The sequence below is a fragment of the Puntigrus tetrazona genome, chromosome 18 (assembly GCF_018831695.1).
Source record: "Puntigrus tetrazona isolate hp1 chromosome 18, ASM1883169v1, whole genome shotgun sequence".
In the NCBI taxonomy this organism is placed as follows: Eukaryota; Metazoa; Chordata; class Actinopteri; order Cypriniformes; family Cyprinidae; genus Puntigrus; species Puntigrus tetrazona.
In genome coordinates, this window is record NC_056716.1 from 22,239,162 (window position 1) to 22,311,250 (window position 72,089).

The following is a 72,089-nucleotide window of genomic DNA, read 5'->3' on the forward strand; positions in this document are numbered from 1 at the left end:
GATGTTGGTGTACGAACTGTTGTTTATAAAAAATAATGTTGTTATAAATAAATATATATATTTTTTTTCTTTCCTTAACAACTAATAATATCTAATAATCACCCTTAATAGAATAGAATAGAATAGAATAGAATAGAATTTTATTTATTATTTTTTTTATTGTATAATGAAATAAATCTCAACTTGTCAACTTTTCATCAGTAGCAAATTTTGGTTTGCTCCATACATGCCAATGTAGTTACTAGACACCAGGGGGCGCTAATGAGGAGCGTGAGAGGAACCCCATGAACCAAGATCATGGCTTCATACATGTATTTCCACATCACATCAAACAAATAATTACATTTAAAAAAGCCTTTTGCATTACCGTTAAAACAACATACAGTCTGCCTCTTCGCTAAAACCGACGCAGACCAAGCGGAACGCATCCTGCCTCCTTACACTTACATTCATTCAGTCAACATGGCTGCAGTCAGCTTGATTCATTTTCTGCAAACTCTGAGATATTGCGTAAAAACCTGGCACATCCACGCCTGTCCACCCACTTGGTGCGCAGTTCGGCATAATCTTCCTGAAACACCCACAAGCCCGTGCTCCCGTTCTAGCACCCCGACTCCCACATCCCTCAGAAGAGTGCAGAATATTCCCTCACGCTCGGCTCGGAATTATTGGCTGCCTCAACCCTTATCTTAATACGCAAATAAAAGCAAAGCCAGATTATTTTGAGTGACTTACAATAATAATTCTTCTTTTGAATTTAAAGGCTCGAAACCCCCCCCCCCCACACTTAATTTATATATTTAGCTCTCCTAAATGTTATAAATGCAATTTTAAAATAGCGTGCAACAACATGCTGCATGAAAAAATCGATACAATGACAAAAACGCCATTCTAGATACATATCCATCTACCAGGCCAAACATAAGAGATCTTTTGTTGACACTATACCATTATCGTTTGTCGCTTTTTTCACACCACCTATCCTACTCTAGGAGATGAGAGGGCCGTGTCTTAAATCACTGCACTTTGTAAGATGAGAGCGATCTGATAAGGCCAAGAGAGGTAATTCATAGAACATCACAGCTAACAGCAGCTCTTCAGCACAGTACAAAGAGTGAGCGGATGTTACATCCACCCTGCTGTCATTAGCTCTTTGAACCACAAGCTCCATTAAACATCACGGCAACAAGATTCAAAGAGCAGCCAAGCAGTTTCAGAGGATATATGGCGTTAAAAAGGAATATGGGGGATATAAGGACACTGAGCAAGCATAAAGAGGGATAATAGAGCAAAATTAAAAAGAAGGAAAGAATAAATAAATTATGATGGAAAATAAACGATTATAAAAATGGAAAAATAAAATATGTATGCCAACATGACAGTGCACGTTAAAATATGTTGCATTTTTTTTTTTTTACTTATTTGATTATGAATATTTTTTTAACAATGTCTCTAAAAGTGCTAAGCGCCGCACTATGTTTAAGGATTTAATTAGAAAAAAAACAATGAATAATGATGACAAATTAGCGATTATAAAATACAAAATAAAATACTAATGCCAACATTACAGTGCACAATAAAATATAAACTTTAACACTAAAAAGAGTGACGTGTTTTTTACAGCTAATTTTGTTAGTGTTTCTAAAAGTTGAAATGTTTCCTTCTAATATAAAGAAAGAACGAATTAATTAATTAAATAATTAATTAATAATAGTGACAAAACAATGATTATAAATTTTTTATAAAATGATTATATTATTATAAAATAAAAATAATAAATAACAATTTTAAAAATAATGTGCAATAGTGTGCAATAAAATAAATTACTTTTTCAGCTAATTTATTATAAACATAAAAATGAAAGAAAGGATAAGTACATAAACAAATCTTTATCTAATTAATAATGACAAATTGGTGATCACCAAGAGATTATTATTATTATTATTATTATTATTATTATTATTATTATTATTATTAATAATAATAATAAAAAAAAGTATGCCAAAATGGCTCGACAAAATAAAATAAAAACTATTGAAATGAAAAAGCTGTTTCAGAATACTGACATGTCTGTAGTTTTCATCTTATGTGATTGCAAGGATTTTAACAATGTCTCGAAAGTGCTAGTCCCGACGTTTTAATTCAAATAAAAGCTATAGAACAGAACGCAAACTGATAAACAACTCCTGGTGTGTTTATTTCCCGCTCATCAGGGTAGATTGTTAGTCGTGTACTAATTGAAGTTTACCGTGTGTGTGTGTGTGTGTGTGTGTGTGGGGACCTGGGACCTGCTCAGCTCCTCATCACATTCAGCCGGTCAGAGGATGGAGGCGAGCTGAAAACACGTCTCATTGGCTCCCGCTGCTCCATTTAAAGGAATCCAACTGGTTTGTCCTTTAAGATCGTTCAGCATCTCGTAAGGGCAACTTTAAACGTTCGCTATTATCTGAATGGGAGCGTGCGTTTTGGAAGATCCGATTTTGAGCCACTTTTCTATACAGTCTACGTAAGAGAAGCTCATCGATGATCGACGAACGATTTAAGAGCAGCAAAAAGCAGTGTTTCTTGCCTCGCTGAAGTACCGGGCTGTGATAAAGAGAAAGATTTCCGGGGCGCGCGAAGGATCTTTAAAGCGTTACTTAAAGGGACTTTATTCCAGATCTAAAGGATGGAGATATAAATGATTAACACTTATATCGATCGGCTGATCTAATAGCCTATTACTCGAGTCGTGGAGCGATGGGGCGCTTTTTTATAAGTACATGATATTTTCCCACGATGTGGAGAGTTCGCCATGCGCTCCTTTGGGAACCGCTGCTGTCGGTAACTTTTATACCATGGATGCAGGAGGGCTGTCAACAAGTTTTAGGGCTCGTTTATCTTCTGGAACGTGATTCGAATCGATTCAGCGTTTGTGTGAGGCAATTAGGCGAAGGCTGCGGGATTTCTGAAGACTTTTGAGCAGGTTTTTGGCCATTCATTTATCGCAGGATCCGGAGAAGATATCGTCGGCTCTTATGGGAATTAAACACTCCTCCCGCTGTTTGCTCCTCAGGAGAAAAATGGCGGATGCGGAGAGCACTGAGGTAAGCGACGTGGATTATGTATAACGAGACTTAGATATTTCGTTATAATCGAGTTACGAAGCCTCAAAAGATCACACCTTGCATTTAAAAGCGACTCTGCGTTCGAGGTTTTAAGTTTCGACGTGTTTATAACAGCGCGCGAATAATAAACTAAACTCAGAAGTTGGTCGACGTTTTTTTTTTTTTTTTTTCGAGGCTCGATTTGTTTGAGGTTTCTGCCGCGTAAAGCAAACTGTCTTTTAGAAAATACTTCACATGTCATATATTTAAAATAAATAAATAAATAAATAGCTATAAAATGCTAAATATCGACTCGTACTAAAGGGAAGAGTTCTAGCCGCGTTCTGTTGCTATGGTTACTTTCGCAGGTGCACGCGACTTCCGTTCTTTAGCGTTTACCGTGAAAATAGGTGCGCTTATAAAGTGTACTTTCATGGTTATAGAAATAATATTCGAAATATTTCCATGTACATTATTTTGAACTCACTCGCGTGCAGATATGAATAGAAGCGAGCGCTAAAGTCTTCCTGCAACGGTTGCTCTTGGGATGTTGCCTTGGGGTGGACAAATGGTTAACTTGGGTCGGTAACCAAAAGGTCGTAGGTAACCTTTTATGTAAAGGTTAACGTTAATGCACTGAGAAACGCAAATAACGCTCCAGATGTACTGCTCTTGCATTAAGCGTACGAGACTAATTAGTGATGGATTGGTAATCAGTGTCTTGAGCAAAGCTGTGGTGTTCTGTGATCGTTGGTTTGGGTTTGCGGGGTCTGGTCGCTGTCCTTGGTGCTGCACCTGCGTCAGGGAGAGCAGCTGCTTCAGAAACAACTTATTTAAGATGAAAATCTTATTTTATTGATTTAATTTAAAAAGATAATACAGTTCACATTAAATCTATAGGGAAGAAATATAACATTTATTGCTGACTTAAAAGGTATAGGCTATAAATCATAAAACATAACCTGACCTGACATAATTTTGGGTTAAAAATCATTATATAGCAGAACCTCGGTTGAACATATCCCCGTGTCGAGTACTTATTGATGCACTTCTGCTGCACCTAAGTGCTCCTATCAGTGTAGTTTGAGTGTGAGAGTTTTAGTGGAAGGCAGTGAGAGCGTATACAGCGGGGTATAGCTAAATGTCTGAGTCATCATCATCCACATAGTTGGCTGAAATCTCAGGACTACCAAGGAGTGGAAACAATGCATGGGATGGAAAGGTTACCGAGGTTGCAATTCGGTGCTGCCGCTGAGCTCAAACACTTTGATAAATTCCACTTTCATTAGCGGCCTTGAACTTTATGCGATACTCAATGAGGGATTAGCCGGCTGGAATGCATTGACACAGTCGTGAAAGCGTGAAATCTAATCCATGTTCATTAAAGTATGAAGAAAAGGGCCGTATATAAGTAAGCTTTTGTTATAAGTTCCTCGAAGTTCAGTGCAGCAGTAGGTCAGCGTATAATGTCAAGGGATCTTTAAAACCCCGTGATGGATCCTGCCCGACCTCTGAAACCTCTCCCAAAATAGCAAGTACGCTGAAGACTGCTCTGCACTGAGAGTCTGTCAAACAGGCATCCAGAGAAAGTGGATGGAACTACAATCTTAAAAATAAAGGTTTGAAAAGGGGTTTTCACAGCATTGAGTAATAACATAGAATTAGCACTTTTGGCTCCCCAAAGAACATTTCAGTGAATAAAAGAGCCTTTTTTTTATTTTAGTATGAAGAACATTTTAATAATTTTTCTTCCCCCTCTGTAAAGACTCTTTTGCGCAATGGAAAATGGTTCTTAAAGGGATACTCCACCCCAAAAAGAAAATTTTTTCAATTATTAATTTACCCTCATGTCGTTCCCAACCCGTAAAAGCTTTGTTCATTTTACGAACACAATTTAAGATATTTTAGATGAAAACCAGGAGGTGTGTGACTTTCCTTTGACTGCCAGTAAATAACGCTGTCAAGGTCCAGTGAAGCTGTCAAGCATGAAAAACATCATCAGAACAATCCATCTGCCATCAGTGGTTCAATCTGAATGCTATAAAGTGACAGGAATAATTTTTCACAAAGGAAATTAAAATTATTGACTTATTCAATAATTTTCTCTTCCTATCCCTGTAGTGCCATTTTGGAGAATATTCATTGCGCCACTTACTCAGTTCTGTGTCCGCCGCGCAACAAGGGTGCGCTGTTTTTGCACAAATCAAAGTGTAAATATGCGTCTCCAAAATGGTGCTACGTTGACAAGGAGAGACAGAGGAGACTCATTATTAAAAAAATAAGTCATTAAAAATAAGTAATTAGTTTGATTTTCTTTGTACTTTTTATACTTTTTGTACGCAAAGAAAATAAAAATGATGACACTCAGAGAATTTTCCATCAAAGAAAGAAAATCATACTGATTTGGAATTACACGAGCATGTGTAAACCATGACATAATTTCCATTTTTGGGTTAACTATCTCTTTAACCCCTTTAGTCCCTCCTGAGGCACAAACCCCATTCCAAAAGAGACCGTAGGAATTTAAGCAATTATGTAATTTTGCGTAAAATAAACCATATTTCACAAACTTGCTCTGCTAAAATGTTTGGTATTGCTACTTTATTTCTGAAGAAAGACAAACATAAATAGCGATGAAAGCCAAAAATCAAATGCCACGGATATTTTGGTATGCTGTGGTATAATAGGTCATATAATACAATACAGTACGCATGTCTTTAAAATATATAATGCATAAAATATTTATATATACATGACAAGTTTCTAAACCCACTTACGTGCAAAATTAATAGAAGCGAACAGTCCAGTCCAGCAGCTGATAAGTAATAATCTTCCTGAAACCGTTGCATAGTTAAATGCTGCTTTGGGGTGGACAAATAGTTAAAGATCTTGGCTGGTAACCAAAAAGGTTGTACGTTTAATTTTTGCAAAGGTTAATCCGATAAATAAGACAAACAAACCTCTAGTCTGCCCCAGAAACACTGCTCCTGTAATAAGTGTGCTATCAGACAATTTGCGCAAAGCATAAGGGAAATGACTAATTAGTGATTGATTGGTAATTAGCGTCTTGAGCGAAGCAAAATCAACATTTTTATAGGACCTCTGGTTGAGTTGCCGCTGAATGACCCAGCTGACAGAATAACTGCATCTAAATGTTTCCCAGCGGATATAAACCTAAATGCAATTGTTTGTATTTTTAAAAGTATGAAGTTTACAGTTGTGGTTCTTGCTTGGGAAAACACCACATAGCTCTGAAACGCAGCTTCATTAGACGATGGGCAGCAGAGAGGGCTGCCCATAAATCTGCAAAATTCATAAGAGCTGTTCTGAACACATTAATGATTCAGATATGCAATGCAAAACAACTCTTAAACTCTTAAGTTGTACCCTGTCATAAACCCACACTAGAAAAATAAATAAATAAATAAAAACGCTGGCAGTTCTATTTGTGAAAGGTTCCCAAGAGCTCCTATTTTTCCTCTCACGCACATCAATCCAGTTATGTCATGAAAAAACTATTAGAGTTCTCAAGAGCATGGTTGAAAGGTGGAGTGTTGCCGAAATGTGCCATTTGTTGGGGTTAAAAATAGAATGTGAATGAGATTTTTTAGCTGAATGGAGGGGCAAGGACATGTGTTCCTCCTCCCATCATTCTAATAGATGCAATCCAAACACCTTTATGCCTTTTGATACAGCTGCTCTTCCCCTCTGCTGACACTCATTATTTTAAATCCCTTGAGCCGAGAGGCTACACACACACACACACACACACACACACACACACCCACAGGCAAATATAGGTACACTTATGCAAATACAAATACAGCCACACATATCTTCACTATCACAAAATTGCAAAACAGAAAACGATATATGTAGGATATTAGACCCAAACACAAAGAATATTGTGCTTTTTTGCTTTAATTAAATGTGCTATATATAGGCTTGACACCGAGCGGTTGAACTTGGTATTGCAGTCCAAATTCAAAATATTGGAGACTTTTTTTTCACCCTACCCCTCCTACTCAGACTTGACGCAGGTTGCCAGGTTTTCACTCAGACCCCTTTCGCCTGCCAGCTCCCATGACCGAAATGAAAAATGCTGTGTTTTCCGCCAACTGGCAACGCGGGGTTCCGAAACTCGATTGGGTAAACTAACAGTGGGCGGGTTTCACAAACCAAAAAATAAAGCATTCTGGGCAAGAACGCGCATTTTCAGAGAATAATTGACTGTTGTATTGTTTTTCAGATAAACGAATATGTTAACTTAGCATGTTTCTTAAATATCTGCAAACATATTATGGCATTTTTATGCGTTAGTGGAGTCCTACGCACAGCGCCTATAAATGTTTTTAAACTTTACACAGCCATGGCCTGTTCATTCAGACATTTTAGTGGCTAGAATGGCACTTTTGTACTCATTTGTTGTCTACAGTGTGGAATAATGGTTCATTAGTATTTTCTCTGTGAGATAGAGGAATGGCCAAGCTTCTCTGCAGGATGTAGATGTGCTAATCATAGTCTGAGAGGCTCACCATATGTAATGCTTGTCTTAAGTCATTTGTCAACTGTCTTGTGCTCCCTTTGCTTGTAGGGCAGAAGCTGCCTCTGCCAGGTCCTGGAATTGCAAGACATTCTGGGAAGGCTCTCCTGGCGTGATATAGGGCAGTTTTTTAAACAGCACTGAATATTGTGTCACTGTTAATTTTGCTTTTTGAAGGATCATCTTCTACCACAATAATCTGTCACAGTTTGGGTGACATCATTAACAACAGTCCAGGTCAATAAATAAAAAAATAAAAAAAACAATACTACAAAAATATGTACTGCAATAAATAAATAATCTATACATACCTTACATTTAAATAATGCATTCGCTCTAAAAAAAAAACATTTGGACACTTAAATATCTGAATGTTAGAAACATGTCAAACCAGTTGTGAGAAAAAATGTGAAATTCTCATGACATAAAATAAAAAAAGAGTATATCTTGCAGTTCTGACTTTTTATCACACAATTACCTTTATGCTTTTTATTCCATGGCTTCCATAATAAATATATTTGCATTATTTATGTATTCATGTATTGCATTATAGGTGTCATATTTCTTAGTCGGCTGCTTTGTTAGATATTAAAACATTTTAACGGTTGGTTTAAGCGTTATAATATATATGCTTTTCAAATTAACACACCGAGAATGTTTTAAAAATATATATATTTTGGGGTGAATAAATGAGCCTTTTCCCACTTTTAGCAACAGCCCCTGAGTGCCGCCCCATCCCAGTCGGTCCAGCCATCTCCTCTGCCCAAACCAGTATCATCGGTCCATCATGCCCAGAGGCCTACACACCCGTCCCACGCGCCTCACACCCCTCACTCAGCCAGCTTACCCAGCTGCCCCGGCAGAGGAAAGATGGCCAAGTTCCTCAACCCCGACGAGATGACCTCCAGGGATTACTATTTTGACTCGTACGCCCACTTCGGCATTCATGAGGTATGAGCACATCAGAGCAGCGGATGCTTGCATTTAAAAGACATGCTGAGACGTGTGATGGAGGATATAAGTACTCGTGGTAACCGACATCGCTCATGTTGATTTATGCCGGGAGTTATGTATAATGCAGAGTATGCAGAGAAATGGAGCAGGAGAGAGACGGGTGGGGGTGTCATTGAATTATAGGATGAGAGAGCAGGGAGAACAGGAGGTTCAGGCGAGACCTGCAAGATTAATTTTGTTCAGACTCATTTTTAGTATATAGGTCAGATCTTTTTCCCTTCCCTCATCTCAATGTGACAGAGGCGTACACCCAAAAAGCTGCATAGATCTGAGCAGACACGCTGTAATGGTGACAGCTAGTTTTTTATGTTCTCACAGGTTGTCAGAGATCCATGTGTTAGTCTTATTTTGGTTTTTGTACAGTACTGCTAATAATAATATATAGGCATTGTTGTGAATGATTACCTGATTGATAGTTGTTTTTTATGGTACTGCAAAATGAATAAATATATGTTTTTACGTCAAGGAGTCGTGCCAAAAAGACATTTCCATAATGCTTTTTAGTATAGGTGTTTTGAAACGCACGTATAATGGCCAAAATTTACACCTATATATGAATTTATTTTTATTGATTAGATTTTATAATTACATTGTTATATTAATCCTGTATACATACTAGCAGACTATGCACATAAAATTCATAAATAAGATCATTTGTCACTCTATGGTTTCACATACATGGCTTAGTCTAACCCTGGAAATTTAAGTAATTTTTATTAACATCTGTAACGTCTGTGACACAGGGGGTAAATATCCTAATATGTCTCAATAAGATGATATTTCTGGTAAATGCTAATAATTTAGAGGTCTTAGAAGTGTGTGTATCATATGATACAGAAGGCTTTATATGGTTAAACTGGTTTAAATCTACTGAAAAATTTGTTGGTGTTTTAAAACAGCAAAATATACCAAGATACATTCATTCCCAAAAAACATCACCATGGTCCATTTTTGCTTAAGGGTGAAGACTGAATAATTCATTGGGTGTGTTTCAATACAAAGTAAGATACCTACCCAGACAACATTTTATATGCCCTTTTCAAAAAGAGATAATCCATGGCGCAGTGATGTATCAGTAATGCTATGAAATGTTTATGCATAGGCCATGCTGATGAGTTTTTACAATATTAATACACACTGAAAATAATTAGAGTAGGATTAACTAAACAATATCCACTCAGAAAGCAAATTTTACAAATATTATAAACTAACACTAAGTAGAGCATTGAAGCAGTAAAACTGAAATAGTGTTTTCTCATAAAAGAGTTTAAAAATAAATAAATATATATATATATATATATATATATATATATATATATACACATATATATATATATATATATATATATATATATATATATATATGTGTGCATATATATATATATATATATCACTAACATATTGGCTGTTTATACTCATAAAGTACACATTAAAGCTCTATTTGGCATGGCTGTATTTTATATGCATTAATTCTACCACATACCTAAATTTTAAAGGGACACCCAAAAATAAGAATTATGTCATTATTACATTAATTAAACCTGTAAGACCTTTTTCATCTTTAGAACAAAAATGACAATATTTTTGATTAAATCAAAGAGCTGTTTGATCCTGCATAGACAGCAAAACAACTGATACATTGCATGGCCCAGAAAGATGGTAAGGACATTGTTAAAATAATCCATGTGACATCTCTGGTTCAACCATAATTTTATGAAGCTACAGGAATACGTTTGTGTGCATAGAAAACAAATAGTAACTTTATTTAACTATTTATTTCATCACATGTCCATGTCCGTCTTTGCAGCACGTTCAGGAGAGTAGCACAGTGCGTTTCATTTTTAAGGGAAGTTCACTTTAAAGTGTGACTGTGTGTGTGTGTGTGTGTGTCTGTGCGTGAATGTACAGGAAATGCTAAAGGACGAAGTGAGGACGTTGACATACAGGAACTCCATGTACCATAACAAACACATCTTCAAGGACAAGATCGTGCTGGACGTGGGGAGTGGTACTGGCATCCTCTCCATGTTTGCTGCCAAGGCCGGAGCCAAGCACGTGTACGGGGTAAGAGGGCGGCCCTCCCTATGCCTGAAACCGCATGAGCCTGTAGCTTCCTACCCCGCTGGAACCATTCGCACAGCTCAAAATAGCATCATGTGTGGCGGTCTCACCAAGAGCTTTTGAAGGTGTAAACGAATAATCCTCTTTTGTAGGGAAATATGGTGTCATATTACCACCTACTTATTTCATAATAAGGATCATAAATATAAGTTCAAAGCAGCCATAACAGCATATGATATTCCTGTCTCTTTAGAGTACATGTTTTATATTATGCAACTAGTGTTACAACTCAATAATCATTCAGTGTTCATTATATATCAGCCAATGTTAGATAAATAATAATTTTGTTGTTTTTACATTTATATTACCAACATAGTGTAATGCAATTAAAGCTAATCAAGTCAAGTCAGTCAGTATTATAGATATATATAAATTTTTTATATTATATATATTATTATATTATATATTTACAGTAAATAAGATCAATAGAATAAATGTTTAAAAGCGTACATTTTTACCAATGCTGTGAAACGATTAATCGTGATTAACTGCATCCAAAATAAAAGTTTTTGTTGACTTATATGTGTACTGTACTGTGTATGTACTGTACTGTATGAGGTGTGTATAAATACAAACACATGCTTGTATATATTAAAGAGAAATATGTTGTTTATATATTAAATATATTTAATATAAAATATAAATATGAAAATATAGATACATGTAAATATTCATAAGATATATATTGTATGTGTGTTTATATATATATATATATATATATATATATATATATATATATATATATATATATATAATGTAAAAATACTTTTATTTTGGATGTGATTAATTGTTTGACAGCATTTTTGATATTTGTTTTATTTTTATTTATTCAAACAAAACACTGTATTATCTTAAGACAATACTGTAGTATTTTAAGACAATTTATCTGTTAAACGTTGAATATTGAATATAAAATAATGATGTTGACTATAAAAATAATGATCCTATTATTATCGGCTTTCATACACACACATACACAAGCACAATCAAGACACCACCTGACTCCTATGTTATATCAGCACTATACCAAAATACCACCATGTTTAGTTTTTTTCAGGAGCCCCTTCTGTTTTTCTCTCTTGCAATACCTTCGATTTCATTCGATTTCTCTTTCTTACTTCCTGCCCTGTCCATTCAAAGCACTCCCCCTCAATGCATTCCTCCCCAGTGGATAGTGAAGGTTCTTAGCGGGCAGACTTTATTGGCTGCGCTGATATATCAGGCCCTAACACACTACATTGTGAGGCTGTGGTAATTGGCTCTTTGGATAAATCTGAGAAAGAGACAGTGGAAAAAGCAGTAAAGGTCAGAAAGGCCACATTAACCATGTGGAGCTTGTTTTGCACTTTCGCTTTAAGAACTGAAGCCAAAGCTTGTTAAGTCGAGTCTGAGTATGAGCAGAGAGAGAAACTCTCGATTTTATGTGTCCTGGAAACCTCTTGGGACAGAATGTTCTGAGAGCTTTTCTCGGTTTTCAGAGGAGAGCGAACTACCTCGGAAGGCTGAGCCGCGGTCTCTGCTGTAATTGAGCTGATATGATTTGCACCTCGCTGCTCTTATCCAGTTGCACTGTGATAATGAACACTTCTCTGAATGGCTTCATCATATTAAAATGCCGGAGAGCGCAAACCCTCCTCGGTGTCTGTGTTACAGTGCTCATCACAAACTTAAACATACCACTTGCTCGAAATTGCAATGCAGAATATAAACTAGATTATTACACTTTTTGAGGCAAAATTGAGTGATGCTTGCCAGCTCAAAATGCTCTGCCACAATATTAAGGCCTTTAAATACAGCTTATTTTGAACGCATTTCTTTTACCCACTTTACTGTTTGACAGGCAAAATCTGTATATGTTCATACCTCATAGATTATAAGAACAAAATCTGTAGAAAAACATAAAAATGCTAGTAATTTTATTTCTTTTTACTATACAGACATATTTCCAAATATATATATATATATATATATATATATATATATATATATATATATATATATATATATATATATATATATATATATATATATATATATATATATATATATAAAATACAAACTGGCTGGCAGCTGGTAAATAATTAATAATAAAGTTTGCATAACTTCTGTAAAAATAGAGAATAGTGTAAGCAAAGCCTAAATTACAGTCAGCTCCAGGGAAAACATAAACATATTAAATGTATAGCATAAAATGCAATATAATCTGCTTCATGTAACAGCGTCTGCCAAATTCATAAAAATAAACTGAAAATATTCATGACCTACTATAGCTTAAGACTTTGTGGAATTTTCATGACATTTAAAACTAGATAATTATTTGCTTTAAAATGTAACTTGCACCTATAACGTAGTCAGTTATCATTCATTTTGACTCTTTTCTTAGTTTGAAAAAAGTAAAGTAATGCATTTACACAAGAAGTATATAGGACCTTAATGTTGTAACTGTAAACACTAGTTTAATTTAGCACCACTGTATCAGGCTCTGAACAAAAGTTGCTTAAATAACCTTTTTAGCAGTTGCTTAGTTTTTAATTTCTTCAGTTATGTTCTACGGATACCGTGCAAAACTTTATTTTCCTAAATTTGTCATAATACGTAAATACGGGGGAAATAAGCACAGTAAGCTGACGTTTTGATTGAGCTTGATTGAAACATGCACTTCCTAAAAGAAAACACTGAGTTAAGCCAAGTTTACCATGAAGCATCCTGTTTGTCCCAGAAGCCTGAAACAGTGGTGTTAAATTAAACTAAATCGCTTAAATGAAATGAACACACAAAAATCTATTTGAGTATGTTAACATAATTCTGTAATTTTAAAACAGCATGTTTTAACATCTATACAAAGACATTTAACATTTAGTCATTTAGCAGACACTTTTATTCAAAGCGACTTAGAATGGAAGCAATCAAAATCAACCAAAGTCTCACTTAGCTTAACATAGTAGATGCGGCAAGGTTTTTATTTTTCGATTATATAATAAATAAAAAGAAAACAAATAGAAAAGTATAGCACAAGTTAGTGTTAGAAGAGTCACAGACGGCCAATGAGTGCATTACAGTCAACAGTTTTACAAACTGAATCAAAAGCCAAATTATTTTCTTGTATTCAACTGGTAAAAGTCCTTTAATGCTTAGCAAAATATTTCTGAATGAACAAAGCGCGCTCGTAGCTGTTGAGCCACTAAAATGGACATATCGACCAAACTGTGAATGAAAGAAAGAGATAAAACCATCATGTTTAAAGTTGTCTTGTTTGCAAAAATTTTGCCCTTGATCTCTGTTTACGGCAGCCCAGGCCCAGGCCCTTTCCTCTCGCCTTGATCATGTACATCAAGCACTTTTCTTCTGAGAGTGGAAATGTGCTGACTGCGTTATGGGCTTCTCTGATTACTTTTAAACACAATGCTGACCCACCGCAGTACGTGAAACGTTTCCAGAAACAGGTGGGCCTGCCATGTAAGGTTGTGATTGTTTGTCGGCTGAAGCGATGCTGACTGACTCCGTGTGCTCCGCTGGAGTTTGACGGCGATGTCTATGGACACTAACGACGGCTGAGAAAACACAAGGGACGTCACGAAGGCAGAGTGATCTGTGCTGTCTGGATTCAGCCTCTCGCTAATACCGCTGTCGGCTTCCAGCTTTATCTCTCCTCTTCCCTTTAGCCTCGGGCCACTGACAGCCCCGTTTCTCTGTGTGCTCGTTTACGTATATTTCTGTCAGGCAACGGGACGGGGATCCGGACCGTTTGTGAATTCTAAATAGCGCTCTTTGGGTGGCTGGAGGCTGATCAGAGGAGCATGTCTAATGGGCAGGACTGAAAAGCTCGCAAGAAGCGTAAGCTGTCAATGTTTAGAGACTGCGAGGGGAAGGACAACGTGTGTCTAGATAACACCGGCGTTCAAAGGTTTGGGGTTTTATTTCTGTTCTGTTTTTTTTCCCCTTCCTCAGATCGAATGCTCAAGCATATCAGAATACTCTGAGAAAATCATCAAGGCCAATCACCTGGACAGTGGTGAGCAGATGTGACGTGTGTAGATGTCGTATAAGTGTGTGTCGCTGTGTCGTTAGCGTGCTCTTGTGGGTGTGTGAGAAAAACAGAATGACGAATAGGATGAGACATTGACAGGATAAAGGGCGCTTGTCTAGCGTTCTTCTATTAAGCCTCCTAAATGTACATCATTTAAAACCTCTGCGGTATCTGAATATTAAGATTCTAAAAGAATTTAAATTGTAAATGTTCAGTGTGATTTATAATAAATAGAAATGATAAAATGATTATCAAGGACACTGTCCTACCAAAAAAGACATTAATAGGTGTTCTTGTCTCATTTTCAAAATAAAAATAACACACAAGTTTGGGGTCGTAATGTTTTTGAGTGCCGCTTTAAAATAGCATACACTTATGCTCTGTTAACTTAATTTTTTTTTTTTTACATAAATTCTGAATTTGCTGTTTATTAATAGCTGGTAAGGTAGTTGTTAAGTTTAGGTATTGGATTAGGGATTTAGAATAAAACATTAATATGTGATTAATTACTACTAATAAATTGTTAATATTGTAGTAATATGCATGCTAATAAGCAACCAGACACCCTAAAATAAAATGTTAATGTTTTTGAAAGGCCTTATTCTGATGTTGTTTAAAAGAACAATAAATAAATCAATAAATAAATAAAAAAAACTTAAACTTTCTTAGCTATTGGAATTCTGGTTTGCAGGAAAACAAGACAATCTCTCTCTCTCTCTCTCTCTCTCTCTCTCTCTCTCTCTCTCTCTCTCTCTCTCTCTATATATATATATTTGTGTGTGTGTGTGTGTGTATAATGTAAACATCTTTGTACTCAATTGCTGCACAGTGTGATTATTTGTAGTCATTAAAACGTCAAAATCAAAGGTCAAATTAAACAATTCACTTTCTGTATTTTTTTTAGTTTTCTTGTTAGCTAGAACGAGACATTGCTATGAAGTGATGCTCCATTTTCTAACAGACATTAGACCACTGCGGTATCTTTTTTTGAGAGTTCAACAAAAGCTGATGCTGCAATCTTAGCTGGAGTCTCTCTCACATGGTTTGACCCACATCTTTTAACTGGCCTTAAAAATTCAAAGAGTAGAAAGGATCTGTCAAGTGTCTCAGTGGCCTTATTTGTCTGTGTTCCAGTTATAACCATCTTTAAAGGGAAAGTGGAAGAGACAGAGCTGCCGGTAGATCAGGTGGACATTATCATCTCAGAGTGGATGGGTTATTGCCTTTTTTATGAGTCCATGCTCAACACGGTCATCTACGCCAGAGATAAATGGCTGGTCAGTGTTTATGTGTGTGTGTGTGTGTGTGTAGTATAAAACGTACATGCCAATGTGTGTACTGTATATACAGCCAGAGTCTCTACAGAATGAACACACGCTCTATACTCTTCATCTTTAGAAACCCGGAGGTCTGATGTTCCCAGACAGGGCTGCTCTGTACGTGGTGGCCATTGAAGACAGGCAGTACAAGGACTTCAAGATTCACTGTGAGTCCCAAAAGCACACACACAAACATCTTGAGTTTTATCTAGCCAAATACAAATTGCATACAAGCTGATACAGTAAAAAAAAATGTCTATAATACAGCAAATACATTTAAAAAGTTAAAATGTAAAAGTGCATCCTTCAGTTTAAATGTCAAAACATCCTTTAAACAGCATACATTTTAACTGTTTTGTTTTGTGATGTTTTACTTTTTAAAGCATAAACATGTTTCAAGGCCGTGAGACAAAACATTTTATATTCAAGATAAAGTCTATGAAGTCAAATCTTAAGATCTTATGCTGTTGTGCTTGTCTAGTAAACGCATTTTGTTTTAAATATTTTCATATGAAAAAAACAAACCAAAAACTTAAAACTGAATCTTGTAGAAGTCATTACTCCAGTCTTCAGCGACGTGGTCGTCAAACAATCATTATATGGTTTGCTTTAAGACACATTTCTTATTATTATGCTGAATACAGTTACATTTTTTGAAGATCGCTGTTTTGAAAAACTTTTTTAGAAGTTTAAGGCAACACGATTTTCAAGTTTTCTCAACTTATTTTTGTAGGAGATTTTTTGAGTTTCTGCAGATTATTGTTCTGCTGTTTATCAAAAAGTGATTTTATGTTTGAGCAGGGTGGGAGAACGTTTATGGTTTTGACATGACCTGCATCAGAAACGTAGCTATGAAAGAACCACTGGTGGACATCGTGGACTCAAAGCAAGTGGTATCCAACGCATGCCTGATCAAGGTCAGCCATTAAAACACTTCACAGAAATCATGTACTGTATGTCCGTGTGTGTGCTAGATGAGAAGCTCAAGTGAGATCCGCAGAGAATACGGCAGCATTAGTATGTAACTGATCATTAGCTGTATCACTCAGTGTGACAGTTACATAATGATCCGTTGAAATGCAATTTCATTTCATTATTAACCACTGGAGAAGGTGCTGATGAGATGATTATTGGTTGAATCGGATTCATCAAGCCTGGGAAGTTTACGGCTCCACAGACGGACTGTGAAATGCATCTGCAAACCTCTCATTTAACTGCTGAAAGATAATATGGGAACAAAATATTTGAGACAAAATGCCTTTTCTGCTTCTTACAGACATAAATTTAGCAGCTCTGTCTCAACTAATCCGATTTAAAACTTTGATGTAAACCAGAGAACAATCCTGATATAGAATGTAGATATGTAGAAGTCTAATCAAAGCACATAAAGTGGGCTTTTTTAAGCTGCTTAATACCATACCAAACCATGATCTACAATCAAATAATGATTAATAATTAATAATCTAACTAGCTGGTTTTTTGCCTACCAATGTTTCATTTTGACGCCAACAGAAAACAGCTTGGGACTCATTTAAAAAACGACTCACTGAGTCGATTCTTAATTTTGAGAGACAATAACTTTATACACGGTGCACTTTCAGATGTAAAACTTTGAGGGACGTTTTCATTTACAATTCAATTTTCAAAAATCCGTAATAGGGGCACTTTAAAATAAAAGATATTTTAAATACAATGAAATGGCACACATGCATTTTTAATTTTAAGTGCCATTTAGTTGGCCAAATCCCATTTGGAGCCTTTCTTTTTTTATTGATTGAAGTGTGTCCTGAACTGACCTTAAAGGAAATTAAATCGTGATATTTCAGCCTACTCCGGTCTTTCTTTAAAGTTTTATTTTAAAGATCAGATCTGCCGAATGAAGCGGGGCTGGGACATAATGGATGAAGGTACTTAAATTAAGTGGTGAATGGAAGTGTGACGCACACACTGTTGGTTTGTTTGATAAAGTGATTAATGCTCCATTTCAAACTTTGAGCTTTGCAACTTAATCTAAAGTAGATCGGGCATGTTTACAAATGGGAGACTTGATGTCTAATGGAAAATGTGAGAGGAATCGAAAACCACAGAGAAAGAGAAAAGTTCACACTTAAATAACTGTTTTCTGCTGTTTTTTCGGGTAGATATATCAGTGGGGGAGGCAGGGCTCAGTTCACTAATAGGAAATGATGGAGTCTGTGTGAACGCCCTGATGCAAGAGCAGTAATAACATCCTTATTATTAAAATGCTAGCAGTAGAGTATGACATTTTAGAAGAAGAGATAGATAGAGAACGAAAGAGATCAAGGTTTTTAGTCTCGTCCACAGTAAAGAAGAATTACTAAAAACATCTCTTTGATATATCATGTTTCTTTCTAGACAGCATTGAGAATAAATGGAGACCAAATGATGAAGTCCCTGGCTTCTCTGATTGATCTCAAGGCCCCAATATTTTCCCATACATCTCCTCCTGTGTCACACACTGTGTTCAGAAGACATTACAGTCAGCAATGCAGAGTCAAAGATCTAAAAACTAACTCAAACATTTCTCAATAAATTGCTCCAAACCAAATGATCTTGAATGGAATGCCGAAAAATCAGAGACATTTTTTTTTGTTGGTTAAACCATACCTACCCTCAGGTAATTCAAGATTAGTTAACACGTTTGGAAGAATTTAGCATCACCAATAGATGCTCTGCAGTAAATGGGTGCCGTCAGAATGAGAGTCCAAACAGCTGATAAAAAACAGTAATCTATAATTAATCCACAATTTTTTTGAACTTCAAACAACTGTTTCCAGCTAAAATATGAATTCTCTATTCATGATTTTGCTCTCTCAAGATTAAGCATCTTGCATGAATCGGGAGACAAATATGCACAGATCAAGCACCATAAATGCGAAAACAAAACACAGATATACCAATGGATTTGATGTGAGATTACAATAGTCAACTTTTTTCATATTTTGGCTAAAAAGAATGGTTTAATGTTGTATTAAAAATCAATTATTTTCTTAAAAACAATTTTGGATGACCTGAGGGTGAATACATTTTTAACCATTTTTCATTTTTGCTATATATATAAAAGAAACCCAGCTGAGAATGTCATTAAGCTCCTCAGGCCATGAATCAGCGACTTTGAGCTTTCCTCGTCTTTTTTCAGGAAGTGGACATCTACACGGTGAAGCCAGAGGAGCTGTCCTTCACCTCCTCCTTCTGTCTGCAGGTCCAGAGGAACGATTACGTCCACGCTCTGGTCACCTACTTCAATATTGAATTCACCAAGTGTCATAAAAAGACTGGCTTCTCCACAGGTGTTGTGTTTTAAAACTTCTCTCTGTTCTGCACCTTGGGCCACAGTGGCCTATGTGAATGTTCAGTTTGTGGTCAATGTCTGCCCACTAGTGGCTCAGTTGTGACACAGCATATACACATATATATGTATATATATATATATATATATATATATATATATATATATATATATATATATATATATATATATATATATATATATATAGAGAGAGAGAGAGAGAGAGAGAGAGAGACACAAATAGATGTAGTGTTTTAAGGTGTTTTGTGATTCCCAGACACACTGATCTGAGGGCTCTGTTAACTTCTATTGACCTTTGAGGTTCGGTGTATTGCTCAGTCAGCACAGGCGTTTCCTCATGGGAAACACTAGTGTTTTTTCGCTTGGCAAGAAAACACTCAAGACACAGACGCACAAACACAACATTTGCATCTTATCCGGCAGTGGTTTTAAAAGAAATAGAGGCTTTGACAAAGCTTGAAAATCTGAATCTGTGAAGTTTTCAGCATTATTATACGATTCCCTGCTGTATTTTGTTACGTTGTATAGTTTCATGTCTATTTGACAAAAAAAAAAAAAAAAACAGAACGATCGTGACCCTAGTATCGATCCGCTCACTGTAAGTTTATCCTTCTTACTGGATGGCTGCTTCTGAAATAATTGTATACTTGGGCATGAAATATAGATTTAGATATTGAAGTTTAAATTATATATAGGCCGAGAAGAAAGACAACATGGAGTGGTCAGGAGAGGCCATAATATTCGACCTCAGAATCCTACAACTGATCAATCAGAATCAAGTGTTTCAGAGAGCAGCGTAACAATGCGCTACATATTTATTGTACATATTTTATTTCTGTTTTTCTTACTGTAGCACCAGACGCCCCGTACACACACTGGAAGCAGACAGTGTTTTATCTGGAGGAATATCTGACTGTGAAAAGAGGAGAGGAGATAGTCGGCACCGTCAGCATGAAGCCAAACGAGAAGAACGCAGTAAGAACCCACCTAATTAATAATCAAAAAATATTTAATATCTCATTTTTTTGCTTCGTTTTAAGTGTAGCCAAAATATGCAAAAATGTACACACTGCCATTCAAATGCTTTGGGTGAATAAAATTTTAAACACGTTTTTTATGCAAAGCAAGGCTGAATTTAGTTGTGAAATATTATTACAATTAAAAAATGTGAAAACAGTTTTCTATTTGAATGGCACTGCAACTCTCCTGTTTCTTTTTTCCTTAGAATTAAATCGCGATTTAACATTGTTTTTTTATTCATCCAGCGTGATCTGGATTTTACCTTCGAGCTGGATTTTAAAGGTCAGCTATGCGAGGCCGCTATCGCTCACGACTACAAGATGCGCTAAGTGTCCAGCAGCGGCGAGAGACGGTTCGTGACGGCACTCAGAGAAGCAGAGGCAGGGGCCGCCCCGGATCACGGCTACAGCCCTGCTGCTGGAAAAAGACGGAAACGGAGAGAAAGACCAGCACACAAGTTGTTATCTCTGGGAGTCTTGCCAACGTTTTTGGAGCGGGGTGGCACTTCTAGCAATAGCGGCCTTGCCTTCGCCGACTCTAGCCTGCACTAGTACGCCATCTCTCCGACCCGACTGTTCTGGGGCCAGCTGACTACACCCCGCTGCAAACAAAAGAATGTCATGCTCTTATGAATGTTAAGTGTTAGTGTACGGTTACTTTGCTTTTGCATTAGGAGCGTGGGATGAGATAATTACTATTGAAGGTTGTGCTTCCACGTCCCAGGCATTAAAATATCTCAGTTTAATATTAGATTGTGATAATTCATTTGCTGGACTTTTCAAACTATTTCTCAATGCAGTAAAGTAAGAGATATCATAGATTTAAATCAGGTTTTAACGAAACCCAGGTCATTTTCAGAAAATAGTACTTTTTATTTTGCGCTAAAAATAATTCACTGCTTACTTAAATATCATCGGCCAACGCTAAGAACAATAGGTTATTTTTTCTGTAAAGCATTAATAATGTTTTTTTGTGTGTGGTTTTTTTGTTGGCAAATACAACTGATGCTTTAAGAAACTAATATAAATAAATACATAAATATTGAGTCTATTAAAATAATAAGTCTATTAAAAAAAAATGTGATTGTGATTTTTAATGGCCAAAAAATTTGATTTTTAATCACCAAAATATTTTACCAAAAAGATCAATTATGTTTAATTGCCATGGAATCATTTCTTTTTATTTATTTTTTTAACTGATCAATTATATATAGACCACAGAAGTATATTTGAATTTCGATTAAAGCTACATTTTATATATTGATATGAATGGGGGGCATCCGAATTGGAATCAAATTGCATGACAGTTTCATACTGCTATAAAAAAAAAAAAACTTATATAAAATATCATTTATGTTTTATTTTAAAAGGTACGTGAATTACACACCAAATGCAATCAAATCATTAGGTTCTGCATCCTATTAACTATATATAATACATAGAGAAAAGTCCACCAATTATAAAATGTAAGATCTGGGGCATCGCTAACGGTTCTAAACCAATAAATAAATAAATAATCGATATTAAAAAAGACAAAAGAGTGACTGCAATACAGCGACGTGATAAAAAAAAATGTTTTCTAGTAACTTTATGAGACTGCAATATTTAGTGTTAGTATTACGTATGATTCTATGCGTGTGAAATTACATTTCCACTTACATGATAGAAAGATGGAAGAAAAGATGAAAACAGAAAAAGAGAAACAACACATGATACATATCAAAATATAGACGGCGTGTAGGTTCAGTCTGCGGTGAGATCTTGATAAGCCGGACTCAGATGGCACCTGCTGCTCTTCACCTGTGCTCTTATTCGAGTCTTTGCCAAGGCCATGACTGGGACCGTCCCAGTCCATCTGTGACCCCCAAGTCACAGCTGACTGTACTGTTCAAGTCCTCACCAAAGACATTCGGTTCACATGCAAAGCACATTGTTCGTTATGCGATATATTAATTGTCCATAGTTTGTTTTTACTATAGGTATTTATCTGATTCCTCTGTGAAATATTGTGCAATATTGGGAAGTGTGAATAACTACAGTATGTTCTCTGTGCAAGGAATGTTTTCCTCATCCATTATGGTATTTTATGGGTGTTTGGTATTGGAATTTGTTTAAAAACTTGATTATTCTGCCATGATTTGAGCATCTGTCAACATAACGGTAAATAAAATAGTAATTAAAACTAGGTAAAATGTTTATAGGTGTACAATAGCATGCCTTTGAAAGCGTTTGTGGCTGTTAAAGAAATAAAGACATGTTGCTGTTGTGATAAAAACATGAAAGTGAAACAAAAAAGACTTGTTGGTGATGTAAGCTGGTAAAGCAAATAAAAGTCATTTGTTCGTCAATGTGAGGTGTAACGCCTGATTGTGCTTTGGTTCAAATGTAGTACCGTTTGTAATCCACAAGGAGGCCTGACAGGATTACAGGTTTAAAAAATGACACTGACGTACTTACGGTGAACGTGATCCTTTTTATGCTGGGTGAGATTTCCACATTGCCTAAAATGTCCGGGTTTTGGTTTGCACTCCTTGTACAAATAGCGCACGTGTATTTTGCGTCGCTTGGAAGTTCCGTAGATCCCGCCTTCTCGTACGCCGCGATTGGCCGGTTCTGTACAAAGCCTGCACGCTATTGGTCAAATTGCTTTTCGGTCATTACTTCAGCAAGCGCGCAAATAACAGGAAAACAAAGGCGGCGCTGGACTTTTAGGCAATTTTTGAAATATTATTTTATTTGTTTCTTTAAATCTTTCCACGGTGTGATTTAAAACATTTAAAGATAACATTCAAACTAGTTAAACCTCTCGGAACGTTCAGCTTTCAGAAAAAAAGCCTTACAAAAATCTAAAGTTGTTGTTCTGTTAAATTAAAGTGATGTCCCAGCAAGCACAAACTGGAATTAATGCAAACCGTGTATTCTTTATTTTAACATTTCACTGAAAATACATTTCTATTAAGTATTTACACATTGCACATGTACATAATAAAGCACGAACATTTATAAGACCAAACAGCCTAAGTGAAAAACGACTTAAAACATCCACATTGTGCTTAAATCTAGTGTCATTCTTCCCAGTAGTTACTTGCCATAACTTGTGTGAATCAATACGAAAACTCAAGTTACAGATCAAGAATCGTATTACCGAAACACTTAAGAAAACACAGCATCTCAGTTATGCATAAATGCACTGTCTGGTGGACAATTAATGCATCTTTAGTTATTTACAGTAAATGTGATCATCAACGACTTGCGAGACATTTTACACCGATTTAGCACTGACTGCATTAAATAGCAAATGCAGATATACACAGTACGGTTGGCACATACATAAAATACAAATCAAAAAGCGATCTGAAATCAATATTGGACTAAATCCATTTAATTAAATCAATAATTTATTTTGTACTGTAAGGCGAACAACACTGACACCTGTTAAAACCGAATTCTTATGCAAACCTTATGTTCGCTTCATGGCAGTGTATTAAAAATATTTATGCTTGCGACAGCAAATAGAGCATTTTTCAAAGCTATAGGAATAATAAGGAATAATTCAAGATCTTCAATTCATCATAATAATACATTTGTGCAAACGACTGTGCAAACTAGTGTGTAGAAGCTTATTTTTTCCTCATTTAAATATCTTTCCAAGACCTTCATATTAAAAAGATAAATTACGACATCTGTCAATACAAAAATACAGTTTTGTTTACTTCAATAGTGTGACAGGAGACTTTAAGAGGGACTCGCTTTAACTGTACAAAACTATAGTGCTCTACTTCAATCCCTACATCTATTATGATAAAACTCATCCGTTTCACACAGCAATGAGGTGGTGGTATATAAAAACACCAAACATTTTTAACTCCACAGTGGTCATATAAAAAGAGAAAACAGGAACTTAAGAGGAAGAAAAACAGATTAACACCAAGCCAAGGTATGAAAGATCTGCAGGTTTCTCTTGAGTGTTTATGGGTGACTTTCCACTAGCAGCAGGACTTCTTCTTAGCGTGGTTGTCTACTAGTGATACGGTTTTCTCTTTTTCTCTGTCCTCTTGGTCTTTCAGTACTCTGACAAAGAGGTAAAAAAAGTAAAACATCTTCTAAGGTGCAGTATAAGAAAAACCTGGCTGTTTATGCAGCTGCATACGCAATTAACAGATATTAAGAATATATTTTTGAAAGTCTGTTCACATATAAAGTTACTATAAAATATGAGAAGTTACTACAAAGCAAATTAACAATTTTAACATCACTGTATTGCAATCACTCTTTTGTCTTGTAATTTCCAGTACTAGCTTCTGAATCGTTTATACACTTGATATCAATTTATTTATATAATTTATTATGTTCGCATTTTTTCCATGTTGTTTTTAAGTTTTACAATTTTTTTTTCATTTTCATTATTATTTCTTTTAAATAAGTAACAAAGCCTAACAAAGGCAAAAATCTGTCTGAAATGTGTCCAAAAGCACTCCTCTGTATACTCAAAAATAAATAAATAAATACATAAATAAACCAATGAATTAATAACCTCATACCTTGCCATGTGAATCATGGACTCTGTCACATTGTGGCTTGAAAAAGCACTGCACTCATAGAAAATCAACTGAAAGTCCTGAAAGAGTGAAAAGGAAACGGCCAAAAAAAACATCCTTTTAGCATACTTTATGCTATTCAGCGTGGCTATTCTGTTGAGTTTATGCAACAGTAACTGACAGGAAGCCACTTTATGCATCTTCATTGAGACAAGAGAAAGGGCTTCCCCACATCTAGCTAACGGCTAAATACTCATTCAGCTCTGACAGAGTTCTTTAACTTATTTTTTTTACGATCATCATACTTAAAATGCTTGATGGTGATCAATTTGTGCTACTCCATGGCCCACATTCACTGACCTTGGCTAATTTCTCTGCCACTCCCAGTGGAACCTCTCTCTGACCATCTAGATCCGTCTTGTTCCCCAGGAGCATGATGGGAATGTCCTCACCTGCTCCTTCCTGTAAAACAAAAGAGAGATAATCAATTTCCAATAAAACTATTCAAAACTGCCTTACCGTATTGATGACAGTTGACTTGCTGGAAATAAGCATTTCATTCATTTTTATTGTCCATTATATACACTACCATTCAAAAAGTTTGGTTAATATGAATTTGTTATTTATTTACATATATTTATTTAAAAAAATATATAGTAAAAACCCTACTTGGAAAAAAAAAGTATATATATATATATATATATATATATATATATATATATATATATATATATATATATATATATATATATATATATATATATTTATTTATTTATTTATATATTTTTTTTTATTTATTTATTTTCCAGGATCACTTGATGAATATAAATTGTGGTTTCTTTTGTGTAACTTTTGATCTATGCAAAATGTCTTTGCTTAATAAAATGCCATACTTTTCACTGATCAAAAGTGGCAACTAATAAATGTATATATAAAAAAACAGCTATTAGCTGGAAGTAGGTAGTATTTCTAACTCATAATTTATAATTCAAGTGGAAGAGCTGTGTTTAAATCTAAAGCACATCTGACTCTTTAGTTCTTTATATTTCTATACATTTTGCATTAACATTTCAATCAATTCCCAAAAGGTGTATGCGTACATGAAGTAGAAATATAATGTTTTACCCAAAAGAAAATGGAAATGAATCCCTCACCTGCACGCTGGCCAGCCAATGCCTCACTGCTGTGAAAGTCTGCTCATTAGTGATGTCGTACACTACAACTACACCATCGGCCTTGCGAAAAAACTGCTTGGTGATGCTGCGATACCTGTTGGCGAATCCCCACAATATAGACGTCATTAGCATTCACTTATTTTGCAATTAAAGGATGCAATGGAGCAATTAGGTGTCTGATAACATACGGATCATAATTAAAACTGATTATAATTAATAGAAATATAAATCTAATAAAAAAATCACTTGCCTCTCCTGTCCTGCTGTGTCCCACATTTGCAAGGCTACCTGGCTGTTGTCTACTGTAAGAGTCTTCACACTGTAGTCAATACCTGCACACGTCAAAAAAGGACAAAAAGGACAAAAAGTAAAGGAGTCAAGCCATGTCATGTTTTCATGCTTTGGTTTCCATTCTAGAAACAGCTCCTAACACACACACACATACAAAAGGCTTGACTAAACTCCAAACGGAATCGATTTGTGGTTTGTCACTTTATTTTTACTTGTTAAATTATTAGCACAGATACTTTGCTAATAAAATGAACCAAGAAGTGACCATGGTATTACAGGTTTTTTTTGTACCATGCCATACTTTAGTATAGAAACAGTCTTGACTTCTTTAACGTTTAAAATCTGAAGTCAGCAAAACTGTTGTGTGAGACCAATTATGGTTTAACAGCGTTACTGTCATCAGCATTTGGAAAATTTTCAGAGCCAACAACACAAACTGTGAAACAAGCCAAAAACATGGCTTTGGAGCAGCATGATGGTAAGCCACTGATGACTGAATATTCATTTTGGATAACAAGCACCTTAAAATAGAAAAACATAATAATTTTGAAAATCCAATGTTTAGTTCATCGTCACAGTTGTAAACAAGATGGCTTTCTTCAGCATCTTTGTTTCCAGACAGAACTCCCGGAAATCCTGTAAAATTCAACCAATCCGACGACGCCTTCAAAACCCCTGAGTGTTTTTACTTTTGTGTGCCATATGCATCAGATGTTTAGCTGAGGCTGAGACTAGAAAGAAGGCCACTTACCAACAGTAGCACATGTACCACAGTGAAAAGAGTTGTCACAGAAGCGACGCAGAAGAGACGTTTTTCCCACACTAGAATTCCCCACCAGAACAATCTTAAACAGACGATCTGGACCTGAACTGGCCCCTTCCTCCTGGAAAAAAACACAATTAATAAAAAGGGGAAGAAAGTCAGGTCTATGTGACCCAAACACCAGTTCGCATTTTGATCTTAGAGAAAAGAACACTTTATACTCTATAAAGAACTTTTTGTGCAATTGAAAAGGTCAAAGGTTCCTCATCGATGCCAATAAAAAACCTTTATTTTGAATAGTGTGCTCATTTTGAAAACTCAACGAAAACCTTGAGGTCTGTTTTCTCACCGACTGGACTGTCTCCTTGCCCACAGGCTGTCCTCTGGGTGAGGTGGGAGTGGGTGTGACTCCTGGAGGGGGAGCAACAGAGGTCGGTGTGCTGGTTGTGGGGTAAATATTGCTCATCTGGAGGTCAATGCCCTCCTCCAACTCCTCATCTTCACTCCATTCTCTGAGCTGGGCTTGATAGCCCTGTTGAAGGAGCTGAGGGAGATGGTCCTCCTCGATGGAGATGATCCTCTGAAGCTGATGTTTTGAAGGAGGCCGTCCATCTACTATGTCCTCCAGGTCCATACTGTGTCCATTCACGCCAATCATGCTTTTCCTTTTAGATTGTGGAAGAACCTCTTCATCCTCATCGCTGTAAAACACAACATCCACGTGTATCCTTTTTTTGTTTTTACCAAAATGACATAAGCAAGATGATGTAGGATTTTTTTTGTTTACTCAAACTAGAAATATCAAGAAAACAATCTTCACAATAAGCTTTGATTAAACTCGAGTCTAAAATGACCAGCTCTTTCATCTCAGGGGAGTCAGATACTTTTTTTTGATTATGCAGAACCATTAAATCTTTTCATCTTGAGCACCGTTGAGTGTACAGATGGCATTTGCAGTACCTCTTAAATGACTGCCTCCGCTCCGAGTGCTTCATAGTAATGGATGCAGATCTCTGTTTCCATGAGAGTTTTACAGAAGAAGCATTTGGTTTCTGAAGGACAGCAAACAATGATTTGAAACTGTCAAAATGCAAGATCAGTACAATGTCTTATATAACATCTAGAAGAACCTACTTGATAGCACATGTCTCTTTCATCTCTTAAGTGTTTGTTCATTTCCCTAGGAAGAATGAAACAGAACACATGAAATCCGGACTAACATAAAGACCTGCCTCTTCATTAGTAGTTATTTCTTACCTTAGCAAGTCAAGTTGCTTGAGAAGACTTGCCCTCTCTCTTTGCAAGCTTTCTGTAACCTTATAAACTTCCCTGAAGAAAAAAAAACTCTTAATGAAAAGATTTTTGGCTGTAGCACTGATAGCAAATCAAACAAGGGACAAAATCTACAAACTAAATTGCCATTAGATAAGATTTGCTGTATAAAAAAAGAAATACACTAAATACGTAAGTTTTAAAACTGAATGAATTTTAAATGTATAATAAACTGTGATATATTTCTTTAATTATAAATAAATATCTCACTGATTAAGGTTTGTTAACATTAGTTAATGCACTGAGAGCTAAAATGAACTAACAAAGAGTTATTGTATTTTATGAACTAACTAACAAAGATGAATAAAGATTGTAATAAATATATTGTTCATGTTAATTAATAGTTAATACATTAAATGTTAACAAATGACACCTTCCTGTAAAGTGTTACGAAAATAATGACATTTGGAAAAATAACAAATATTAAATACTTAAGCTATATATACATTTTTCTTAAAACATTATTTTTTATACTATGTTCAAAGTGAATCAGGGGCAAATTCAACAACAATAGAAAAAAAAAAGATTTTAATAATATAATTCTGTTAATAATAGTATAAAAATAAAATCTTCACAAAAATATGATTAAATGTATACTAGATTATTTTTTTATATTATATTTATATTACATTTTTGCAATTAATGCATTTAGTATACTTTATATCTAATCCACATATATAATAAATATATACTGTATAGTACATATTGGATATAGGTGGAATATAAATATAGCATATTAGATTTAATTTCTAAATGTCATCCTCACATCTCTTGCTCTTGACTTGATTGTCTTTATACAAAATATAATTGCACATTTTTTTCTTTTCAAATGTGACTGATATGCTTTGAACGTAGTGTAAATCTTTCCATTATATTAAACTGAAATTGATACAAATATTTTCCTCTATTGTATATAAAGCACATGTCGGCACGGCATCCTCACATCTCTCTCTCCTCGTGCAGACGAGAGGACTGTTCCTGCAGCAGCACGAGTTGTTCCTGGGCCAGACTGAGCTCCTGCGTGGTGTTCTCCAGCTCACGGCTCAAGTCCTCATTACACTGCTTCAGTTTGACGTTCTCCACGGCAGTCTCCCGCTGCTCGCTGTGCAGCTCTCGACACTGGTGCTCCAGCTGACCCACGTCGAACAAACACGCATGCATAAACGAAACAATCAACACATGAGCGAACTTGAACATAACTAAAGAACAAAAAGCTCTTCGAAACTAATTGTGCTGGAAAACAAGACATACCAGCCACGTCTATTTACACCACTATCGAGAACTCGGAAGGATAACCTTGGAAGTGTTAATGTGAATGTTTGGATGGGACGTAGTGGGAGGAATGGAATGATAAGAAAGCTATGCTGCTAAATATAGACACAAAATTGGACACAATAACACATCCATAACCGAACATACAGTGCTTTACTTCAGCTCCTGACAGCAGAAAAGCTGTTTCGCTCACATTCGCACAAAGTTGCGTTGCGGCAAAGAGAACAATAAAGAAACTAATTTGATTTAGCTGTTTGCCAGTGGGAAGAGAAGAAAATGAAGCTTGTAATGATGGAGGCAAAAGAAGCTTTCTGTTCGTTCATTAGCACTGAAAGGCTTTGCTGGTCTTTGTCTATTGCGTGTACAGATCAGCGTCTATTTTTGTGTGCGTCAGCACTGTCAGATGTGGTTTTCTGAAAGTTGAACGCAAATTTCCAGCAAATGATCTGCAACACCTGATACTTGTGTTAAGGAATCTGAGAGTAATACATCTGAGCATTAAGACGCATGCAGTATTGAGTCAAAGCCCTTCAAACGTAGACGTTAGTTTGTTCTTGAGTTCAAGTTACAACCTTTCCTTGAACTTTGATTAGGATTACAGGAAATTATATCACACTTTGTAAAATTCTTTAAATACTAAAAATAACAATTAAAAACATTTACAGCAGTTGGTTGTTTCCTATTATATAAAATGAATTATTCAAATAGTGATTAGATGTGCAATGTCTTTATAAATATTACTAGTTAAACTGGTTTAGTGACAAGCAAAGGAGTTAGTTGTCGTGACCCACCCGTTTCTGTTTGTTAGAAAGGATTTCCAGCTCTTTTTCTTTAGCGGAAAGCTGATGCTCCATGTCCTGACTGCGAGACAAGAACCGCTCAGAATCCTAGAGAACATACAGATCACATGACCCATATAATTCATACCCATATGGTACATAGTAACAGTTTTTACTGTAATCATAAATTCTGAGATTACTAGTCTTCAAGAATCTTGTTTTTTTTCTATTTGAACTTTATTAATAGTCCTTCATTACATTTCTTTGAGGTCCACGGTAACCATTTAATACTCAAGGTTTTTTTAAATGACCAATTTGAGCAACAAGTAATAATCGTTTCACCTCTAAGAGTATCCTGTCTTTTTCATTCTTGATCTGTTGCTCCATTTCTTCATACAGCCTCTGGATTTCATCATCATGTGTCGCCGCTTTCCTATGAATGACATCAGGTTCACTCAAAAAGCTTTTAAATCACTTAGTCATATGAAAGAATAAAACACTATTCACTGGGTACATGGAACAGACGTCATTCAAAATGCATTTATTCTCTTTCATTTATTTCAGAAGCAATTTATCTTTTGTAGATTCATTCCCATGGCTCTTCTGGTTTGCTAAGAGACAATACTAAAGTTAGATACAATTTAGGTGACAAAAGGCAGCCAACAAAATCTTCTGGGAAGAAAAGCCGTGATGGTACCTTTCATGTCACATTCATGTGATCACTGGCAGGTCAGACTGAGATATTTCAAAGATAGAGCTTTAAATGTCACAATAGACATGACTATCAAGTCTCGGTACAGGTTCTCCATTGTGATAAAAAGATAACAAATGTGGTTTAAATTAAAGGGATCAATACATTTGAAAATTAAAGTGATGTTCATAATAATGTGAGCATGCATTACACTATTTCTTTTTCATTAGCTTGCTTGTAATATACTTTTTGTGAATTTTTGACAATTACCTTTTTTTTTTTGTTTTGTGTGTTTTTTGACCTTGCATACACGTCAACCTGTTATTAGGGGACTCCCAAAAACACTGAACCTAAAAAATATGAACCTTTCACAACCCATAATACGGGAACTTTTAACAGAATAATGTAAACTCACCTCTCAACACCAATATCTTATTCTTTGCTTATGCTAAAAAAAACTTTTGGAGCATAGAAAAAGCCAACTCTGTTACCAGTCAAGCTTAACTGTGAAAATCTCCAGCAAACTTAGCCAGCTTTCCTAGTCCTTGCATCATATCTGTCCCTTGACTCTTATTAGTCACAATACAATACTATGTGACTGTCAAGTCAACCAACATGGGATTCATATAGTGGGCTGACTCTCAAAATGTATGAATGTCACTGAATATATAACAAACACTAGAGCTAGATAGGTAACACTGAGTAGATAACAAAACTGAAAAAAACAAGTATTTATTTTTAGATAGAACAAATATTTTCAAGCCGAAAAAAACCTAAACAGACAAAAATTATATTATATTTTTTATTTTAATGTTTTTTTATGTGCACTACCATAACTTTTGGTCATTTATTAATGCATCCTTGCTAAATTAAAATATTTTACCGACCTTGGACGTTTAAACAGTAGTCTAAGCATCTAAACACTGTATAAATTTTTTTTTTCCCAGTACAATTGTCTACAAAAGTAACATCCCTTCAAAACGCATGTTCAAATTCTGAAAGGAACAAAGTTGCTTAATGGACATCTGACCTTTTGAGGGCTGTCTCCATCTCTTTCTTCTCCTGGTTGGCCTCTTTGATCTGATAAGTGACCCTGGCAAGGAACTCCTCAAAATTGGACAGAAGATGAGGTTCGTCTCTTCTAAGCTGCACCCAAAGACTCCGCACCTCTCCTGGCCTGAGATATCACAACACCCTTACTGCATCATTTATCTCAGCACATTCTTTAAAAAATGACAAAAATTGAGTTTGTGGTACATTTTACCTACCTTTATATAACCAACCTTTATCTATTATATTATCTTATATCACACTACACAAAAAATGTACTCCATTGTTAAAAAATAATTCTAAATGTACAAAGGACACAGTCGGATAAATTCTACAAAAACGCTTTCAGTACAGTAACCTTGGTCTTGGAAACTGCATAAATTTTGAATAATAAAGGCTCTTAGTAAAAACATTCACAGTCTTTTCTGCTGCAGAAAAAAGCTCATTCTAGCAATAGGTCTCCTATAAGAATATCAAAATTACATCATGGTTTTGTGGAACTACAGTGGAAAAAATGCTCCTTTTATCGAACAGCAAGATGAAGCTGACTATATATAAGATGCAATCAGAATCTAATCCAAACTGTCAGCTCCCCTTTGAAAAAGCAATAACCGTACACAAGGTTTACAGTCGGTCAGAAGGATGAACTTTTATAATTGATGTCTTCCACCAGCACCGTTTGCCTTTTAGGAGTGGCGGTAGTTTGCTGAAAGTGCATCCGGTCATGTGTTACAAAAATGGGCTCAATGCACCATATGGTCAATAAGAAGACATTTATTTACATCGCATGTTCTTATCAAACGTGTTGTGTCTTTCTTTGGGAATGTGCTATCTAAATGGTAATATAATAAGTACAATAACAATAATACTCCCATAATATATGACATTTGATAGAATTTTTTTTTTTTCTGATGAGAAGAAAAAATGTTTGCTGTCTCCTACCAACTGGTTCGATCAAATGGTTTTGTAATGATTTGTGTTGTATATAGTGTGCATAGTATATAATGGGAATTTTCTTGCATGGAAGTCCACTAGGAACTACACTTCAAGCATAAATATTAATTTTAGCATCCATTTCAAAAAGCGTGGTTGACTGAAATGACTCTCACTCTTCAAAGATGTTGCTTGCCCCCAAGTTCTCCATTAGCATGCAGAAGTGTTGCTCCTCGTCATCCTCTCCAGAGCTGCTTTTCTCCTCCCATTGGCTCTCGTAGAGCACTTCCGGAGTCTTTGATGAAACTGGCCCCTCTCCTCTATGTGGATCCACTAAAACCACATCTGGACCAAACATAAATTCACCTGAATGGGAGACATAAATACTTTAGCAAACTTTTAAAGGATACAGAAAACCCAAAATACAACATATATTATCAATCAGATGTTCCAGTAACACACACACAAACGCAGACAATATTTGAATTGGGTCAAAAAAGTTAATCAAATATGTTTTAACACAATTTTGATGAAAGGTCTGATCCACTCCAAATAGTGATATTATTATGTTATACACACACACACATATATATGTTGTATAGATTCAAATGCAAACACACTAAACCCAGAGGAGAACTCTTCAAATGTCAGATATCCATTGCCATCTGCGTCCAGAGTGTCAAAGACGTTCTCAAGTTCCTCAGCACTTAGCGGAAGTTCTCCATTTAATCTCTATAACACATGACAAATGATAAAGACATGTTATGAAAAGCATCACCTGAAAATAAGCAAATTAAGAGTATACTGTATAAAAACATAACGCGTTTATTTACAGTACACACACACGCATGCGTTAAATTATTTTTATAGTTAGTAAAAAAAAAAAAAATAAAACTTGTTCACAAAGTAAATCGTAAACATTTTATGAGGCAACTGAAAATTCACACAAAATCAAATTCTCCACATTTTTACCAGGTTTTTTGTATGTCATGAGTAAAGCCTCAAACTAGGTTGACATTTGACACCTTTAAAAATCAGTCAGGCTGTTGAATTCAGTGATCAACCCAGTTAACACACACTAAGAGCACTACTATTCTTAGAGAGCAAACACACCCAGTGTGAGAACCTGACACATGTTTGCTCAGATATGCTCTGGGATCAGATGTCCCATAAAAATTCTCTGTGACTTTAGCGAGGCTTTTGGCTTTTTCTGTACTTGTAAAAGTCAGTTGTAAACACTGATGGATGTGTGAAAACAGTTGCGTAAAAATAAGAAGAAACTGTAAGCCATCACCCAGTTCCTCCGGTACAAAAAAAAAGCGACAGCTTCTAAAAACAGCAATAAAACTCCTCCTGTGGCTTTTTGACAGTCTGAAGGTTTAGAAAACGCTGCTCTTTAAAACCCCAATAGTGTTGTCAGCGTTTTCTGCGAGACCGACGTGCGGTGGACCAATGATGCAAGTTACTTTGCCAAGCACGTAAATGATCGTCACAGTCTTCACAATAGCATATACACAATCAATTAACAGAAAGATTTAAATACGTATAGATTTGTGGGATCCATTTAATCCAAATGGGTTGAAATAACAAAAGGCATCATTTAAATAAAGATGAGAAACCAATGTTTATTAATGCTTTTTCCATAGACACTGGATCAAAGGTGTGATGCTTTTGAAAAAGGCTCTTCAGAGCAAGGCCCGAGAGCCAGACTTCAAAGGAAACATATGCAATGAATGGAAAATCTAAGAGGTGATCGAATCTGCACAATAATACAACTGAAGGGGTGGTTTCAAAATGCACACCGCAATTTTAGGATGGTCTCCAAAGCTCTGACAAGCTGCAAAGAGCTGTACTTAAACTTCATTATTCATATAAATCAACCACACTGACGAGAGGTTAATAGATCGCATACACTATGACCAATTGGTGGAAAAGGAAATATAGGAAATAATAAAATAATAAAAATTTGTTGGTGGTTCAATGATCTATGTCATTGTTTTTGATATAAAGCACTTGAGAGGTACTCAGTGATTACTGTAGTTATTTACTGTGGTATTTATAGGAGTACTTTAGTATTCCAAAAAAGAAAAACAAACAAGCTAAAAAACACATAGCATTACCGTAGTAAAAGGTAAACAAAAACAGGATTACTATGCCCATGTCATTTGTGATTCCTGGATAGGTCATTAAAATAAAATACAGCAATATATGCACATAGATTTTGTTTTTGTTTTGGTTTTTTTCATAGAAAGACAAAATATAAATCTTTACCAAAATAAGAGGAATTTGATATTGTATTATAAAATTCACTCCCAAAGAGCAACTTTTATTCGGTCAAATATATTAGAACTAAAAAATAATAATAATAATAATAATAATTATAATTATTATTATTATTATTATTATTATTATTATTATTATTATTATTATTTATTCACTGTAGTAATTTCCATAACAAATGATTAATTTACATTATTTTTTTACTGGAAATTACAATTTCTTTATTCCTGATAGAAAAGAAAAGGGAATAAAGAAAAGAAAAGAAAAGAAAAGAGAAAAGCTTCAGTTCAGAAGCATGTTGTAATAACATTGCTTTTCACAGCAAATTGCCAATTAGATTTTTAACAAACTATGCCTTCACTTTGAGTTTCTTTGTAAGTTAATTACTTTATTCAGATTACTGCTTGTCCTCTGTTGTAAGTAAACAATTTATAAGGGTGAGCAAACACAAATTAGCTCAATTAGCTCATGGTTCCCAGCTGAAACAATGCCAGGAAAAAACAGATGGGATTTCCGTTCTTTTTCTACTAATAAAACATCAGGCCTAATCACAAATCACATGGACAGCCTTCCTAACATCCTTACCTGCATGTCCCGTCGTGTAATGAAGCCTTTTCCCTCAATATCACAAATCTGGAAGAACTCTCTGGTCTTTTCAAGCACAGCACTGCAGTCGCTGTCACTGGGCGTCCCCTGCCTGTCTTCTCCTCTACGATGGGGCGTCCGGTCCACCTTGGAGCCACAGGTGCTGGAGAAAGATGCCATGCCGTTCATGTGTGTGTGTGTGTGTGTGTGTGTGTGTGTGTGTTTGTGTGTGAGAACTCCACTCTCCTCACATGGGTCAGCCCTTGACAGAAGAGAAGAGAGAACAAAGCTTTTGAGTTACACCACATCACATCCTCTTAAGAGTGCCGCCGAGCGCAATCTCTTAGCAACCACCTTTTTAATTAGACAATAAGAGCACTGAGATTGGTGCAGGAAAAGAAATAGTGTAAAAAAAGGCAGGAAGATCTGGAAGAGAAAGCGTCAAGGTGAATATTCAGAAAGGTTATTCAAGTACAGATGGTCATAAACTGTCCATGTTCTGAATTCAGAGAAAGCATCATCCAAGCTCATTATGTGTGTCACGTCTGAATAGACTTAAATTGCTTCATTGACAGTTAAAGTTATAAAAGAAGGAAAACCACAGAGGGACCTGCTTTCAATTGCCAGAGTGCTGTGGCAAAGGAGACCCCGAATAGAATTTGTTTTTATAATGTAGAAAAAAAACACAGGATATATACATACGACCAAAAATTTGGGGTCATTATTATTTTTTTTTTCTTTTGATGAAAACAATTGAATAAAGCCGATTGGTTTAGAGATTTGCTTTCTTGCATCTATGAATCTTCGCAGCTGTAGTGTGTTCTTAGTCTAAGAAGAATGGCGTTTTGAGGCAAAATGAACAAGGCAGATAAAGCAAATAAAAAAAACAAATAAACATATTATGATTATACCTCTGGGTTTTTTGGCAAACGTGTAGATTAAAAATCTTGGTTTGTCTGTCATAACAGCCTGAAAATGAGCATTATTGACTTCTGTCTAACAAGAAAAAAAAAAAAAAAAAAAAAAAAAAATCTAACTAACTTTGCATTTCTGCTGAACAAAAAGTAATTACAGCATCACATCTTTTCCGTGACAGCTTCTTGATTGCCTACATATTGAGTTACTGTATTTGGATGTAATATATCAGGTAAGCTATGGGAAGGCACTCCTGCACATCCTACAATTAGGTTTGTGTGTAAAAATGCACTTACCAAATGTTTTTATTCTTATCACATTTTAAAGGTGGCCGAATGCTTGTGATCGAGTTATCTAGGTTTCGTTTTGACTATTTGTTTTTCCTATAAACCGTCACACAAGCAGTGAAACTGTCCTTTATTTTGAAAAGCATTTTTTTTTTATTAGATATAAGTAAAGCTGCTATATTAAACTTAGAAATATCTGCAGTAGGCCTAATTGTCTATTACTTAATTTTAGTCAATTAACACTATGAAGTGAATCAATTAAAACACTATGGATACAGTATATTATATAAGACTTCTGTGGGACATTGTACTTGTAATATTGTAAAATTTCTTTAGCACTACATACATTCACTTAAAAAGACGTCACGATGGGTTCCAAGTAAAAACTGATGTCATGCCATGCCTCTCCCAAACTTTTCAAAAGAACCTTTATGGCCAGCCACTACAAACTAGTTGTGGCACTTACTTACATCTGAATTTCATCAGGGTCTTGTTGGGGGAAAAAACACATCTGGACAGGCAAAAAAGCAATAGGTCCTCGCTTTTGAGAACAGCAGAAACTGGTGGACTGGAACACTGAAACGCATGTCTCTCTTATTTAGCAGAATACAGACGTTATTTGTGCAGTGACCACAAGATAAAAGTTGATGGGATTGATGGGAGCCGACAAGCCATGCCACAGATACGAGTGTGGTGATGCGCATTTCCTCTGGGTATTGACCGGGAAAGCCTCAAAGTTTCTGAGTGCAGCGGCACAGAGTGACGCTTTCAATAGCCTTAGTAAACCCAACCATCAATCACAAGCTCCATATTAACCCACTAAAGAGAGAGCAAGACCACGTCACATACCTCTACAAGCGGGGGTCTTTGCTACTTCACCTAATTAAAAAAAAAAAAAAAGGTTAAAAAAAACACAAGTTGCTAGGAAGCAATGTTTAGATAAATTCAATGTTGAAAAGCCCTTTTGCATTATTAGTAACTTCTACACTACATTTAAAGAAAATGCTAAAAGTAACCTGATCTTAGCCTACCTAAGCCTCCCTCTGTCTTCGGATGGAATATCACTACCGCTTTGCATGAAAGCGTTATCAGTGCTGCAATGTCAATACAGAGAACAACGTAGTGTGCCAAAACATTTAGGTGCACGGACAGACTTGAACATCTAAACTGAATTGGAAATACGTTTTTACAAAATGATGCCATTTGCACTTTCAAAGCAGCCTACACTTTTCTTCTAGAGACTTCATAATGCATTTGATCTGACAAAGTTTCTCTTTGGCTGACAAGATGTCTTGTGGTGCATTCGGCAGATGTTTTATGCAAAGCAACACGCAGTACATCAGAGACATGCATTTAACTGCAAAGGCTCCATCATTGTAAAGTTTAGCACAAACCATCCACGTAAAGTAGTTTATGCGTCAGCGTAGATTCAACAAACTTCCTACACTATACAAACATTACGTTGTATCAAAACTCAAATGGAAAGCATTTCTTGTCAGTCCAGTTAGACTACACCAACAATAGCTGAAGACAATGCTGCTTTACTTGCAACTCCAGCTCCTACATTTAAAAGAGAACAAATCAATTGTCACGTTACTAAATATAATGCTTACCTAAAAGGAAATCTATTGTCAGGGACAAAGACAAGGCAATGCGCTTTCAAAGATGGACCATGGCAGGAAGAAAAGTCATGTAGTACATAAAAACAATATGCAATTCTACAAGCAGCTGATGAAAACAGGAACACTTGTTTCCTCCTTTCAGTAGGAGATTCCTTCTCACACTTTCTTTCACACTTCCTGTTCTGAGTTGCCAAAGCACGAAACAGAAATGGTCAAGTTAAACAGACAGAGCAAGGTGAAAATTTTTATTATATCAACCTTACTGTACCTTTAAACAGGCAGCCGCTGGCGTTGCTTCATAAATTCCATCCATGAAGCGAAAAGTGCTGTTAAAGATTTGAACTTTCCACAATTTGACACTGAGCGCAGACGATTTCGGCAAGCAATAAGTGAAACCGAAGTTTAACTGAACGTCCAGAAGTTTGCGAAACTGAAGCGGAACGCTGTACGGATTCGTGACTACAGAAAGCTGCCGACAACTTTGAGCAAACACTCACTTCTGCGCGTTCACGGGGAGGGATTTGAGTACACGTGGACCTGCATCCGTCTGTTTCTATAGCAACAGAAGAACGCACGCGGAAGTTCTGCCGCTTATCTGAAACCGTTGCGTTGCTTAATATTTCTTTTAAGAACTTGTGATGCATTTTTCTTTGATTCTTTGATTAACAAAAGAACAGCATTTATTCAAAACAGAAATCTCTAACAACATGCCTTTACTACCACTTTTTTTATTAGTATTCATTTAATAAAAGTAATTTATAGTAAAATAAATAAATAAATAAATCAGCAATAGATATTTAAGATATTTACAGAGATATTTAAAAATATATATATAAAGCAGCACAACTCTTTCCAACGCTGATTATAAATCAGCATTTGACTTTCAGGATCACGTGACACTGAAGAGTTGAGTAACGATGCTAACAGCTGTGCTTCACGAAAATAAATATATTTTAAAGTGTGTTATTTTAAATTGCAATAATATTTCACAAAATTACAGTTTTTCTGCTACACATACAGCTTTGTTGAACATAAGAATAATCTTTTATAAAACAAACTTTTTTTCTACATAATAGACCATTTTGAAGTAAGAACATACGTATTAGCAGTGCCACCTAGTGTTTTTATTTTATTTTATTTATTTTTTAAGCGTATTCTCAAGGCAATCATTGGACACGAATATTTTACACATAACTAAGGTAACGAATACTAACACTCTTGTCCTGAGGTAATGTTTTTAATATTGTATTGATAAATTAACCTATGCAATTGTTTACGGGTTACAGATGTTGTGTTGCTAGCAGGCCCTAGCCGTTTGGACTCCTCAGTCATGTTTAGTTCATTTTAGTAGTTGATTTTAAGTAGATCTGTGAATCATTGCCACCAGTGGTCTGTACGATCTGCTTAGCTCATGATGCTTTTGAGAAACTCAGCCCATGATGGGTTTCCTGTCTGTGACCACCCGAGACCCTTCTTTTCTTGCGTACGAGTACTGCTTACATGCACTGCATGTTTCAGTATAAATGTGAAGTCAGCATTTTGTGTTTGCGTGCTTTCTCTGAATTACTTTCTTGACAATAGCAATTGCACAGTTGCACATGCACATGCACATGTGGTCATGTATGCTCAATAGACATAGCGAACACTGGCTAGTGGGGTTTGTGGTTGTGCAAAGGAAAAAAAAAATTACCAGGAAGTGGTGGTTAACTAAGCTGCACAAATAAAGAGATCCCCTACTGAAGCTGTGCCCATCATTGAAGTACTAAATGTGGGACTTTAAATGTGTATTGTATCTGCGTTTTGTTATATATTTACATGTTTTTGCACTCAGTTGACTTGCCATAATTATTGCCAGTAATTATTTTTTACTTTGTTTTAGAAGTTAAAGTTAGATTTTTTTTTTTATTGTTTAGTTTTTAATGTAATCACAAGTAGTTGGGATAATTGAAGTGATCAGAATCAGGATAAATTGCATAAATTGCTGTTCGTTGATCGCTTTTTAATTATTTATTGATTGTTCAGACGTCTGGTTGTGGCTCTTTATATTTTAATTTATATAAATTCAAATTATTTACATTTAAATTTAATCACTAATAATTAATAATTCGATTTTTTTTTTTCAGAATTGATTGCAAATTTAGTATTTTACTTTTGAATATTTTTCCGTAACATTGTTTAGGCTGATTATTTATTTTATTTGCATAATATTTTAGCATCGTTTAGGTACTGTTATTTTGATTATACTATTTATTATTTATTTTATTATTTTAACTGTATGCAAAGTTTTATTTCAGGTTTAGCTAGTACTGCACATCAGTTGACGAGAGATAAAATAACTTTCATTTTTTTATATAATTTTTTTTTATACATTTTTTATTTAATTTTAAGTAACATGTGTTAAGTAACACTGCCTTTCACGTTTCACAAAAAAACGTTCTTCTTGGAAAAAAAAGCAGCTCATGAGTTGAGCCATCTCTTTAAGAATTGCACCCGAGCTTACATTAACCCTCCACTAGGTGGCGCCAAATGATCAGATCATTTAAATGCGCATTCGCAAGAAAACGCTTGCAGATGTTTCCTGACAAGCCGCTCAGAGGCTAAGGCAGACATTTCAGCTCCTCTGGTTTTATTGGTAACAATAAGATGAAACCCGCTGATTTTGTTTGACAAGGAGAAAATGTTTACCGTACATCAAAAAGACGCAGTGTGTGAGGCAGTCGATTCAGTGTAAACACACTTTAGCAGTCACTTCACGTAAAAAAAAAGCATTCGTGTACTTTTATGATTCACGTGTTGCTTTCCGAAATATACAAATGCGAAGTAAAGCTTCGTTCTGTGCTTTTAAACAAGCTCGGTTACCGCCTCTGTTCCCGGCACTAACACCTAACGGTGGAAGAGTGAAACGGTACCCACAGGAGCAATTTCCACAAGCCTCTCAGTTCTGAAAGAGCATGGAAACAGTGAGAAGAAGAGAAGAGAGCGAGAGCAATCACAGGCCAGACTGCATGGGAACAAAGGAGTCGTCTGTAACAAGCCTTTAATCTGTCCTTCTCGCAAAATAGATGGCTTTCTTTGCCTTTGTTCAGACGGGCTGCCTTGTTTATTCAGCTAAAGTCTGTTTAGCTGTTTGTTGTCGGGTTCTGCAAAAACTGCATAAAAGCATAAATGGTTTGACATCCAGATTGAAAAACGCTTTTCCGATTGAATGACTCCCGAAGTCGGATTTCTAGTGGCTTGTTACATCTACATCTGCCTTAGAAATGCTTCACGTGAGGACTTCATGTGTATTGAAAGGCGAACGGGTGCTTCATTTTTGTCTAATACGAGAGCTCGAAATTCAGAAATGTCCTGATCAGCTTTCACGGAAGCAGATTTCCAGTTTTCTGTACTGCATATCCATCTTTAGACACATTTTAAAATCCTTGAATTTTCGTAGCAACAAACAGACAGCACTTTTAACAGGCAAAAATGACCCCTCTGTCTGTCTTTTAAAGCCACCGGTTTTGTTGAACCGTTATCGATGTTGAAGACGTCCATCACATTAAACGAATGTGCGTCGTGCATTTATAAAATCTATTTATATTCTAATCATATTTTTGGCGTTTGATAGATTCTAAGGCTATAAGCTAGACCTCTGCAGTGTTTTAGCTTACAGGATACCAAGTCTTATGCCAAGCCGTGTGTGTCCCGAGTCTGCTCTGATTTCATGTCTGCAAAAGATGTTGAAATATGTTCCATGAATGCAAATGATATCGAAGAAAAAAGGAGCCCGGCTTGAGTCGGTGCGTATGAAGTGTTACGCTGTAAAGTGAGAGAAGTGTCAACGTAAGAATTACCTGTAAATAGCCTGTAAGTGGAAAATGTGGGCAAGACCACATGAGTCGATGCTTACGCGTTTGCCTGCAGTTGTAGACATGGGTGCTTTTATGGAGCAGAATGCCATCAAATTATGAGAGAAAAAAAAATATCTTGAAGGGGTTGTTTTTCTCTCTCTCTCTCTCTCTCTCTCTCTCTCTCTCTCTCTCTCTCTCTCTCTCTCTCTGGGTGACGCTGTCACTTACTATCCGAGCATGTCCTGCCTCACTGCGCCGGACAAGGTAATTATACGCCCCATTTTCAAGCAAGCCGGAGCTGGGGCGGGTTGCCAGATCCTTCTATGATAAGAAGTCTCGGTTGCCCCAACCAGCTGTCAGAGGTCCAAACCTCGCCTGCTTCCAATTGAGATTAGCACAAGCTTTTTTACTAGTAATTAATTAGCCTGCCTGTGAAAGCACCACTGATTGAAAAGCACTTGTTATTCTAAACAGCAAGATAGCATGTTTTTTTGAGCTTCTTGCAAACAAAAAAAGAGTTTGTAACATAAAAAACACGTGGTTTCTATTGAGTCCTTGACAGTTCGAACATTGCATAAACCCCAATAATCGCTAGCTAATGAAAGCACATATTATTTTCAGTTTTAGTCCGCGCACCACACGCCTTATACTGCAAATCTGCAATTTTACAGACAATAACATTCATTTTAAGGCCTTTTTAGTGTCTGATGTAGTATGTAGAGGATTACATTTGTTTAAAAAAAACATGTAAGTGACATTTCTAGATGATGTAAATGCTAAACGTAGGTATAATTATAAAGGCCCTAAAAGAGGGTTTTCATAGTGTTGCCGTAGAGGAAACATTTTGGTTACCCAAAAAAATAATTTTTCATATGTGAAGAATATTTTAATAAGCCGATGAACCTTTTTCCACTATAAAGAACCTTGTGGAATGGAAAAAACATCTATGGATGTTAATGGTACTTATTTGTAACCTTATTTGGAACAGCATTTGGAAAGACTTCAATTAGTGTCCTTTTTTGCACAATAAGAACTGTTAGATTGCAAGTCACTATTTCTTTTATTTTGCTTATTTTTTTATTGTCTCCACAAGAAGAAATTTGTCTTGAGCAATCAAGAGAGCAGATAAAATAAACATATAAAACACAATTTAATATTCCAATTTCACAATCCCCACGTTTCCCACAAACCCTATTTCCTATCAATTTTCAACTACTGCTGAAGTTTGGATTTGATTTAATTTTGTTCCATGGCTTCAACGGGCTTCCTTAAAGTTCTTCTAAATTGTCAAACCTCGCGTTATTTGAAGACAAACAGTAGTTATGTGGTTGTAGAACTTCTCTCCTGTGTGGTGTTTTCACTTAATGTCGAAGGTGCTTTAAAACCAACGACTGTTTTGTTCGTCCAATCACCTAGAGTGTAGTTTTAAAACACCTGCCTTTTAATTTCAGGCCCAGTTCTTACCACGGCGAATGAAAACATTATCTTTATACCGTTTATTTGGCTTGCTTCCTCAAAACTCACCTTTTTTACGGTCCTCTGGAGCCTGAACCCGAGCACCACGGAGGAAAGAGACCGAGCGGTTTAACCTGCGATACATAAATATAAATGTTGCAAATAGAAATTAATAGCAGGTGTTATTTCAACAAATCCACGGTCTGTATTTCAAGCTTTCGCTGGAGCGTTCAGTGTTTTGGCTTTCTAAATAAAGCGAATGACATCAGGTTGAAAGCCCAGATTTGACTTTTACTTGTCTTCATATCGGTTTCTTTCTTTTTTTTTTAGTTCACCGCCACCAGGTCTGTGTATGGCTTGCTTTTATTTTGCGCGTGTTCTACATTTCTCTTCCAACGCTTCCAAACTGCTTGTGAGTCACTGTCGTCCCAAGACCACAAACATCTGAGGCCGAAACCGCAAAACAGCTAAAGGAAATACTTATACTGCTGCTTTTGGTGCTGTTCTACTAAATTACAAATCTATAAATATTACAGGCTTTGTAAATGTAGATGGTGAGTCACTCAGAAATGTCAACGTTCCCTTCTCGGAAAATACATTTCAAAATTATTTGCAAGTAAAATAGTAGTTTATCGAAACCGTTAATACTATATAAGTTTTATTTTAGGTAAAAATAGGTGCCGTTTAACCTATACTGACTGACCAGGACGGTTAAAAATATTTAGTTAATCCGTCCCATAATTCTTCGAATCCCTCAGGACAGGTGCGCTGCCTTTGATTTTCACAAGCTGTTCCAACATGGAAATTAAATTCCAGGCATAATATATGCCTTACAGACACTGCAATAAATAATAGATTGATTCATCAACCTGTTTTAGTCAGCTTGGCCTTTAAATGTCATTTTAATTATATTTTTCTTCAGTTCATTACTTGGTCTGAGAGACAATATTTAACTTGGAAGAAATCACAGAATGAATTTAATAATCGATCTCAGCATTTTCTCTTTGAGTCATTTATAACTCTGTTATTAGTAAAAGAATATCTGTGTCCGCAGAATGTATATTTGAAATTGAATAGTTTTTTTTTTTTTTTTTGATGATTCATGAACATTTTTTACTTTTTTTACTGTAATTTTTTAGTTTCACTAAAAACAAAATGCTTGAAAACCATTGATTTCACATAATAACTGGTATGTTTACTAAAATACAATTTTCATGTTTTATGCTAGTGCTGTCAAATGATGAATTAATGAATGAATCACTTCCAAAATAATAGTTTTTGTTATATTTCTTACATAATAAATGTGTGTGTTCTGTGTATATAAACACACGCATGTATTCTGAAAATGTTTACATATAGTTACATATCTATATTTATGTTCATATCATTTATACAATAAATAAATACATTTAATATATTAAAAATAAAATTTCTCTGAAATATGCACAAAAAAACCTTTTATTTTGGATGTGATTAATTGCGATTAATTGTTTGACAGCACTACTAGACAAAATGCTGTTTGATAGCATTTTCAAAAAAATAATAAAAATAAATGATGAAGACACATTAAAAATTGTCCAAGACAGTTTTATGCAATCTTCATATAACCAAGAGAAAAGTTTCCTTTTCTTAGTTTGAATGAGCTGGCCTCATAAAAGAGGACATAAAAGTGCCCTTAGCTGAAGAAACACCCGACCACAAATTTTTGAGGCAATGCAAGAAAAAGCCTAAAAGAAGCATTAAAACATCTAGAATGAATAAGAATGTAACAAAATTTTTTTAACACTTTAAAAACACATCCTCAGCAAATTGGCATGATGATTTTTAAACCTATTGTTATTGTAAATCATTCTGAATTCAAATGTGTCAGACACTTCAGTCTTCCTTCATTTTGCGAAGGCATTCACCCATGGCAGTGCCATAATAGTGGGAGTGACTGTGCAAATTCAGCAGAAGTGAGAATCAGTGCCATTATTACTTACCACAGAGAGTCGGATGACATTGGAAGAGCAGCTAAAAGCAGTCACAGTGTGTCGTCTATCCGTCAAGCTGTGCTGCCGATCTTCAAAGTGTGAAAGCCATATTGCCAATTCTTTCCAAATGACACTATTTTTACGCAAAATTACGCACTTTCTTTCAAAATCCGTCTTCAATAGCACCGACGACAAAAGGCCGTTGCAGATTTGTATTTGCTGCGTGTTACTTTTGATCCAGCATTATCTATTTCGCAAAAAACTGAGACAAATTCATTGAGGAATTATATTAAACGCCGCATAAAGGGACGTACGACAATAGAAAGAAATCTGCAATTGTATGATTTATTAAAATGACAAACTAGTTTTTTTAGTTTACAGCAATACAACAGTTTATCATATTTTTTTATGCCTGTGGAGACTTACAAAAGCCTCTTTGTGTGTCTAAATAAGCCCGGCATTTTTTTTTCTTCTGATATTTGTTTGCGAATGCTGCAGGTCAGATGCGAGGGCAGTTTGTTTTCCAGCGGATTTGGTTCAACAATGCAAAAGTAATCACTACCTTGCGTGTGTGCTTGTTACCGCCAATGTTAGGCATCCAGTTTTAGAACTCACTTCTCAGCAGAACCCAGGCCAATTAAAAGCATAAGTCCCTCGTGCCACTGCTGAGTCTGGTTTTATGACCGAAAATCTGCATTGAACTGTGTGCTGATGCATTAATGTTGTTTTTTTTAATGGTAGCCGAGTCACCAAATGACATACACTTGCCATGGTGGGATCAAAGATTGCGTAGTTGTTTGTGGAAAAATACCAGAAGGAGGGCGCTTTTAATATAAAGAGGTTCTTGACATGATAGTTTGCTTCTTTAAATGAATCGTAATCACAGAGGCGTATTTGAAACGCACTTAACTGTGCGATATCAAGCCGACTCTATAATTCGTTTTTAAATTAGTTCAAATCTTGGCTATAAAAATAACTGAATCCTCTAAATATAGTTCAAAGTTCAACCAATGTAACCTAGCAACTATAAGTGCTCGAACAACTGCATGTTGGTTTCATTTGAGGTGTTAAGACCAGACGTGAAACAGCGGGCACCAAACATTGGTTGTCATGTGAAAGAGTACTCAAACATTCAGTCATAATTCAGCAAAGCCCAGTGTTCTCATTAAGCCTCGTTCGCCATTCATTTTATACAAATTGTTTCTTTATATGCAAAGAAAATGCACAACAGGTGTGCATGAACAGAATGTCATTTGCATATATCTTTGCTAAAGCAAAGTGTGTTATTCTCAAAATCAGTGAAAACTAAAAAAAAAGTTTTAGTTTAGCCTAGACTATAAGTGATTATGTTTCTTACCTCTCGCTGCCATGCGTTTTTATTTCGTTTAACGTTACTCAGCCATAACAAGTCCATCATTATGTTTACCATCAAACCATTGCTTCTGGTTAAAATACAAGTCATCTATTCGCAATAATGGCTTTTTCTAGTGAAAATGTCATCTCGACTGAATCAGGTGTGAAATCTGTTCAGCCAAAACAACTGAAGAAATATGCTGCTGTTATTTTTGAGATAATAGCAGAGGAAGCATTATTACGGATCGCTATTTCGGCCATAAGTGACATATTAAAGGAGACGTATTAATTTTTAAGCTTTAATATTAATCGTTTTAAGCTTTCACGTGTCCTTGGTTGGTTGAAATCTTAAATCTTGAAAAAGTTGGATTTTCGTGAAATGTTACCTTTTAAAGAAAAGAAAGCATACAAAACAAGCTGGGTTTTTTTATTTCACAAGACATTATGTGATGGTCTGGAGTCATGTGGATGGCTTGGGGAGTTTTTTATCTTTTTCAGCTGTTTCTCATTCTGACGGCACCCATTCACTGCAAAGGATTCATTGGCGAGCAACTGATTTAACGCTACATTTCTCCAAATTAGTTTTAAAGAAAAAACCCATCTACATCTGTGAAGATCTACGTTTTTGTTTTTTTGGACAATTTTTTTCCTTGTTGTTGTTGTTGTTGTTAAATAATACGTATCTGGATTAATTTCGTTGGACAAAAGTTCCATGACAATAAACAAACTGAATCTCATTCTTAGTAACTGGATATATGTGCGTAAGTAAAGTGATAAGGGTCACACACACACACACACACACACACACACACACACACACACACACACACACACTGTACACCTGACATCTGTAAAACAAAACTTAGAGACTGTTCTCTCAGCTGGAGAACCTAAAAACGAGTCTCTCTCACTGTTCATTACTGTAAAACCGAGCTCTGGCTTGCATTGTTTTTTTCATACTGTACACCATCTTGGAAATCACTTTTCTTTTGCTTTGAATGAGCATAACTGAGCTCACTTTTCCTCAGGAATGCACTTCTAACAGTTGAGTGCTGGATAATAAACGGGCTCATATATCCGTATTCACCCATCAGGTGGTCATCATGAGGATTCTTTTGGAGCAGAGCAGCGTGACTGATCTAGTGTGCAGACATCATCAGGTAATTCTGCAATCGCCAAGCTAAATATAAACTATTTTAGTGTTCCGTAGAAGAAAGAAAGCCTGCTTTGGAACAACATGGGGCTGAGTGTATGATGACAGACTTTTCATTTTAGGTCAACTATTGCTTTAACACCAAATGTTACACGCTTCGACTTTTAAAGCAAAAATATTAAATTGTATTGGAACATTTTGTCTGTAGTGCGCAGACGCGGTGATTGACAGCTTTGGTGCTAGGGGAACTTTTTTTTTTCTCTTTCTTTTCTTCAGAAGCACAAAACATATTTTGGATTCTTGGTTGCTGCTGGAATGCGAGCCACTGTTTTGTTCCTCGGTCTCTCCGTCTCCCCTCGAGCCTTAATCTTCGCAATGTTTTTATTTTCATTTGTCTTTTTCTCCTCTTGCTCTCTGAGGGCAATACCTGTTGGCCGGCATTTATGCTGTGGTTTATCTGTACCCCTGCGCCTTCTATTTTCCTTGCCAGAAGTGGTAAATCGTGCTTTCGTTCACCTCCTGGAGGTATTAAATTCGGTCGGATTCCTCCGTGTCACAAAAGCTTTTGTGTCTTGCTGAAACTTAACAAAGTGCAAGTGTGTTGAGAAGCGTATCTCCCCAGAACCGTTTCTGGGTGGGTGATGGTTGCTTAAAGTCTAGAACTTTTTTTTTCTTCTTCTCAGCTTGAAACAATTCTTTCCATTTCAGACTTTTTATTAGTTCCCGGGCCAAAAAAACATGTTGCCATTTCACGTAATCCAGGGAGAGTTCAGACCTTTAAGCCTAGACCAAAATGCTCAGGTTGTCTCATTATACCATGCATTTCCACCAAATGTGGTGCTTGCTCCGAGGCATCTTGGCTGAAATTTGTGATTCAAGCCTGTTCAGATGATGGTGGACCACCCAGGGCTGTGCTGAGTGGACACTGCTGGTAGCATGGGTGGCTTTTTGGGTAAATTCCCTGCTTTTGCCGACATATACCATTGAAATACATGTTTTGGTTCGAGGTTGGTGAACACCAGGCTGTCACTCAGACTGAAGTGGAAATACCCCTTGTAATTTAGAGGCCAGCAGACGTGAAGGAGAGACCTCGTTCAAGGTTGGGAGGATTATCACTGAGATATATGGGTGTTAGCACAGACTTTATATATATATATATATATATATATATATATATATATATATATATATATATATATATATATATATATACACACACCCAATCCCATAGATGTGCGTGTTATATACACAACAAAATCAATACCACAAGTTTTCGTTTCTATTTGGGCTATACACATTTATATTTATATTTATGCGCATTTTCATAAGACATGGCTGTATATAGGCTATAACTGGAAACAGGAACAGAAAAGAACCAAAACAAAACCCAAAACAGAACACACAGCAAAGTGACATATGACACATATTTTTTAAATAAATGACACGCTTAAAGTTCCTGAAGTATGAAAAACTATTAAGCAGCTGTTTCGACAATAATAATAGGAAATATTTATTGTACGGCAAATCAGCATATTAGAATGATCTCTGAAGAATCATGTAACACAGAAGATTTGAGTTATGGCTGCTGACAATTCAGCTTTGCGGCTTTAGAGAAATAAATATATTTTGAAATATAATGAAATAGAAAAGGTTATTTTAAAGTGTAAGATCAGAAAAAAAAAACATATGGCCGTATGATATTATTTGCTTTGTCACATGTTAAACATTGCAGGAATAATAATAAAAAAAAGAAGTGGTATAGCAGTCAAAGTTCGGCACAATGAACACATCTCACAAACATTTTTTTCCCTTCTTTCTATCTTTTTCTTTCTCTGACTCCGTTCTTTTTCTTGCTTTTATGCCAGTCTTGATTTAGATTACTGGCCTTTTGTCTCAGGGCAAACTTTAAAGATAATTTAAAACAATTGGACCTAGTAAATTTTGGCTTCAGGGGATGACTCTGTAAATGTCAAGGCATGGGCTGTAACTCACACAGATTTCTGGAGAGAGTTTGATGGAGAATATGACGCTTAGAATTGAGGTGTTTTTTCACAGTTTCTGTCCACATTACTAATGGTGTCTTGGAAATGCTTTTGTAGTCTATAAATGACAAGAAGATATATTTAGGGGGTGAATGAAACGGGGTTCATTAAAATGCATCATTTTACTATTATTTCATTTGAAGATATTATTACATATATTTAATTATACATTTTTTGACCGTTCAAGCATTAAAATCTGCCTTTAAAAACATTTTGAAATGACGTGTTTAGTGTGAAATCTTAAAAATACACATTTCAACCTGTTAAAAGCACAGGTTACTACACGGCAAAAGGTCTTTTCATCCTCTTAGAAACCAGAAATAGCCTCTTTTTCCGCCTGTTTTGATTTATTTCATTTGCTTTGTATATTGATTTATGCTTCCGCCGATAGTCAGGGCTGCGGAAAAAATTATCTAACTTATCTAAATTATCTCATTGGTATTTAAATGCATCCAAGTTTAAAATACCAGCTATTTGTGTTTTTAGATTTTAGTGCATCTGGCCTTGAACTTCTCTATTTTTTTTCTTCATCAGCCAAAGTCAAAAGCATCTGAATGGTTATAAAGTGAGAAACAATCCTGAAACGGTATTTGCAACCCATTTTTACTCCACACTTTGGAATTAAATGGACGAAATTGCTGAAAATAACGCCTGCCAGCCTTCCATTGGTCAGACAAACACATAGTTCCGCCCACAAAACTTTTCAGGAAATCAACCTGCAAATGCTTTATAATTGACTCTGCTTATGAAACTAGGGCAGAAAGTATTTTAACGCTGAAAAAACTAGACTCGAAGGCTAAAGTGAAAACAAATGTTTGGCTGAGAACCGTTTGCTTCCCACGCTTCAATTGACGTTTGTACTCAAGTTGAGCCGGGGACTCTGAGGAGCTTAGCATAGGATTCTCTCTCATTTACTGTAAAAAAAAAACCCACCACAATGATTCCACGAGTAAGTTTAATGTTAAATTACAGAAAATTGAGCAAAAAGTCCATGTATTCGAATATCCAAACTCAAAGACATTTTAAAATTAAATTAATATTGTTATCCCCTATAATTCTTTATAGGAGCCAGTGAGATACTTGTAAGAATTAGATGGAACTCAATGTGGTAGAAGTGGTTTGTGGGTTGGAGGTAAATGTCTATTCAAGCAGAATTCGCTTTGGGAAATTGACACTCCGTATTCGCTATACTAAATTAGCCGTGAGCTGAATATTATGACATTTGCTGGGAAAGACAAAGTAGTATGTCACAGACAGACCCTCAAACCGGAGTCTCCACACATATTATTGAATTTTAGTTGTTATGGATTGCGGCTTTCGAGCCGCAGCTCTTTCAAAAGCCATGTTGAAGGTGAACATAGTAATTCTGCCTGTGCGTTCATCAAAGGTGTTGTGAGGTCAAGAACAACATGAATGTGCTTTAGATCCCGACAGCTGCTGAGAGCGGCCAAAAAACGATGGAAAAAACAATATTTTGGAAACATAAACTCTGGCAGATTATGCATAAACTCTGAGGAAATAAATCTCTGACTGAAGATTCTTTATAGGTGTTGGTGGGGGATGTGTCTCGGACTGTTGCAGCATAAATTAATTGTTTATAACTTTCTTACGCAAGGCCAAAACTAAAATGAACTGCCAATCTGTTCACATGATACACCCTGCTGTTGCTGTTACTCTGGATGGCTTATTGGAGTTGTCAGTGTGCAAGAGGTTCCTAATTTTATACTTCTTGGATGCCATAGCTCTCTCTCTCTCTCTCTATGTATGTATATATCTAAATCAGATACTGCCTGATTAGCTAGAGACTCTTTAATTCAGCTCACTGAGTTGATGATTTCCGTGTGTTAAACTTCTTGGTATGATCAGAACAAGCAAAGCTTCGTAAGTTTGTAACTTTGAAATCGATGCTCACCAAGAATGAATGCACTTGCGAATATTTGTCGCAGGGTTAAAATAGTTAACTAAAAGTAAAACTGAAAGTAAAACTAAACTCCGAAAGAACACTACTCGAAGTAGATATTAACTGAAGTAAAATAAAACATAAAACACAAACTTTCAAATTAAGGTAACATTTCTATCCATGAATTATTTGTTTTTAATTCTTTTAATTATTAAAAAAAAAAAACCTCTAGATTTAATTTAAAAATATTCAAACTTAAACAAAAATAATAATATTAAAATAATATTAGTTTGAACAATATTTTGTTTAACAACAGTGTATTTACAGTTACATTTTCTTTTTCTAATTATTATTTCTTTTCTCTTTTTTTTCCTTATTTGAATGTGTGTACAACACAGACATGAACTCAGTTTCTTTTTAAAGTCTGGTAATTAAATTTAATGTGTTTTGCATTTTTGTTTCACATTTGGTGTGAATAGGCCTTTGGTTGCGGTACAAGTCTTAGTTCCCTTTAGTGTGTTGCGGCTCCCACCACTTTCTTGCAGGAAACATTATGAAGTTCAGCCAGTTCCTTCTAAGTGTTTTCAATATGTTCTACTTTTCTGCTGGCTATTTGTATGGATGATGTCACTCCACCTGTAATGTCCTGCGGGAGTCTGTGGTCATTGCACCATGCTGAAATACAGTCCAATTTCCTGCCTCATCAGTGCTGTGATGGCTCAGCCCTGGAAATAATCCACACTGAAATGTGTTGGCACTGAAATTCAGCACTAAACAGAGTTCCTCTGGCAGTTACCAGTAAGATGCATGTATTGTAGATGTTGCATGTTCTCATCCGTCTTTCATGTTCTGTTTTTTCCTGGCGCACTGATAGTTGCTGAATTGATTAATGAGTAGTTAATCAGCTCTGAAAGCTGCTTCTAAAGACACTGTGTAATATATTATCCATCTGTACAGTGTATTATTTATTTATTATTCATCCATCCATCCATCTGTTAATCTTGTCCATGCATGCATCTTTCCATTTATCAGTCTGCCCGTCAGTTCCTCCATCCCCTGATCCAGCCCTCCGACCATCCACCTTTCCGTCTGTCTATCCATTTTAAAGAGCATCTATTCATCTGTCCATCCATCCATCCGTCTGTCTACCCATTATAAAGAGCATCTATTCATCTGTCCATCCATCCATCCGTCCATCCATCCATCCATCCTTGCATCCATCCATACATCCATCAGTTATTCTATCCATGCATGTGTCCATCTGTCTATCTATCCGTCCATCCATTAATCTGTTAATCAACATGCATACATCTATCCTTCCATCCATAATTTTATCCATCCATCTATCTGTTAACCTATCCATGCATTCATCCAACCATCTATCCTTGCATCCCTCCATCAGTTAATCTATCCATGCATGTATCCATCCGTCCGTCCATCTGTCTATCTATCCATCCATCCATCCATCATCTATATGTCAATCTGTTAACCTATCTATGCATGCAACCATCTGTCTGTCCATCTGTCCATCCATCCATCCATCCATCCATCTATCCATACATACATACATCAGTCCATCCATCTGTCCATACATCTGTTAACCTATCCATGCATGCATGCATCCATCCATCCAACCATCCATCCTTGCATCCATTCATACATACATCTACATACATCTACCCATGCATCCATCCATCCATCCATCCATCCATCCATGAGTTCATCTCATTATAATGTATTGGATTTACCTTAATAGTTTTGGCCTATTATTAGCACATAGTCATGCATTAATTTGATGTGTTGTGATTAATGGCAATTCATTTGATTAATCAATCTGTGCATTGATTAATCTCTTCTCCCTCTTTTTTTTTAAATGGATTGACAGCAGTACTAATAAATAATGGAACTCAACCCTCAAACAGTCACACCAGGTTATCTTGAGTATATTCCAGTTCACCCATGTGTTTTCAGGTCATTTTTTCACCTATTTTATGAAATGAAGAATGCTTCAGAAGCAGATAAAGCCCATCAGACTGAGTGAACAAGCATGAATCAAGTGTCCTCCTCTGAAAGGTAGACATGTGGTCACCACATGGGTGATAAATCCTGTAATACCTGGCTCGAATGACACAATACTGCACTCTTACACATCTCTCTCTCTATCACACTGCTTTCCTCTGTTTTAGAGCCAAGGAATGTGGGAGGGAAGATCTCTTAAGCTAAAATATGCAATTGTACAGAGAATAAAACATATCTTTTCTGTGGCTACATTGACAAAGCATCAGATAGGACAGCGTAATAATCTATCTTATAATGGCTAGTGTGAATTTTAAAGTTGCGCAACGGTTCTAAATTAAAAGAGCAAAAGGTTTGGGGTGGATAACAAGTTTCTATGCTTGTTTCAAGTGGTGACAACATTATGACAAGTGCACATCTGGTTTTGCACAATTCACTGGTGTTGCTTGCTTTTAATCATGCTGTTGTGAAGGAAGCCAGCTTCATGGACAATATAGATAAGTGTTTCCAATCCTCTGTGGTTTCAACGGAAAACAAAAACTTTACTGTGTGATGAGAAAATATGCTTTTCACAAACAAATAAAGAGTCAGCAACTTCGGTTTGCCACCATATTTTAGGAGCATATGCTCCCACAGAGGTGGTTGGATTTCTAGTTCCGCTTCTTCAACATTAAGAGGGCATGGAGTCCAGCTGATAATGAACTGCTAAACAAACTCTTTTTTTAATGAAATGCACACCAGGAAGAACAGCAGGTATTGTCCGACTTACTTGGATGGTAGCAGCAGTTTTAGGCCTATCAGCTGTCATTACAATAGTTTTTATGCTCACCTTTTTCATCCTCTAGTGTGGATTTCTCTTTACATTTTGAGTCCAAGAAGAGACTGCATATTCATATTAAGGCAATAAGGTAAATATATAAACTGCAGCAGCAAGTGGAGAACATAGGTACCCATGCAGAATGCATTGACTTTCAGAAGTTTGAGATCGGTAAGATTTTTTGTGAACATCAAGGCTCCATATATTTGATCAGAAATACATTAAACAAATACATTAAAACAGTAAAATTGTGAAATATTCTTATAACTTAAAATGGCAGTTTCTATTTTAACATACTTTAAAATATTATTTATTTCTGTGATGCAAAGCTGAATTTCAGCAAAATCAACAATAGTATTCAAAACATGTTTTTTTACTTCAATGTTTTAGCTGCTTAATATTATATTATTTATTCAAATGTATATTTTTTGTCAATATAAACTACTGTTTAAAGGTTTGGGGTCAGTAGTTTCTTTTATTACTTTTATTCAGCAAGGATGTGTTCAATTGAATAAATGTCACTTAAAATGTAAGAAAATAATTCTTTTTATGAATAAATGCTTTTATTTTTAACTTCAGAATCCATCACAAAGATGTTTCACCACATCTTCGCCACAAAACTAAACTGTCTGTTATGTACGCTCATTACGTAAAAATATAAATAGTCCAGTGTACCCACAAACATGTGTGCCCTTAAAGATGCAGCATTACTGATACTTTTGGGTTTTGACAACCGAGCAATTTAATGTGAACCAGACCCAAGGTACTTTAAACTTGTCAAGAGAATTCTTTAATCACAAACCCTTAGCACTACTCAAGACATAATCACAATGCTAAATATTCTCTAAACAGACCGCATTATGCCTTTATTATACCATTAGATAAACCACAGATGTGGGTGGCATGTATTCCATGTACTACGTATAGAACTATGCATTAATGTGAAAAAATGCCAGATTGTACACATCCATCAACAGTTATATTACAACCGAGGGGATGGAATGTTTTTGTCCGCCTTGTTGTGACCTATGGAAAGCCCTGACCCGTTTTTACTGGATGCTGGGCCGTATAGCATTGGCCATCCGAGAGCAAGTAAAGTTGAGTTTGAATCGCTTCCAGAGAGAACATATGATAAATGAGTGCTGAAAACATCAGCTCTAGCGCCCCTGACAGCACAGGTTCAGCTCACAAAGTCAAAGATGGTGTTTGCTTTTCCAAATGTCTTTTAAGATGTTATTAATGAACCAAATGTTACACCGAAAAGGTAAACAGGAAATCTCGCTTTTTTTCTTTCTGAAAAACATCCTTCAGTTTGAGATACAACTTTGCAGCGCTTGCTGAACAATGCAGTTGGTTCATTTTTAACATATCTATATTCAGGTTTTAGCAGAAACAGTGTGGATTAAGTTGCACGCCAAACTTTAATACTAATAATTAGGGAGCTGTATTGTGAAATATTGCACAAGTTGCCACTGGATGTGCAAAAATCCCCAAAAGCCTAAAGTGTTGGAACACATCTATGCATGTTATCGAATTACATATACAATAAAATATGTGGCACTGAAAAGGATATGCAATATAAAACCACACCACACCATAACAGCATCAAATGCTTTAAATCTGAAGGGTTTTTAAATAGACATTTCATAAAATATGTTTTTAAATGCGGCTTAATATTTCAAATACTTTTTGGGTTCACAGTGTTACAATGTATTCAGTTGGCCCTATAAGAAAATATTCGGCATAAATAGCATTGATTTTCAGCTTTTTAGACTTTGCATAAATGCCCTAAAATGCTTAAAATGCAATTATGGATTTGATTTCTAGGCAAATATTTCATTATCTGTCAGCGTTTAATGCCTGCTTAAAATCTCATTGACATTCTGTTTTGAAGGTTAAAGGTGGCCACAGTTTTTTTCTTTTCAAGTTGTGCCCGTGGACATTTATTTTAGTCCTGTACATGATGGATTAAAGATCATTTTTTGGCAATAAATTTTCTCTGTTGTCATTTTGATAGGACCAGAGGGCATATGCATTACACATCTTTTTCTGTTCTTTGACAGCTCTGTTCAAACACAGGCGCAGGAGAAGATGAAAGACCCTGGCAAGGTGGGCTTTCTTTGCCCTCTCTGATTTCCCCACATGAAATCATCTCCCTGGGGAGATCCTTGTGGCGCTGTGGTTAAGTGAACAGCTCTTTGGTGAGTGGATCCGTTCAGAATGAGAAAATAGAAATAAACATGTGTGTTAGTACTTGATATATAGCGTCCTTTAACAGCAACAAAAAAAAAAAGAATCACAAATAAGTTCAATATCTTTTTGTATAAAAAAAGTATTTGTCTTCTTGCATAATGTGTCTCAGATTTTTCATTCCGTGAGCTTCCCAGGCTTGCATGTCTCCTCAGGAGTTTCACAAGAGATGTCAGACATTGATGTCGTAATATGAGCTCAAATGCTCAAACTCTTTTAAAATAAAAGTATCAATGCTGTGTTGTTAACATTGCTATATACTATATCTATATTTTTTTTATTATTTGTCAACAATATTGTTTTTTTTCCCCTTTTTAGGAGTAGTACACTGCCTTTCAAAGATTTGTGGATCAAAGATCAGTAATATTTCATTTGTTTATTTTTAAGTAGTTAATATGAAGATAATAAATGAGGATGCATGCATTTCATTGATCAGAAATGACAGTAAAGATATTTATAATGTTTCTAAATATTTCTATTTTAAATGGTCGCTTAAACTCTTTATTCTATAAATTACTATTTCACGGTATTTCGATCAAATAAATGCATCAGATGCATGAGATAAAAACAAATTAAAACACACTTTGAGGCGTTTGTGTACGGGCCCAAAAATTTTATCTTTAATTTAATATAAAAAAAGTCTAATAATCTCATAACTTTTTTCCGACTGCAACTGAGTTTGTGCTTTAAAACTACTAAAAATAAAAATACATATAAATTGTTTTAAAAAATATATAAAAATAAAATAAAAATTCACAACCTGAGTAGTTAATTTTTCCTTTGGTTCGATAGAATACTTCATTGTACAAACCTTGATTTATTAAATAAACATGGATTTATTTCTCCTTGCAAGATATATTCCTACATTAAATTCTGTAATGCAAATCTGTCAGGCATTACCAAGAAACCATCACAGCGTTTAAGAACGAGATGGATCGGGTGATAATACTGAATTGGCACGAAATATTGCCTCATTCAAGTCCTCTACCATATGAAGCTCTATAGAACCAGAGTTCTTCACTGTACCTATCAACAAACCTGTTTTTTTCCCCACGGTTGTTCCCTGATTGATCACGCATATCCGTTTCGCTGTGTGTGCCGGCCAGTGTTTATAGTTACTGGAGTGTGTTGGGTAAATACTGGGATTAACATGAAGGATCGATCCATTTTACATCAGCACGGAACTTTTGGAAACCCACCGTGTTTCCTTCACGTGCTCTAATCCTGCGGCGGAGATTTCTCAGCTGCTCCTTCCACTTGTAGGAATACATTCCCAGGCTTCTTTGCTTCTTGAAGATGGGCAGGCGATGTCAGAGCGGACGCACGCGTAGAAACGGACACCGAGTCACATAAACACTCATACACAGACCCAGATCGGTCAACATCAAGCCGTGTCAGTTTGACACACACAGCTCGGGGCTCGATGTAAATACGCTATGATCTGTCCTCTGATTTATTTACTATTTGACATGCTTTTCCACGCACTCATTTACAGACTGTCAAGTGTGCACGCTGGGAAGTGGTGTAACTGTGGAAAAAGAGACAAATCTATGCATTTGTATCGGATGATTTAGGAAACAGTTTGCCGTATCCTTTTAGATTGAGGGAAAAAAAAAGAAAACTCTGTCAGCATTTCCTCACTTTCATGTCGTTCCAAACCTGTATGACTTTCTTTCTTCTTCATGCTGAACATGTTTTGTCATATAAGAAAATCCTATAGCGACTTTTGTGTTTTATTGGAGACTTATTTGAGGTAAATAATGGCACGAGTTGAACTGTTTTTTTAATGACATGTTTAAATTTTGACTCTCGCATTTTCATCACCCATATTATTTTTGTGCTACCCTAGCTTTAGCCGATTTCATGCACGACTTCGGCGCGCTTCTAATTTTACAGCCCCGAGGTTCCAGCGATACTTGAGCTGCTTTTTTTATTGTTTTTATCTAGACCACAATCTTAGCCATTTTTAAAGTGTTTTATATTTTCATCTTTGAGCAATTTATAAAACCGTACAGTGAACCCAAAAAGTATTTGGATATTTGGGACACGCTTTAAAAATGTATAAATGTCGTTCCACACTGGAGAAACGAAATGGAAACAATAATAAAAAAAAAACAAATGGCATAGAGATGTTTTTAAGTTAAAAATGATATATACTGTATACAGTGCCTTTGAAAAGTTTGTGGTCAGTAAGATTGTTTAATTTTCCATTGTTTGAAAAAAAAAGTCTCTTATGCTCACCAAGGCATCTGTGCATTCAAAAATACAGTAAATTGTTGATACTGTGAAATATTTAAAATAATAATGTTTCTATATTAATGCTTTTTGAATTGAGGTTTATTTCTGTGATTGAAGTTTTGGATTTCCAGCCATAATCACCCCAGTCTTGACCATCACGGGATCCTTCAGAAATCATTATAATATGCTGGATTAATCTTTTCTGAGATTTTCTGCCTACTTCTCGGATTCCTTACTGATTACAAATGGTATTTATTTTAAAACAGGAATCTTTTGTAACATTATAAATGACTTTTGATAAAATGTGTCCTTGCTGAATGAAATTATTAACTTCTTTCAGATGCTAGTTGGTTCAATGTGAGTTCAGTACGATAATATTCTAATGCAATGCCGTTCATAAAATCAACATGTCCAAATGTGTTTCACTGTTATCATACACAACCATTCAATCACTATAAGGCGTTTCTATATGTGCAGAGCATCCGCCGTGTCCTATGTGACAGACGATGCCCCTTCTAAACATATGCAGCACAGATGTGTGGTTTCACATGTTTAAGCCACAGACGCACAACCTGATGTGTCTTTAATTTCTCCTATAATTACAAGTGTCTGCCCTTCGCCCGAGAACCCCAGAATGAATAAAGTATTCACATGTGAACACCCAATACATGTGGTATGCCAGTCAGTTTATTTCAGCGATGCTGGTTGGAACTCTAAAGCTTCACACATCCCTCCAACCTGACATCTAACAGAGAGCTCACCCTGAAGCTGTTTTCAATGGATCAAATTGATACATTGTGTATTGGTTGCCGTTTGTTGGGTTTCCATGTAATGTCCGTCTGACAAAGAAGATAAAGCATGTTTGGGTAATTTTCTCCTCACTGGTCTCTTATCTCGGTCTCATTCATTAAAGTGGAAATCATGATGGATTCAGTTTAGTCTGAGAAGGCTCAATGACCAAGCAAACCGCAGTTGCACTGTGATTTATTTTTTGTGAACGCGAGAGGCATGAAGGCAACAAAGGCAAAGCGCAACGCATATGTTTATACGCAGTATATATCTTAGTATAGAAAAAAAACAACAACGAGATTTTTCAGCAGCATTGGTCTGCAAATGTTCCTATGCTCATATGGCCCTCTAAAATGTGAAATTATGTTACGTATCGTAACAAATGTGAAAAAGTGCCAGTTTTTCCATATTTTACCCCTCTAGTCAACACAGCTTTCATACTAGTCAGATTGTCCTGATGACAGACACGCAAGCAAGCTCCAACGAGGGAAATTTGAGCAGACATCATGGAAGTTCATAATTTGCCATCTGCACTGTAAGGCTTTTGTGTTCATTTGCATATTTTGACATGGTGAAAGACGAGCCAATGAAGCTTTGGGTTGCAAATTTGGTGAGGTTTTAGAGAAGACAGACTGCATTGTTTGTGGTTTAAGTGGAGTTAAGTTAGCTTTAGCTGATTATGGCAGGGACGCCATGCCACTTATTTGAAGTCATGTAATGTTATCCTTATGGAGCCTTTCATGATTGAAAATGCAGTCTGAGTCTTTTGACAGATCCTGCAGTACTTCGTGCAGTGACCCCCAAAAGCTGAACAAAATTGACATATCAGTGTTTGTGCGTTAAAGTTAAAAACTTATCAAGTGTCATTTAGTTTTTACAGAAGTAAACCATACGAAATATAAATATTGCTAATCATATTGTCTACATATGCTTAGAAATAGTTCCAATATCCACAGCAGAAATCTCAGTGTGTCGCTGTACAAAAATGAATCAAATTTTGAACAAAACGTTTGAGTTAATGATTCAGTAAGTTGCAAATCAATCGCTTTTTCCCGAATGAATCTTTAATCTTTTGAGTGAATCTTTAATTAACTCACTTCTAAAATATTACTTGTCTCATTCTGAAATTCAGTGTTAGTCAAAGTTAAAAACTCATCATGTGGCATTTAGTTTTTCCAGAAGCAAACCATGTTACTTCGGTCCATTAGTTAGCATCTTGTGAAGTGATATTATTGATAGTGGAATCATATTTTAGCTAGAAACACTGAGTTGGAGTCATGCGGATTACTTATGGATTACCATATCTTTATCTGCTGTTTGAACTCCCATTCTGATGGCACCCATTCACTGAAGAGAATTCATTAATGAGCAAAGGACAAATCGCTAAATTTCTCCAAATCTGTTCAAAACAAATTTATCTATATTTTAGATGACTTGAGGGTGAACACGTTTGCAGCATTTTTTCAAATTTCTATAAGATTGTTTTGATAAATATACATTTTATTCACAATATTGCAATTTATATAGTCTAAATATGGTTATATACAGTTCCAAAAGCCACAGAAGATATCATAGTGTGTCACAGAACAAGAATGAACTCAATTTTAAGCAAATCACTTGAGTGAATGATTCAGTAAGGTGTGAATTAATCACTTTTTCCTGAATAAATGATTTATTGACTCTCTCGCTCATAAAAGCAGTCACTTGTCGTGTAACAATATAAACTGCAGAAAGTCATGGAAAAAAACCTCAGCTGTTGTACAAAGCAAATCCATAAGTCAGTGAATTAAAGAATTGTTGACCTGGAAATATGAAAGTACTAAAGAATTTCTCCACTTTTACCACAACAGGACTTGTTGTCACCCTAGAGGTACGGTATGAGAAATTTAACACTAACTACCTATTGATGTAACAAGAGTCTTGCGTTGTTTTTTATTACGGCGATACAAGAAGGTTGTCATAGTGTTAAAATGATATGACCACAGAGTTACTCAAAACATATGGCAGGGAAACCAGAGTGTTACAGTAGAGGTTAGACATGGCCATGACAGAGCTGAAATGAATGAAACAGATATGCGCTTCAGTGTTACATCTGATTTTCTGCAGATGTGCAATACATCACTGCCAGAGATGACACATTTTACTTTTGTAATCGGTTACTATTACAGTAATGCACAGTAAGTTAGCGATGAACAGAAAAACAGTCACTTAGACATTTTTAAAAATGCATTTCAGATATGCATCACCTAAAAGAATCTAAAATTCTGACACATAAAGTGTTTAAATTTAGGGCTTCTAACTAAGAAAGCTTTGAAATTCTCCTCACGAGGGATGATTTATCATTTGTAGTGATGCATGGAGCTCTATGGTTGTATTTAAGAGCTGAGCTCATCTAACCAGACCCTCTGGCCCTTAGTAAATTATGAAAAAGTGGTGACGATAATTCACAGGGTTTCACTTAAAGATTATTCTTCTTGAATTGTACTTTTCCTTTGGCCTTTTAAAACACTTTGGGTGAAAAATAGGATAGTTCTGGATATCCGTTCGCCATGAATTATAAATCGGGACACCTTTATTATTAAAGTAAAAATGAAAAGGGATGTGCAAAAACTTGTTTACATCTTTACCTCGAGGTCATTTATGATTCACACTAGAAAGGTATTCTTAGCGCTGCTGACGCAGTCTAGCAAAATTGCCTGTTTTACTTTTTAGAGCTGCATTTCACTACAATAACCATAGCAAGATTACAGACTATGTGAAAGCCACATAATGCCTGTTATTTCATTCTTTAATGGTCGAGGATCTCTGTTCTGTCTGAATGGAGTCTGTAAACGCCAAGACAAAAATCAGTGACATGAAAGAAGAGATTAACACAGATGTGCTCTTCTGAGCTGCGTACGTAGACAGCATCTCGGCACAGATTAAATAAACCAAATTCTGACGCCATCCATTAAATGAAGAGAGAGAGAAGAGAGAGAGAGAGAGCAAATCCATCAACTGTAGATTTGATAAAGTTTCTCCAAGTTTTGAAATGGTTATTGCAATCTTTAAAACAGCTGAAAAAAGGCTTGTCAAAATTACTTGCAATATTTACTTAATAATTAGCTTTTATCTGCATTTTTCTATCAGTTATTTGTAAGCAATTATTTTTATTTATATAATGTTTACTTCCAAACATTACATCACCACAGGATACAATTCATAAATAAATGCATAAATAAAAAAGTAATTGTGACTTTTAATATCACAATTCAAATTTTTGCTTGCAATTCTGAGAGGAAAAGTAAGGATAAAAGTTATGTTCTGATTTATGTCCTACATTTATGTATTTATTTTTGTAGTTTACATCTTGCAATACTTTAAAAGTGGCACTTAAAATTTCACAATTAGAACTTTTGAATTTAAAAATCTTTTTTCCCCTCTCACAATTGAGATTTTAACAAATTTGTGAGAAAGATATATATATATATATATATATATATATATATATATATATATATATATATATATATATATATATATATATATATATATATATATATATATATATCCTATAGCAGAAACATGTTTTCCTAAGTTAAATCAACGCTGCTTGTATTCATTGCATTTGTGTTTAACTGTGATAAGATCTCTTATACAAGATTTAGTAAAGGTTAAGAAAAACCAAAAGTCAGAAGGTGGAACAGAACTGTACGCTTCCAGCCAAATCTTGCAATGTTTTTCTTGAGCGAGGACGGAAAAAAATGCATTTTATTAATTAAACATTCTAATGACTTTATGCATTGCTTAATTTATTTACGTCCTTAACTTGTCGTACAGTTCAAAAAGACTGTTGCGCAAAAGAGTTTTCTGAGTATGTTTTTGGCACCGCTGCCGATCTAATTTTGCACGTTCCTTTAGAAAAAGCTCAGATGTATTGATTGGTGATGGCAGTGGGCTGGAGTTAATTATATGTAATGTCCCCTGACGGTTCTCTGGGCTAGAGTGCAGAGCCTGCTCTGTATCTACAGTCTCCCAAACGTGCCGTGATTTAGCAGCTTTTTCTGCTCTTTTTAATCCCTTCTGCCAAAGTTTAGACCTCTGAGAAATTCTATTTTATGAAGAAAGGAGGGTTTTCCGTGTCTCTGTACATGCTTCATAAACACTTACTACCTGAGCTTTGGGTTTGCTCAGTCCTGCTGGGAGAAAATCATGACTCCCTTGGCTTATTAATGATGATCGTATATTCTCAATTCACCCTGTGAGAGGACAGGTGCTCGGCTGAAATGGAGTGAAAGGAACATTTTGGCAACGTAATGGTGAACTGCTCTGAATCAGAAAACAGCCTCATATCTCTCGGGCTTTATTTTTTAAGAGCTCTTATCAGCTGTGGAGCGCATGTTTTGAAATCATATGACTGTGTGCAGGGTGTGTGGCTTTTCCTGTTTTCGTGAAACGTACTTGTTTTTTAAGAAAGCAGCGCTTTGTATTGTTTTTATCATGTATTTTCCGCTTGATTCAACTAGATTTTTTTCTCTTATCTTTAACAAGGCTGCATTTATTTGATAAAAAAATAAGTAGAAATTGTAATATTGTGAAATAATTATTTTATTTATTTTATTTCTTCATGGTAGAAATAGGCTTCTATGTATGTGTATTTTTTTAATCTCATAGTTTTGATTTAGTATTCCATAATTTGACTTTTTGCCTCATATTTTTGACTTCATAGGTCATTATTTCGACTTTGTTAGTCAAAATTTAGACTTTTTACTCTTATAATATTAAGTATATAATAATTTTGACTCTTTATCTCATAATTTCAACTAAGTCCTAATTGTCGACTCTGCAAGTCATCATTTTAGCTTTTTAGCTCAAATTTCCAACTTTATAAGCCATAACTTTTCATCTTATAATTACAACTTCCAAGGCATGATTTCTTTTTCTTCCAACGATTTTTAGCATCCAATAGTTTTACTTTTTTCAATATATCTATTTTTTTAAATATACTGGGAAAAACACCATTTCTCATGACTACTGTAATAGCTGTCAAAACTTTTGCCCTGCCATCACAGCGGCAGTATTATGAAAACGTGATATTAATTTTGAATAAAATGATATAAGATATTTTCAAGCGGTGCGTGTATCGAACGTATATCCGATAACTGTCTGCAAATGCAATGAAAAATGACAATTAGTAATATCGTACAAGCTCTCGTTGAATTACCAGACACTCGTTCGAAGACTTAAAAAGTGATTTATTACATCTCTTCCACCGATAAAGCCTACCACAGGTTGTTTGAATGCAAAAGGTGATAAGGACAGCCAATCTTTTTCATTGCTGAGGTTCATTATTCCCACAAGCCTGTTCTTATTACCGATGCACAGCTCCATCAGAAACAACCTTCAAATGGAGCAATATCCTGCGCTGGCTAATTATCAAATTTCAGATCTTAATAGATCTTTTGTGAAGGTAAGAGCAAAATCAATCACAAATGTAGCCCGAGAGCATCCACTTTCAGAGGACCAATTTGTCCACCATTTCACATCAATCGCTATCTCGCTAGCCTCGTGCAAATTGAAAGCAGAGTGAAGCGAGTGAGCGAGGACGGATCTGGCCGCTCTAGCGCCTGTCCTCCTCGCAAATATCACCCGAGAGCGAGAATGAATCAGGCCGAGGGCCCGTTTTCCACGCAGCGGCTCGCTGTCGTCAGACTGCACGTAGAACTCCGCTTTAATTCTTTCCATCATCACGCACATTTATCACCGGGCCTGAATTACCCAGGGTTGTGCGCTAACGCAGTTTTGAAACTGCTGCTGCGAGAGGAGGGTCCCGCTCGCACAGATGTGAACGGATGTGTTTGAGATTCGCTTGGGCCCCAGATGCATTCATTTTACGCGCACACACACGTTCTGCTTCCCATGCAGCAGATATTCTGAATGGATGCTTACACTAATCTCCCCCCGAAGATGTGAACAATTGGTCATTTAACGGCAGAAGGAATACCATTTAAGCTCGCATAGCTACCTCCCCAATGTTTTGGTCAAATCCATTTATCATTTTGCCTAAAGGTGGTCTATATAGTACCCAGAGAAAGCGCATATCTGGAAGCTTTCACATTCATCTTAATGACAGTCGCTCAGCAGGTGCAGGATTTCCTGAACCTATGTATTTTGAATTATTACAAATGTATTATATTATATATTTATTTATATATTTATAAACATGTCAAATATGTAAAGTTTGGATTTTTTTTTATGCTTTTGAAAGAAGGCCCATCCTCGACAAGGCTGTATTTATATGAGGATTACAATTTGTTTCATTTAGCATTTTTATATATTTTAAAATGCGTCATATTCCTGTTATTCTAAAATGCTAATTTGGTTCTCAGTTAATAGTTGTCAACCTTTTTACTATTAACGTAATGTTTAAAGCGTTGCTGTTTTATTGCTTTATTTATTTATTATCAAAGTGATGGTAAAGACATTTACCGTCAATAATAATAATGCAATAATATTAAAACAAATCGGGTCAATACTGTTCTTTGAACATTTTATTAATTAAAGAAATGTTTAGATAAATAATACATTTATCATGTTTTTGTTTAAGATTTTAGTAAAAATTATTTAAAAAAATTGACAGTATATATAATTAATCAATATAATCAACTAAAGACAGTATACATGATAATATTATTTATATATATATATATATATATATATATATATATATATATATATATATATATATATATATATATATATTATATCAAATAAACCGACAATTGAAAATTCAATTAATTCAAATAAATACCACACTTTTTAAAATAATGGTTTCTAAAGGATCATTTGAAACATGAAAATGGAATAATGGCTGCTGAAAAGAATGTATTCATATTTATAGGATTTTTTTTTATGTCTATGAAAATTACATTATACGTCTGCAAAATGACTAAATGTAAATGTAAATGTAATGAAAATTACATTAGGCTATTTTTGACTGAATGTTGTAGTTACAGCATCTACCAGTAGGGGCAAACTTGCCAGTATTCAAGCCAACATTACAGCTCTTTGGTTTGTCCAGGCATGCTTATGTGGCAATGTGGGTCTGTGCAAGCCATGCTTTTAAATCGTGGCCCTCTACCTCCTGTAAACCACCATAACTCAATTTTGACATATTTGAGCCCAGCTCATTAAGGTACCAAAATCACTCCTTCAAGGAGAAGTGTCTCTTATCTCCAAAGCGCGCTCCCCTCGAACATTCTGCCTCCACGCTAAATCTTTTCCTCTATGCATTAGGAGTGATATAAAACACAAAGGCTGAGTATACGGATGACAGTCGGGTCAGTGCCTGAGAGGGGCTCGTATGTCAGCGTGGCAAGATTGGCTCCAGATGCCGTGAAATGTATTACAGACCAACAGTGGCTTTGTAATGTGAATGTGTGGGATGAGAGCCGCATGCTTCCCTCTTGATATGGGCGGCAGACGTATGCCTGGGCCCCATGGTAATTGTCTGCTCCATACGCGCTCTGAAGAAGCTCTCCGAGCACAATAGGTGGGAGGACACGCTGTTGGCTGCTGGCTCTGTTTTAATAAACAGGTCTGCTACAGAAGATGGGAGTTTTATTCTGGTGTTAGGCTCAAGTAGACAAGACTTTTCACAGTCTGGGACTCATCGTAGCATATTGTGGCATAGATCTGCACACTTGTACATTTAAAGTAACCAGTCTGCTTTGTTTTCAATGTTTTCAAAGCGTGTTAATATAATACCAATATGTCTGCAATGTGCCGGTCTATAGCTGCAACTTTTTTCTTTTTTTTTCATTAACAAAAGCTATTTAATAAATGCGCCTTATAGGGGAATTGGGGAAATATATGTCATTGTCAATTTTCTATTAGTTTAAAATGATTTTTGATCATTTTGTTTTAATAATAATTTCATTTTTTGCCTCAAACATCTTTAAATTCACGTTCTATCAATTTTGTTGCCTTTGTTTTATTTAGTTTTTTCACCCCAAAATTTCGCCTGCATTTATTATAGCAAAGTGAATTGAATTTCCAATGAAATGCTTGATTTTTTAAATGTAATGTATACTGAAATGACACATTTGCTCCTGTATTTTTAGCAACATATTCATAATAAGCATGTATTTTTCACAACCGTTACATCATGGCTCATTTACAGCATATGTGTACAGCATATGCTTTGCTTTTTACGGTACAATTCTAGTTAATGATTTACTGTACTCTTACTGGCACCTAAAACTGCGGAGGACTGAGTGATCTTCCTGCAAATCCCCTGCAGTTCACTTCTATAGGCTCTTCCCCCTGCACTGCTCCACTAGTTCCTAGTTGATGTGTTTCCTCTCATTAGATCCTCTCCTCAATCCACTCTTCCCAGGGCACTGTGAGTTCCAGCATGATCAGGTGCTTTGAAGCCTTGGAGGGCATGATAATATCTGGCCAGGAGGGATGCTGTTACTATATATACGTAAGTGACAGGAAAAAAAAAAAAAGGTAAAATAATAATAATAATAATATATATATGCTATGTATATATATATATATATATATATATATATATATATATATATATATATATATATATATATATATATATATATATATATATATATATATATATATATATATATATATATATATATATATATATATATATATATATATATATATATATATATATATATATTAATATTGCAATATACGTGAATTAAAAATAATAATAATATGTGTATTATATTATTATTATTATTATTAAATAAATAAATAAATAAAACATTTTGATTTTTCTTTTCCTTTAGAAGGTGCTTTCTCTGGATTTTGAAAAAGGCAGCATTTATTTGGAACACCATCACTTTTTATCAGTTTAATGCATACTTTATTTAGTGCAGCAATGATTTAATCAAAATACCTCCACTAAATTAATTTGCTATGCAATGATATACAGACAGGACAAAGAGTCCGAGTAGCTCTCTAGCTCTAGCTTTAGGAAAACATCTATACTGCGTTTGAGTCCAGGGTTAAGTGGAAAGTCAAGCTTGGTGGTTGGTAGATACGGTTCTTAATCAGTAGTTAAGCGCAGTGAAGGCCTCCAGATCAGCCATAATGAACGGCATGCTAATTGGACTCTGGCAACCTCTGTCCTCATCTGGCCGCCCTTTATTATGTATGGGTGGAACAGGCAGGAGCCAGGAAGCCCACCACTTCAGAGCACACCGCAACACAAATAAAACTGCACTGATGAGATTAAGCAATTCAAGATGTGTGCGTGTACTTTTTAAGGCAAACAGTGAGAGAGGGACCGCTGTCGGGTCCTCGCGTGCACACCTCGCGTTCGGTTCCAGTCAGTAAACAGAGCCGCGTTGTTTTCATTGTGCCCTTATGTGTCACGCCATAAATAAACATCGCTTCCCATAACTGTTGGACGGCAGAGATAAATAGAAGAAGCTGATTAGAAATCTTTAGTCTTGGGAGGATGCTCAGGCGACTCTCAGGGATTCATTTTTGGTGAATCCTATTATTGGCTAGAGGAAGCGTGGAAAATATGAATGCAGAGAGTGACTAGGATTTTACAGTGCGGCTGAAACGTAATTGAATTTGAATTGTTAGTTTTATGCACAGGCACATTTCACTGAACCAAGCAAGCATGAAATGTTTTTAAAACGTTCCACAACATGGCATTTTGGTTGCAGTTATAGAAAACTCCCCATACAACAAAAAGAAAAGGGTTCTAATATATTGCAAGGCTATATATAATAAATGCTATTTTGCTATTTTAAGTTCATTTTAGTTAATATTTAAATAAAATAAATAAATAAACTAATTAAATGAATTAATATTTAAATCAGCTCTTTTTAAACCTTTTAATTTATTTTAATTAATATTTAAATAAATTTCATAAAGTAATTAAAATAATTAGAGATATTTTATATTTTCAGTTTTAAATTGCTTTAAATTTAAATGCTATGTGCTTGTGAAAATTTGTTTTCTTTTTCAAAATTTTTTTTTCTAGTTAGCTTTAATGTATTTTTATTTCAGTTTTAGTCATTTTAGCATTTCAGATTCAACATTTTTATTTTTTTCTAAAATGATTAGCGCAAAGTTATGAAAATATTACAACTCTATTTATTAAGGATGCTTATAAAAAATAACATTATCGCAACCTTTTTACAGCTAGCTGAGTACAGAGTTCCCAGAGTTCTGATACCCAGGCCACCACAGCTTTATAAGTAGTTTTTATGCCGTTGTCTGGGATTCTGTTTTGCTGTTTTGCTTAAACTCTCTGATTAGAAGACAATTCCTGTTCCTATTCCTTTGTGTCTGGTGCTTAGCAAGCGCATGCAATTGTTTGCGAAAATGTTACCAGCGTGTGGAGAGAAAGCACAGTTTAGTTCTGTATTTTTTTTTTCACACTAGAACGCCGGCCTCATTTTAAGCCTGTCTGTCAACAGGCGGACGTGCTGACAGCACACTATACATGCTGGAAATAAAGTACAGTAAGTGCTTAGAATTACCACTCACTGAAACGACAGCATCCATTCGGCCTTCAAAGAAATCCATTTAGGAGGTTCAGAGACTTCTCTTAGCTGTGCAATAAAGTGTGACGGATATGATCTTGAGGAGAATGGCTTGAGTATGGAGTTGAGTATACACTACACTACACTCCTAAAAAACTACACTACACTGCTTAAAAGTTCTACAAATAACCATTTTTGGTTCCACAAAGCAGCTTTCAGTCAAAGGTTCTTTAAAGAACTTACATTTTTATCATCTAAAGAGCCTTCTTTCGCCACAAAGAACCTTTTGTAAAAACTGAAAGGTTCTTTAGATGTTAAAGGTCGTTTACGGAGCCATTCAGACCGAAAGGTTCTTCTATGAGTGTTCTTATCTAACATACGTCCTGTAGGCGATGCGTACCAACCTAATACAAACGTGCCACGGTTACGCATTAAACGTTTGTTTTTATGCCACTCTCTGGACATTTCACTTTGAAACTGCAGTGAAATGTGCGGTAAGATACATAATTATGGGTTCACAGAAATACATACAATTAAATTGCAGAGTTGTTTTTTTTAATAATTTTTTTTCTAGTGATTGTTCTGATGATTTGATCATTTTCAGCCAATGAGTGATCAAGATTTAACAGTGTGTATTGTATTGCATTGGATAGTGAATCAGTAAATCAGGGCAAAAATCAAGATCAAAATGAATACTCAATAATGCTATTTCATCACTCGGTCATGGGATTTTTTTTTAATACTGAAAAAAAGTTCACCCTGTCATATTTCACAAATTTTTAC

The 72,089-nt window shown here is 35.6% G+C and overlaps 2 protein-coding genes across 4 annotated transcripts; one reads left to right on the top strand and one right to left on the bottom strand.

The window, feature by feature from the left end:
* Positions 1 to 2,310: 2,310 nt before the first annotated feature.
* On the top strand, positions 2,311 to 22,808 carry LOC122362522 (protein arginine N-methyltransferase 8-B). Its single transcript, XM_043264010.1, has 10 exons — positions 2,311 to 3,086; positions 8,341 to 8,580; positions 10,552 to 10,707; positions 14,713 to 14,776; positions 15,926 to 16,068; positions 16,190 to 16,277; positions 16,912 to 17,027; positions 19,271 to 19,421; positions 20,295 to 20,416; positions 20,707 to 22,808. The coding sequence occupies exons 1-10, from the start codon at positions 3,018 to 3,020 to the stop codon at positions 20,788 to 20,790; spliced, it is 1,233 nt and encodes a 410-aa protein (XP_043119945.1). The 5' UTR covers positions 2,311 to 3,017; the 3' UTR covers positions 20,791 to 22,808.
* Positions 22,809 to 23,361: 553 nt separating this feature from the next.
* cracr2aa (calcium release activated channel regulator 2Aa) lies at positions 23,362 to 39,479 on the bottom strand. Of its 3 annotated transcripts, XM_043216860.1 has the most exons (19): positions 39,242 to 39,479; positions 38,201 to 38,230; positions 36,150 to 36,411; positions 33,905 to 34,016; positions 33,461 to 33,650; positions 32,332 to 32,478; positions 30,953 to 31,043; positions 30,623 to 30,718; positions 29,503 to 29,690; positions 28,485 to 28,556; positions 28,362 to 28,407; positions 28,188 to 28,279; positions 27,577 to 27,928; positions 27,216 to 27,348; positions 26,424 to 26,505; positions 26,153 to 26,267; positions 25,359 to 25,460; positions 25,002 to 25,078; positions 23,362 to 24,531 (listed from the first exon to the last, which is right to left on the bottom strand). In XM_043216860.1, the coding sequence occupies exons 3-19, from the start codon at positions 36,336 to 36,338 to the stop codon at positions 24,447 to 24,449; spliced, it is 2,169 nt and encodes a 722-aa protein (XP_043072795.1). In that variant the 5' UTR covers positions 36,339 to 36,411; positions 38,201 to 38,230; positions 39,242 to 39,479; the 3' UTR covers positions 23,362 to 24,446. The 3 variants fall into 3 exon arrangements, with proteins under 3 accessions (XP_043072795.1, XP_043072794.1, XP_043072796.1); XM_043216859.1 differs by lacking the exon at positions 38,201 to 38,230; XM_043216861.1 differs by lacking the exons at positions 38,201 to 38,230; positions 39,242 to 39,479 and adding an exon at positions 38,965 to 39,091.
* Positions 39,480 to 72,089: the final 32,610 nt, after the last annotated feature.

Coding starts and splice junctions, on each gene's coding strand:
- LOC122362522 (XM_043264010.1), top strand. CDS start 3,018: ATGGGAATTAAACACTCCTCCCGCTGTTTGCTCCTCAGGAGAAAAATG. Junction 14,777..15,925: donor GGCCAATCACCTGGACAGTG/GTGAGCAGATGT, acceptor TCTGTGTTCCAG/TTATAACCATCTTTAAAGGG. Junction 19,422..20,294: donor AAAGACTGGCTTCTCCACAG/GTGTTGTGTTTT, acceptor TTCTTACTGTAG/CACCAGACGCCCCGTACACA.
- cracr2aa (XM_043216859.1), bottom strand. CDS start 36,338: ATGAACGGCATGGCATCTTTCTCCAGCACCTGTGGCTCCAAGGTGGAC. Junction 32,479..33,460: donor GCAAGCAACATCTTTGAAGA/GTGAGAGTCATT, acceptor GTGATATCTCAG/GCCAGGAGAGGTGCGGAGTC. Junction 29,691..30,622: donor TTTCTAACAAACAGAAACGG/GTGGGTCACGAC, acceptor GACGTGGGTCAG/CTGGAGCACCAGTGTCGAGA.